This window comes from Heptranchias perlo, chromosome 4 (assembly GCF_035084215.1).
Source record: "Heptranchias perlo isolate sHepPer1 chromosome 4, sHepPer1.hap1, whole genome shotgun sequence".
In the NCBI taxonomy this organism is placed as follows: Eukaryota; Metazoa; Chordata; class Chondrichthyes; order Hexanchiformes; family Hexanchidae; genus Heptranchias; species Heptranchias perlo.
This window is the reverse complement of record NC_090328.1, coordinates 131,390,199-131,462,287: the sequence shown is the minus strand read 5'-3', so window position 1 is coordinate 131,462,287 and position 72,089 is coordinate 131,390,199.

Below are 72,089 nucleotides of genomic sequence, written 5' to 3'. Positions count from 1 at the left end.
TCAGGCAGCATCTGTGGAGAAAGAAACAGAGTTAACGTTTCAGGTCGATGATGTCAGACGAAAGGTTTCTTTCTCCACAGATGCTGCCTGACTTGCTAAGCTTCTCCCGCATTTCCTAACCTTGATCCAAGTTGCTTTTACTCTTTTGAAAACATTTTGATTTGTTTTGCTTTAACCCATTTATTTTCTAAGACAGAGTGCTTAAAGGAGGTGGAAGGTATAACCAAAAGTAATTACAAGCACTTCTGTCTCTACTGTAAAACCATCAAGCCTGGACATAATTTGTTTCTGAAGTTGGAATTGATAAGATAAATTGATGTGAGTTGGAGTTCAAGCACTCGAAAAGGGAAAATTTACCTGTAGTTTAAGGGATAATCAAATTTATATTAAAATAAAAGGAGTCCAGTCTAAATGGTCCCTGCCCAATGCTGTGTATCAAGGAAGAAAGTATTTTGTGAGGGGAAATAAAATTGTACATTGACAAGTCCTGTCAGTCCAACAATTGGAATTGGGATAATTTTGAAATGGTGGAATGGACTCAGGCACAATGTAACGGGATATTTTGGGAAATGAAAAGCGGTCCAAGAAGAATTTAAGTAAAGTAAACAAAAATGTATTGATATCGGACCAGACTGTAAATATTGTATTGGACAGTAAAGTTCCTCCAGGGCTCATGCATGAGATGAAATGGTAATAGAATGGGATGTGTGAAATTGGATGAGAGGAAGTGTTTGAGGATAAAAGATAGAAACAGGGAAATTACATCATTAAATGGGAATTTTTTTAAGGTCATTGCCCTCGGTGATTATGGGTAATTTCAGGAACCAAACCAAAGGGGTGAGGGAAAGATGTGTGAGTGCATCCATGAGTAACATAAATCACCTGGGCATGATTTACAAAAGATATCAATCTGGTATCAATGTACAATCTGGTGAAAGTCAGGAAAGAATAGTTGAGAATAGTGAATTGATAGCTTTCTCTTGGAGATGTTTGTGTCCTTGCCTATTCTGAACAATGAGAAAACTGCATTTCATAGCCTGGCCACTACCCGAGACATCGGGACCCTGCAGGGGGAGATAAACAAAAAACCTCCAGACACCCACCGAACTTTGATAAGATAACCTGAAAGCCCAAGAATGGCTATAATGGACATGAAAGATACAAATGTAAGTTGCCATCGGAAACGGAGACCAAGATGAAGAACATGATTACAAAGGCCTACGGCCTGGTTAGCGATTGAAACTGCTCTTTAAACAGAGCAGTTGTTCTTACAGGATTGAATCTTACTGGACATATGAAGTGTGTCATGGTAAACACATTCACCAATACCATGAGGAAAAATAAACTGGCCAACAGAAAGTCCTGTGATATGTTGCATGTGAGGCAACTAATATATGGAAATACATGAAGAAGATGCTCTTAAGAACGGGTCTCAGACAGGCTCAGTTACTTGACAACAGCATGACAAAAATGGTTAATGTGACTCAGGATGGTGAGAAAACCTTTTAAGCAAGGCACTGACGCCTGCTCCATTGAGAAACCGACTAATTAATGAAACAATCCGGATAGAGTTAAACACTGGTACCTGTCAGAGGGATTGAAATTAAAGTAAAGAGGGACATAGTAAATTGGATTTCCAAAGTTCAAAATTAGGTTCCTTTGAGTTAACAATGAAAATGGGACAGAGGTTAGGGAGAAATAATATTTAGTAAAAAATATCCACAAGATGAATATTAGTAAAAGGAGAGCTGGAGAATCTTTTAAGTCTATGATTTCTTGATATTATGGTACAGTGTAGTTTTCTATACCGTGTAATATGATTTTCTTTGTCTATATCACAATGTGCAAGATTAACCAAATGAAACTTAGAAGCCATATGTATATGTCTATGCGTGGCAAGGCTCTCCGAACATCCTGCGGATAAAAAGTATGAAGATACTTACTGCGTGGCCCACCATGTCCACTTGCTCCATTTCGAATTCTTCTCAAGTGGTGGGCTCCGAGATCAGTGTAGGCCCTCACGCACATGCCTAGACTGTGAGAATGGAAGTCCCGTCCATAAGCAGGCAAGTAATACTCACTCATTTAAAGTGACATTCCCTGTGTTAGTCTAAATAAAAAATTAACATACCTTATTATAAAAAGACAAGGAAATGATTTATAATGTACTGAAACATACAGAAATTAAAAAAGTGGTTTCATTCAGGTTTAAAAGGTGGTGTAAGACTATGGTTTAAACTGAGCATAGTCAATTATCCCATCTCACGTAGCATCTAGGCAATTATGGGGAGACAAAGGTGCTGTCTCTGCGTGAACAAAAGCAGCTTGTAAGTACACATCAGAGATAAAGGATGAGGTAGCCACGTTACATGGCATTACACTGCACGGTTCATCTGAAGTTGTTTAACACAGAGTCAGCATGGAGGTGAGATAATTTACGGCTATGAGATAAGACCAGAGATGCTAACACGCAGCTCTGACAGCCGAATAGTATAACGAGAGGGTACTCTGCACCCAAAAGTTAGAGACCTTGGGACAGTCGGAAGTCCACAGCCTACTTAGACCAGAAGTGCAAATGGCTCAGATAGGTATGGGATGCTGACAAGATGAGAGTGTTAGATAAGGCCATGTGAGGTCACCAGGGGCTGTTGGAGATTAATATTGAAAGACTGAAATGAAACAATGCAATGCTGACATTGAAAAGGGGACATCCACCCTTTCGAATCATGCATGGTGGGAAACAGTATGGAAAGTAGGACAACACCCTTGGGCTCGAATGCTCTGACAGATTTTAATCTTTATGTGGTATACTTAATGTATAAAAGCTGATGGTGCAAATGGATGTATTGTGCTATCAAGCTGTGAACTAAGGATGGGATGGGAATGTGAGACTAAAGGATTTTCCCTGTCGGCTCAGAAGAAGGGAAAGGAAGTAAGAAAAGCTTTATACAAGCTTTCTGTACAATATTGTAAACTTTGGTAGGGAAAAGCACTATGTCAGTTTTCCCTGTGAACAAAGGCTTTCTGTCTATCCCATCAAGCTTTTTATGACCTTGGCCTTGTGCAAGAGAGGGCTTCTTACAGTAATGAGCATCTGGTGTCATGCTCATCTCCTGTTCATAACATGGGTAAAGGGAGTTATCCATTCTTTGGTAGTAGCGCGGGATGCTTTAGACAGAGATAAGAGTTATTGACATCTGTTAGGCAACTAATCATGAGGGAGGTGATAAAGCCAAATGTCGTGTGTATAAGGGAGTAGGACTGATAGCAGACTGATGGGACAGAAAGGATGATTGATGGGAGGCCCATACAGAGCTAATTGTCTCTAAAACATATGAAGATGGGAACTTTTTAGTATTGATTAGAACGTTCTCAGAGCGGGGCTGGACCGCTCAACTAATCAAGACCTTCGAAAATACACTTCAAAGTCTTGGTCAGAAATCAACTTTGTGTCAGGTTGTATTCATCTCACTCGTGTGTTTAATTATACTCTTGTATTCTAACATCTTTGTCACTTATTCTAACTTCTTAATAAAGCCATTATACTTTGGAACAAACTACCTTGTAGCCTTTTTGATTAAAGACTCGAACAGTAAAATATATTACTTATAGTAGGACAAAGAGGCTGACTCCTGAGATGTTTTATTTTGGCTGCCTGAGGGCACCTATGGCACAATATTGAGGGAAGGTGTGGTCATCGCCTTGTGTAGTACAGATGGTTGACTGTTACTCTAGCCACTTATGGACCAAGTGGTGCACATGAGTCATAGGCTCCCTGACGAGCCTGAGCCTCTGCATACACTGCCCTTCCAAAACATCCAGGTGCTTGATTCTATTTCGGTACACTTGCTGCCCAGTGTAGCACCTAATGTGAGTCACCCACCTCCTATGCCCTTTGTGCAACCAAACCACAGTCTGTTCCTTCACCTACTCCACTGTGATATATCTGTCAAAGGAGACTACACCTGTGCTGTTCAACAGAAAACTCCTCCATTCTATTCGACTCAGTTCTTTCACTGATTTTTTAAAAATTCATTCATGGGATGGCAAGGCCGGCATTTATTGCCCATCCCTAATTTCCCTTGAGAAGGTGGTGGTGAGCCGCCTTCTTGAACCGCTGCAGTCCATGTGGTGAAGGTTCTCCCACAGTGCTGTTAGGTAGGGAGTTCCAGGATTTTGACCCATCGACGATGAAGGAACGGTGATATATTTTCAAGTCAGGGTGGTGTGTGACTTGGAGGGGAACGTGCAGGTGGTGTTGTTCCCATGTGCCTGCTGCTCTTGTCCTTCTAGGTGGTAGAGGTCACAGGTTTGGGAAGTGCTGTTGAAGAAGCCTTGGCGAGTTGCTGCAGTGCATCCTGTGGATGGTACACACTGCAGCCGTGGTACGCAGGTGGTGGAGGGAGTGAATGTTTAAGGTGGTAGATGAAGTGCCAATCAAGCAGGCTGCTTTGTCCTGGATGGTGGCGAGCTTCTTGAGTGTTGTTGGAGCTGCACTCATCCAGGCAAGTGGAGAGTTTTCAATCACACTCCTGACTTGTGCCTTGTAGATGGTGGAAAGGCTTTGGGGAGTCAGGAGGTGAGTCACTCGCCACAGAATACCCAGTCTCTGACCTGCTCTTGTAGCCACAGTATTTATGTTGCTGGTCCAGTTAAGTTTCTGGTTAATGGTGATCCCCAGGATGTTGATGGTGGGGGATTCGGCGATGGTAATGCCATTGAATGTCAAGGGGAGGTGGTTAGACTCTCTCTTGTTGCGGATGGTCATTGTCTGGCACTTGTCTGGCGGGAATGTTACTTGCCACTTATCAGCCCAAGCCTGGATGTTGTCCCGGTCTTGCTGCATGCGGGCACGGACTGCTTCATTATCTGGGGGGTTGCGAATGGAACTGAACACTGTGCAATCATCAGCGAACATCCCCATTTCTGACCTTATGATGGAGGGAAGGTCATTGATGAAGCAGCTGAAGATGGTTGGGCCTAGGACACTGCCCTGAGGAACTCCTGCAGCAATGTCCTGGGGCTGAGATGATTGGCCTCCAACAACCACTACCATCTTCCTTTGTGCTAGGTATGACTCCAGCCATCGGATAGTATTCGCCCTGATCCCCATTGACTTCAATTTTACTAGATGTGGTAATACCTTGAAATCTTCTCTTTTTTTAAAGTCACTGGGGTAAGTTTTGAGAGGCCCTGCACCAATGGCAGGGCTTCACACAGAGCCAGTGCAGGTTGGAAAATCGCGAGCGTGCTACCTGCAATTTTCCAATTTGCACAGGCTGTGCGTGAGTGCAGGCCCTCAACACATTGATCCTGCTATCCCCATGTCTGAGTGCAACATTTTACAAATATCCTGTGACTCTATTAACTCCAAATACTGTGTAAGTTGCTCATTAATGACTGTTAACAAGCCTAAACAATTGGCCATTTTTCTCCTTTTTAGCTAGCCTTTTTACTCATTCTTTTGAGGCGTAGGAATGTCAGAACAACACTAAACATGGCCAAATCATCCATTGGTGCTTTATCTCAGCATACCACCATTCTTTACTCATTTAATTTTCCACTAACATTACCAAACACAGGAATGTTGGGCCACTAATCACTACTTCTTGATTGACCTCATTTTATTTATTTTTTCCAATTTTAAACCTTGATAGTGTTCTGTGCTTCGGGCCTTGGCTCTTCAGCTGGGTTTCTCAATAAAAAAAAATTAAATCTGTTCCTAACACAGATTCTTTAGGGATGATTTTAACTCCTGGGCCTCATCAGTCTCCTGCCCAAACCCGGTGGGGCTCGAGTGGGATTTTGGGCGCAGGAGGCCTCCGCTAGGACCCGAAGGAAGAGTCCCTGGAAAGTGGTTGGAAGAGTGGCCAGTAAGGAATTGTGGAAGCCTGGGGCAGGGGAGGCACATGTTTCCTTGTAGGGCCTGGAGGAGCATATTTTCACCTCTCTGGGCCTCTTCTGGCCCCTGGTTCAGGTCCCTCTTGCTGCCAGGTTGACCTGGCGGAGAAGCTGCAATGACTTCCCCACACAGGCCTTGGGTTAATTGTAGTCGAGCCCCTTTGACGTCACTGGAGCCCGGTCTGCATATTTAATGAAGGACCCCGATGCCTTCTGGCGGATGTCCCTCTTGCCTGCTCAAAAGAACTGGCTCAAATTGCAACCTGTGGGAAGGGGACGGGATTATTGGGGTAAGTCACTGCAGCCATTTTAACTGCTCTTTGGTGTGTGAATGTGCTTGTTTTATTTTGGACTAGTGGATTTCATGCTGTTTAAAGCTTTTGGCATTAATGTTGTCTTTTAACAAGGTTTCAGTCCCCTACTCTAACATCATGTCGGGGCAGAAATTGCTTGCAAAATAACGGTGAGCTCAACAGCACTCTCCGTTGTTAGTGGCGAAATCGAGGAGCAAGTTCTAGTGTTCGCACACGCGCAATGAAACGCGAAAATCTGGAACTCGCTCCTAGTGAAATGACAGCTTCGAATTAAAGGGCCATCGCACACTGCAATCAGAGAAACCATTGAAAAAGCGCCAACTTGCTCATCTGCCCAGCTGGAATATCGCCACAAAACAGGTACGCTGAAAAATACCAGGTCTAAACTAAGTTTTAACAGCACAACTGCCAAACAATCAAAAATTAACTCATAAAAATGAGGCATTTCATTACTACTTATTTTAATAGTTTTTGGTCAGTAAAAAATTTTTTTTTAAATTTAAAGTTTTTTTTCACTTTTCTCTTCTGTCTCTTTTATTTAATTCAATTATTTCTTACCCTTTCTCTTTTTCGCTGGCTGTCTCTGCTTTTACCTTTCACTTCCTGCTTTTAACGTTGGAAGCCTGCAGAGAGTGTTACGCAGCTTGTCAAAAATGCTGCAATCTGATTGGTGGAGGGGAGAGTGTGCCCCTCTCGCTTCTCCCACAGGTCCTAGCTTCACTGGAGCTGACGCTGGCCCTTTCTCCGCTTCCTATTCGAGGACGTGCCCGAAGTAACGTTAGTGGGGTTCGTGTAAATCTGTGGACCATCGAGCACTGTTGGTTCGCCACTCTGAGCAATTTCTGCCCCATAATGTCCATACCCTGTGCTTTAATGCACCTGTTTCTTATTACTGTCCCGTTAAAAACATTAGACCTCATTCATTTTTTGCGATTTCATTTTGCAGTGTTGGAATAAAGGTTGGTTAGCTTGCCAACATTAACAGTAATGCAAAAAAAATGAAAAATCAAAAGCAGATTTAAAAACCTCTTTGAATAATCTATTTTTGCTTTGTAGCTTTTATTAACATGCACACTATCAATTTCCACACAATGGGTTTTCTATAAATCTTTGTTATGGAGTCACAGTTAAAGAAAAGAAGCTTGTTTAAGGTGGGATTAAAAGTCAATAAGATCACTGAGAAATTATCATTCATAATCAGAAGCCTTAAGGCATCATCAACACCAAGTTTAGGTTGCTTTGAAAACACAATGCTGTGAAACAAAAAACCTACATGTTGGTTTGTGATTTGCTTTCAATCTTTTGGCCTAACTAGACAGCCAAAGTCATCAGCTGAAGCGAGGCCATGGAGTGGTGCAGGGTCTCTGTAGTAAGTAAATGAACATACATCATGCACCATTGCTTTGTTGGAACTTGCTTTTTCATTTCTGTCCTACATTTATCCTTTCTGTCACTTGCTCCCACACATTGCAAATGCCTCTCCTATGTGAAGGGTGTCTTTCTGCCCCAAACTGTACAACCATCCTTTCACCCACTTCCTGAAGGAGCAGCTTTGTAGCTGTATCGCTAAATGGCAGTGTTGCACTGTACCATTCTTTTGTCAAAATTTGTGTGGACAAAAATCACATCCCCCTTTAAATGGCAGATGCAACCCTCCAAGAATTGCCACTTACAGGAAGTCCTGCCTCCCCCCTTCCTCCTCTCCTTCCTCCTCCCCCTCTCCCCCCCGAATGAGCAAGCTTCCTATGGCAAATCGAGTCTAACCTGAGATCTTGCCATGAATAAGTAATGAGGCCACCCTCAGAAAATCAACGTGCGGTTGGCTGTTTCCAAAATGTGCGAGTGTAAAGCCTGCAGTGCTATAGTCCCACCGCCTCAGCAATGGGAGCGAAAAATCTACCCTCATGTACTGTAGTAGGTATCAGCGCAGCAAGTGAGGTACCTGCAGCTGCATAAGGCAATGGGCCATCACGACCTATGTACTCATCTGCAAATAGAGTTTAACATACATATTGCTCAAAGTTGAATTGGAAAGGCCAGTTGTGGGTCTCAGGTGTTCCAAAACTGAGGTGACCACTGAAGGAGTGGATTAGTATATGGGCTAATGGGCTTGTCTTCAAAGGAAGAGTACTGGCAGAAGAGCAAATAGGTTCCGAAGGATAAAATAAACAACTATAGATAGTGTGCAAACGTATAACAAGATATAGATAGTAGGCCCATACATGCACCTATTTTTTGAAAAATATTTTGAGCTGTACAATATTTATAAGCCCTATTTATTGATATAAGATTAATGCCAGTATAGTCACTCCAATATGGAATTTATTGAGATGTTTGTAGGTGGGCACAGGATTATGTTATATTTAATTTTCAGCAATGAATGTTTGGTGGATCATTTTGGGTGAGATGAAATGGGCAGGCTATATGGATGACTGCAATTGTATTGACACAGGAGATTCCCTCATCTAAAATGGGTGTAAATGAGGAGTCCACAAATTCTTTGTATTAATATTGGTACCTACTCTCCTGCTACCGGCTGTCAGAATTTGTTTGCCTGCAAAGGAACCCACCAATGTTCCTTCCACTTAAGTTAATGCAACATCTTTCTCCGGGTTTAGATTCTCCTTACCTTCCTCCTATGTGTCAGCATCTTCTTTAAGCCCCTCTCCTCCACCGATAGATTTTACAAATGAGCAGTCCTGGTGCAGTTACATGCGACAGAATCATAAATTTGGCAATTTGGATATGGAGGTTCTCACCACTCACATGATTTTCCATCCAATCATTTTAATAGAACGAAAATGTTGGATGCACTGAACTCTCTGTCCCAAATTCCATTATGCACTCTCATTGTGTGAAGCTCTGCAACATTTACCCCCATAACTACAGTGAGAAGCACAGCTCTACTTTCTACAGTATGCATTTGATTTGCTAATATTGTTAAAGCATGGTCTGCATGTGAATCATAACATTGGTGCTATATACCATTGCAAAAATAAGAATATCCCAAAGATAGGAGATTTGGGAGAAATTACTGTTGGTACACTGAAAGTGTACGATGTGAATGATGTGAATCAGTTGTCATCAAGACGAAGCCTAATATACCCTTTACGCATTGTGTCAACTTACATTTAATGACAAATTGATGCAATGAATAAAGGATACAAGGCACAGGTAACTTTAAAACAGCTCCAATATTGTGCATGCCGTTCATTACACCATTTCATCAGCCACATTCACACGGCTCACACAACATCTGGCTGGGTACATTTATTTACCAAAGCAAATAATATCATTCATGCTGCTTGAATCAAATAAATAATGAGGCAGCTATCAAAAACATTCCTTCCACTATCTATCAACTAGATCCAGTACTTTTCTATTGCTCCTTCATCCTGATAGCTCTCAGAACTCTGTCCCAGTCCAGTTGTGATGTGGACATGCCGGTGATGGACTGGGGTTGACAATTGTAAACAATTTTACAACACCAAGTTATAGTCCAACAATTTTTATTTGAAATCTACAAGCTTTCGGAGGCTTCCTCCTTCGTCAGGTAAATGTTCAGGAGCTCCTCGAAGCCTACGTGCAGATTACATAAACTAGGCTACCAATGACTTGAAAGAATGTAGGGATCCACAAGAATACTGCTGCCTTCAGCTCCGCACCTCCCCCCTGCTCCCCACCCCGGCCAGAACGATAAGCTGCAGTGGGGCATCCACTTGGGGCATGCAGCTTGCCAGCAGCATGGCAGAGACCCGGCCCTTGAAATGGACTGGGCCTCCGCTGGCAGGAATGTATGTCTGGAATTCAAGAGATAGCGTAATACTGGAAACTACCATGCTTATTTTGTGCCTGCTATAATTTGGAGTATATGTGCACGCAGTGGGAAATGATTGCCTTGTTGCTCTTGACTCCCTCCTATTTTTACACTGAAATTTTGAGAAAATGTAATGCTATGACACAAACGCCAATTATCAGTAAGCAAATCGACATGATAACCAAGTTTTGTGAATCTCTTTTCTGAAAGTATGAATGTTAAGTCTCTAGTAATTAACATGCGCTCCTTTACTTCTCATACAGCCTTGCAAAATAAACTCTTTAAATTCACAGTACTCAGATTGTAAAGTCCTCTGCTTCACTGCCCAAGCAGCCTACATTCTGGAAGGGACAGCAGTTTAAATATGTCACGTAGAGAAAGGAAAAGGTACGCTTGCAAGCACTTCAGTTTATAAAGATGAACTGAAGAATTCTTTAGTTAGGTTTGTAGTCCATAGGGATATAGATAGCCCGAGGGCCGCATATAAAAAAATGCAGAATCTTCCTGAATAAAAGATTGACCTGACATAGCATTGTGTTCATATCTGTCAAATTTAACAGTGCCTGCATTCATTGCAAATTTATTAAAGTATCTCAATCTTTGTAGGCCGTTTAAAGCTTGCACTCCTTTCTGATTAAATAGTTTACCAAGGCCTTAATTTATGATAAAATCTGTGGAACATGAGGATAGATTGTTTGCTCCCATTGCTGAGGCAGTGGGACTAAAGTACTGCAGGCTTTACACTCCCACATTTTGGAAACTGCCAACCTCACATAATTTTCCGAGGTTGGCCTCATTACTTATTCATGGCAAGATCTCGGACTAGACTCGGTATGATGTAGGGAGCTTGCTCATTCGGGGGAGAGGGGGAGAAAGAAGGGAGGGAGGCAGGACTTCCTGTAAGTGGTAACTCTTGGAAGGCTGCATCTGCCATTTAAAGGGGATGTGATTTCTGTCCACATATATCTCGGCGAAAGGATGGTATAGTGGAACGCTGCCATTTAGTGATACATCTGTAACGCTGCTCCTTCAGGAAGTGGGTGAAAGGATGGTTGTATAGTTTAGGACAGAAAGACACCCTTCACATAGAAGAGGCATTTGCAATGTATGGGATCAAGTGACAGAAAGGATAAATGTGTCTTCTAACATACAGAAGAACTGGAAGCAATAAGGAAAAAGCCTGCCAGCTTCATGATATCTTCCAAGGTAAAACTATCTGGCATTTCCTTAGACAATTTAGATGGCAGATTATTCATGCCAGAAAGAGTTTCCTCTCAACTTGTTATGTCTTGACTGAGGCTGCATGCAAAGCACTCAGACGTACCTTACAGCTCTTTCAGGGATTCATGCACATGTCCATATAGCTGCAGGACAAATTTTCTAGCTGCTACTAAATGTGGAAAACTTGTCACAGTTACATCGATAAAGTTATGTCCACAAAGCAAGTTCCAACAAAACAGTGGTGCGTGGTGTGGCTTCTAACATGATTGTAAGAGCTTCTACAAGTATGTGAAAAGGAAGAGAGTAGCGAAAGTAAACATGAGTCCCTTAGAGGCTGAGACAGGAGAAATTATAATGGGGAATAAAGAAATGGCAGAGTTGGTAAACAAATATTTTGTATCTGTTTTCACAGTAGAAGACACAAAAAAACATACCAGAAATAGTGGGGAACCAAGGGTCTAATGAGAGGAAGGAACTTAAAGTAATTAATATTAGTAAAGAAAAACTACGAGAGAAATTAATGGGTCTAAAGACAACAAATTCCCTGGACCTGATGGCCTATATCCTAGGGTTCAAAAAGAGGTGGCTGCAGAGATAGTGGATGCATTGGTTGTGATCTTCCAAAATTCCCTAGATTCTAGAATGGTCCCAGTGGATTGGAAGGTAGAAAATGTAACCCCGCTCTTCAAGAAAGGAGGGAGAGAGACAACCGGAAATTACAGGCTAGTTAGCCTGACATCAGTTGTTGGGAAAATGCTGGAATCCATTATTAAGGACTTGGTAACTGGACACTTTGAAAATCATAATATGATTAGGCAGAGTCAACGTGGTTTTATGAAAGGGAAATCATGTTTGACAAATCTATTAGAGTTTTTTGAAGATGTAACTGACAGGTTAGATAAAGGGGAACCAGCGGATGTAGTATATTTAGATTTTCAAAAGGCATTCGATAAGATGCCACATAAAAGGTTGTTACACAAGATAAGGGCTCATGGGGTTGGGGTAATATATTAGTATGAATAGAAGATTGGTTAACAGACAGAAAACAGAGAGTAGGAATAAACGAGTCATTTTCAGGTTGGCAGGCTGTAACTAGTGGGGTGCCGCAGGGATCAGTGCTTGGGCCTCAGCTAATTACAATCTATATTAATGACTTAGATGAAGGGACTGATACAAAGCTAGGTGGGAAGATAGGTTGTGAGGAGGGCACAAAGAGGCTGCAAAGGGAAATAGACAGGTTAGGTGAGTGGGCAAGAAGGTGGCAGATGGAGCATAATGTGGGGAAATGTGAGGTTATTTACTTTGGTAGGAAGAATAGAAAAACTGAATATTTTTTAAATGGTGAGAAACTATTAAATGTTGGTGTTCAGAGGATTTTGGGTGTCCTGGTACACAAAACACAGCAAGTAATAAGGAAGGCAAATGGTATGTTGGCCTTTATTGCAAGGGGGCTGGAGTACAAGAGTAAGGAAGTCTTGCTGCAATTGTATGGGGCTTTGGTGAGACCTCACCAGGAGTACTGTGCACAGTTTTGGTCTCCTTATCTAAGGAAGGATATACTTGCCTTAGAGGTGGTGCAATGAAGGTTCACTAGGTTGATTCCTGGGATGAGAGGGTTGTCCTATGAGGAGAGATTGAGTAGAATGGGACTATACTCTCTCGAGTTTAGAAGAATGAGAGGTGATCTCATTGAAACATATAAGATTCTGAGAGGGGCTGACAGGGTAGAGACTAAGAGGCTGTTTCCCTGGCTGGAGAGTCTAGAACTATGGGGCATAGTCTCAGGATAAGGGGTCGGCCATTTAAGACTGAGATGAGGAGATATTTCTTTACTCAGCGTGTTGTGAATCTTTGGAATTCTCTACCCCAGAGGGCTGTGGGTGCTCAGCCGTTGAGTATATTCAAGACTGAGATAGATGGATTTTTGGACTCCAAAGGAATCAAGGGATATGGGGATTAGGCAGGAAAGTGGAGTTGAGGTTGAAGATCAGCCATGAACTTATTGAATGGCGGAGCAGGCTCGAGGGGCCGTATGGCCTACTCCTACTCCTATTTGTTATGTTCTTATGTATGTTCATTTATCACACACACATTAGGTTACAGGGTGGGCACTTGGCTGTCATTGTCTTCGCTCTTCAAACATCCAATATCCCATCAATATCTGCTAGCAATGCTAGCTCCGGCTCACACAGTCCCCATTCCCCTCTCCTTCCCACTCAAATCAAAAAAGATGTGCCAGCCAATGCAGCGTTAGAAATGGTGCAGGCAGTGGCCTCCTCTAAACCAAGGAGGAGGTCACTGCCTGCAAATGCAGCCACCAATCAACTCACTTACTCTCCCAACTGGGGAAGCACCAAGAAGGAGCACGAGTTTAAGTTTGCAAAGGCATACACTTTACACTGTCACCATCATAGAAAATATTAATGGCACAAATAGTTATTACTTGTAAGGATAAGAACATAAGAACATAAGAAATAGGAGCAGGAGTAGGCTAATCGGCCCCTCGAGCCTGCTCCGCCATTCAATATGATCATGGCTGATCTGATCCAAATCTCAAATCTAAATTCATGTCCAATTTCCTGCCCGCTCCCCGTAACCCCTAATTCCCTTTACTTCTAGGAAACTGTCTATTTCTGTTTTAAATTTATTTAATGATGTAGCTTCCACAGCTTCCTGGGGCAGCAAATTCCACAGACCTACTACCCTCTGAGTGAAGAAGTTTCTCCTCATCTCAGTTTTGAAAGAGCAGCCCCTTATTCTAAGATTATGCCCCCTAGTTCTAGTTTCACCCATCCTTGGGAACATCCTTACTGCATCCACCCGTTCAAGCCCCTTCACAATCTTATATGTTTCAGTAAGATCGCCTCTCATTCTTCTGAACTCCAATGAGTAGAGTCCCAATCTACTCAACCTCTCCTCATATGTCCGCCCCCTCATCCCCGAGTGAACCTTCTTTCTACTGCCTCGAGAGCAAGTATGTCTTTTCTTAAGTATGGACACCAAAACTGTATGCAGTATTCCAGGTGCGGTCTCACCAATACCTTATATAACTGCAGCAATACCTCCCTGTTTTTATATTCTATCCCCCTAGCAATAAAAGCCAACATTCCATTGGCCTTCTTGATCACCTGCTGCACCTGCATACTAACTTTTTGATTTTCTTGCACTAGGACCCCCAGATCCCTTTGTACTGCAGTACTTTCCAGTTTCTCGCCATTAAGATAATAACTTGCTCTCTGATTTTTCCTGCCAAAGTGCTTAACCTCACATTTTCCAATATTGTATTGCATCTGCCAAATCTCCGCCCACTCACCCAGCCTGTCTATATCCCCTTGTAGGTTTTTGTATGTCCTCCTCACTCTCTACTTTCCCTCCCATCTTTGTATCATCTGCAAACTTTGATATGTTACACTCGGTCCCCTCCTCCAAATCGTTAATATAGATTGTAAAGATTTGGGGACCCAGCACCGACCCCTGCGGAACACCACTGGTTACTGGTTGCTAGTCCGAGAATGAACCATTTATCCCAACTCTCTGCTTCCTGTTAGATAACCAATCCTCCACCCATGCCAGAATATTACCCCCAATCCAGTGATTCTTTATCTTGAGCAATAATCTTTTATGTGGCACCTTGTCGAATGCCTTCTGGAAGTCTAAATACACTACGTCCACTGGTTCCCCTTTATCCACCCTGTACGTTATGTCCTCAAAGAACTCAAGCAAATTTGTCAGACATGACTTCCCCTTCGTAGAGCCATGCTGACTTTGTCCTATTAAATTATGTTTATCCAAATGTTCCGCTCCTGTCTCCTTAATAATAGACTCCAAAATTTTACCCACCACAGATGTTAGGCTAACTGGTCTATAATTTCCAGCCTTCTGCCTACTACCCTTTTTAAGTAAGGGTGTTACATTAGCACTTTTCCAATCTGCCGGGACCTTTGCCGAGTCCAGAGAATTTTGGAAAATTATTACCAAAGCATCCACAATCCCTACTGCCACTTCCCTCAAGACCCTAGGATGTAAGCCATCAGGTCCAGGGGATTTATCCGCCTTGAGTCCCATTAATTTAATGAGTACCAATTCCTTAGTGATTTTAATCGTATTTAGCTCCTCCCCCACTAGAGCCCCCTGTTTGTCCAGTGTTGGGATATTCTTAGTGTCCTCTACCGTAAAAACTGAAACAAAATATTTGTTCAGCATTTTTGCCATCTCCATGTTTCCCACCATTAATTTCCCGGTCTCATCCTCTAAGGGACCTACGTTTGCCTTAGCCACCCTTTTTCTTTTCATATAACTGTAGAAACTCTTGCTATCTGTTTTTATATTTTTTGCTAATTTATTTTCATAATCTATCTTCCCTTTAGTTACTTTTTGCTGTCTTTTGAAGACTTCCCAAACTGTTTACATTTTATACAAAAGCAGGAATCAGCAGATTAAAAGATGGGCATCCATGGTAGTCGAAGTGCTGCAGAGGACAATGTTGGTGATGGTGTTTTGAGCAACTTCACTGTACACACTTGGGCAGGACTGTTTGTACATTGAGCTGATCAGGCACTTGGCTGAATGTACTATCTATTAGAGCCTGGCTTGAAGTGGGTAGTAGTGAGGGTGTCTTCTGGCTCATTTTCAGTGCCTGGTCAGCTATTAGTATGATTGAACCTCTTTATCTGCTCGCTTCATGTTAAGGCCTCTTTGTGCAGCAAGGTTGTGCAACATGCAGCAAACTCCTATTATCTATGAGACCTTGGCAGGCCTCTACCGCAATATACCCCCTGATCTGTCCAGCTACTTAAAGAGCTGTTTCAACATGCCAACTGTATGCTCCACGATTATCTTGGTGGCCACGTGCGCCTTGTTATATCACCATTCACGTCATGTTCCTGGCTGTCTCACGGGGTTCATGAGCTAGAGCTGAATAGAGTATTTATGTCACCTTGCAGGCATCCATTTACTCTGCCTTCTCCTTCAAATAGCAAATGAAGTGTCTCAAAATGAATGTACCACGACCCCCTGCTTATGGTCACAGAACACCAACACATTCTTCTAATGGAATCCCTTTGAGATCTTGTCGACCATGGGATTCAATGTAGGAGCCCATATGGCCACATGAGCGTTATCAATTACGCCCTGGACTTTAAGGAATCCTGTCACATGGAAAAAGTGCAATGCCCTCTCATGCTGCTGCTGGCTTTGCAATAGGAAACTTATGAACGAGTTATCCCTGGTAAACAAAGCATTTGTGAACTGTTTGATGCATCAGTGCACTGCTGATTAACGGATTGCGCACATCCTCAGTGTTGTGGGCATCTTCACGACCCCTGGCAGAGCCATCCCTGTGGTTGATCTTGTCTTCAGATCAAACTCGAGGATATGGCACAACTCTGTCACCACCTCCCTGGTGGAGCAGAGCCTGTGATGGTAGATTTCCTCAAATATTTCTGGATCTGTAGACATGACTGGGTAAGGGCGGGTTTCTGAAATTCGCCTTTAATGTAAATGGGCCTGCCTCTCCTTCTTAGATCCTCGTTTTCCTTCTCCAAAAGACTCAGAGAAACACCCAAAAGAATTTCCACATACTGAATGTTGATTGCAGCAACTAAATCATCTAAGAAATCCAGGATTGGAAAGCACAGACCAAAAATGTACAGAAACAAATGCAAAAAAAGGGAACAAATGCAGCAGAACTGCAGCAAAGTTAATGCAGAAACCGAAACTCCAACAAATATTAACTCCAAAGCACCTTTACAAATTGAATAACATGCCTTTTCATCATTGCCTGTTTTAGATGGACCAGCTCAGTGCACGGTGCAGTCCAGCTGGGAGAATGGAAAGTTCACCTTCAGGTGCTTAATCCACATTTTACATAATTTCCAGGTCCTAATGAGGCTTTCACATTTTGTGAGATAGCACTTTAGGACTGAGTTGAAAGATCACACACAGCACGAGTCGGACAGCATTATGCTGAAGGGGTTTCTTGCATAATTTCCTGACCCACACTCCCACAGTTCATACTGGCAGGACCCAGACAACCAATCGGAAAAACAGCCTATAGGTTTCTCTTTCTCCAGAGTTGCCTTAAACAAGTCTCTATGAGACCAATTTTCCTCTATTTTATACCTACATTACATGGAATTATGTAGAATTTACAGTACAGAAACAGGCCATTCGGCCCAAATGTCCCATGCCGGTGTTTATGCTCCATACGAGCCTTCTCGCAACCTACTTCATCTATCCCTAGCGATATATCCTTCTATTCCTTTCTTCCTCATGTACTTATCTAGCTTCCCCCTACAGGCTATTCGCCTCAACTACTCCTTGTGGTAGTAATTCCACATTCTAACCACTCTCTGGGTGAAGAAGTTTCTCCTGAATTCTTTTTTGGATTTATTAGCGACTATATTATATTTATGGCCCCTAGTTTTGGACTCCCCCACAAGTGGAAACATTTTCTCTGCATCTACCCTATCAAATCCTTTCATAATCTTAAAGACCTCTATCAGGTCACCCCTCAGCCTTCTCTTTTCTAGAGAAAAGAGCCCCAGCCTGTTCAGTTTTTCCTGTTAGTTATAACCTCTCAGTCCTGGTATCAGTCCTTGTAAATTTTTTTTGCACCTTCTCCCGTGCTTCTATATTCTTTTTGTAATATGGAGACCAGAAATGAGGACCGTATTCTATCAATCCGGATCGATCGGGTCAGGAAGGGGGTGATTGGGTTGGGAGGTAGCAGTGATCGTGGAGAGGGTTGGGGAAGAATGACAGCCGATGGCAGCCCACGTTCTTTGAATGTGGGGTCGGGAGGAGCACTCCTGCTCTTCTCAACTCCACATTCAGGCAAGCATACTTCAAAAACTTACATAGTTGGTTGCGGCCCATCAGGTGGTCCCTTTAAGGGGCTGCCTCAGGGCAAACTAATCTTGCAGTGAGGGCCTCAAACAGGCATTAGGCCCCTTATTTGCATATGCAAAGGGATGGATGCCAGTTTCAGGCATGGGCACTGCAGGCCAATTTTCTGGCCTTTACCAATATGGCAGGGCAGCGCACTTCCGGCTCATAGTAAGCGTGCATTTCCTGCCCGCCAAATGGCTCAGGAGGCCATTTAGCACCCAAGAAATTAACTGCCTGGCTGAATTTCTAGGCCCAAGTCTCCTATGAACCAAAGCCTGAGTTAGATTGCTTGCCACAGGACTAAAAATTATCTCTAACTGCAGCATCAGGAGACCATGTGGAATGTCCAACACGTTCTCCTTCCTGCTTCGAAAGGTAGTGGATTACACATTAGTTACAGTAAGAATATGGTTTAAAGCAAGCATGGTCAAGTACCCCATCTCGAATAGCGCCGTAGACATTTAGCAAGAGGGCAATGTTGAGGGGAGGCATGGTTTAGCCTCTCTGTGAGAACAAGGACAACTGACAGGCTAAACAGCGGGGAGTATGAGGCCGACATTCCATAGAATAGATGACATTCACAGATTGCTTACACAAGTAAGAATTATGGAGACCTGCTGCGATGTCAGAAGGTGGTCTACACCAAAACAAGAGATGTGGTAACCAAGGAACTAACATTTCACAGAACTGATAGCATTGAGAAAATGTTGAGACAGTAAGAATTACGGAGTGAAACAAGACACTCAAGATCATAAACACAGATAAGGAAGGGGGCCGCAAATTCCTCAGAGGAATAAACAGCTCGTAACAACAGAGATGCAGCTTGAGGTGATTAGTTAAGCAACGTAAATCAGCTCTTTTGGGTTGCTAACGTGGCGTCAGCCTGACACAGTAATTTATCACCAGGAGGTAAGAACACAGATGCATACACGGAGAACCTAGCAGCTGAATAGTATAAATATAGGGCTTGCTCCCTTTCGAAGGCTGGGGCTCTCGAGACGACAGTCGGAAGTCCATAGCCACAGGCAGTCCACGGAGGTCAGATCTGATCATCTTGAATCAGGAAACCAGGTTGTATTGATTGCTTCTCATTTAATGTAATCTGAAGACAGTTGTATTACTGTTGTGAGTCAATATATATTAAAGCTTATTGTTTAATAACCACTCATGCCCGAATCACACGCGGATTTTATTGTTGAAGGATTAACAACTCTTGTTGCGACAGTAACGGGAAAAATCAGGTAACTGTTGCACCATTACGTTCAACCTAAAACTAAAAGTTGGATTTATTTACAAGTAAGATAATACTGAGGCAGTAACACACAGCAAATACTCATGGTGCAAATACTTAGAAAACAATAAAGACAGTCTGCAAGGTGTTGAATGAATTTATTATGTAGTTTGATGATCTGCAAGGTTTTGGGGATGAAAGAGGCTTTTTTATACTTCCCCATCTGCGCAAGTGAGCTCAACCAAACAAACAAAAGACATTTTCCGGAATTTCCTCAGGTGTCCTCCAGATCGGCCACCATACCCTCATCAGAAGATTGTCGGAAACCCCACATAAAAGTTACGGCAGCTGATTGGGAGAAACCCCGACTCGAGGAAGTCCAGGCGCGAGTGAAAAGCCGGCAGTATATTCCAGTGTAAAGGCCTTTGAATAAGGAGCTATACATTCATCAAGTTCAAAGACACAATGGAACATGCTGTGCATAGAATCACTTAACATGCAGATAACCAAGCTCTGCATATTTATTAATGATTTGTCCATATATAGAAAAGCTTCTGCAGCTTGGCTAATTTACATAATCAAACAACCTAGTTTAGTCACTTTACTGTCAGGTCCCCGTCTTGACGTGAGGTGTGGGGAGTCAGCCTTCAGCTTAACTCTGGTTCAGTTTTGAGTATTGGCCACTTCCCAACACAGAGACACAAAGGAATTACTTTTTTAGCTACAGCTAGCTAAACCATGTTTTAAAGAATAATACCCTTTCTATCTAAAAGGATCAAAAAAATTCATAGTAGAGATTTTTATTTCCCTTATTCGATATGGGGACAACGGCCCAGATGCTCTTCCCTTTCAGGAAGTATCTTCTTACAGGGAACAAAGGTATTTCTGACTGTTGCAACAAAAATTGCTAAAATGGGTGTTGCACTTAGTGTTCCTCTCTACTTCAGGGTTTTTTTTTGTAATAAAGGGAAGCCATGGAGATTTATTTACACCTCAGGCAGTCTGCCAGTAACCTTCTGCCATGTTTACAGACCCAGGCACACTTGTCTGGGAATGTCTGTACAGAATTGCTTTCACAGTCTCTGATTTACTGGGGAGGCATTGTCAGAGCTGTGGTATTTACTATAAACTGACCATCTGACAACCTCAATCACAGGGACAGCACTGCAATTGACACTGAAGGCGACCATCACCCTAAATTTCTGTACCTCCAGGTCTTTCAAAGGTACTGCAAGGGGACATATGAAGCATCAGCCAATCCGCAGCACACAAATGCATTAGGCAGGTCAGTGATCTTTTGTTCACCAGGGCAAGCTCCTTGATTAGTTTCCTAATGGAAAAGGCCACAGCAAATGAAGAGGTACTGCAATTCTTCTGTATCAAAGGATTCCTGAAAATCCAAGAGGTAATTGATGAGAACATGAGGCCATCTGGGCCCCGACATAGATTGCCATGGGGCTTATGAACTGCAAGGGCTTCTAATCCATCAATGTTCAGGTGATTAGTGACTGACGGTGCAGGATCATTTAGGTTAATGCCGCTTCCCGGGCAGCAGTCACAATTATTTTAAGGCAATTTCTGCATTCAGTTTATTTGAAGAAGACAGATTTGAAGGATGGCTCCTAGGAGACTAATGCTAGCTTCTACAGCCAAGGCTAATGATATGCTTGCAAGAGCCATGGACAGAAGGTAAATGCAGATATAATGAGGTGGCAATAGAAGAAACTATTGGCATCTTGTAGCAATGTCTCAGATGCTGGCACAAATCAGGGAGTGCCTTGCAACACAACTCCAGCAGTCTCCAAGATCATTATTGTCCTCTGCATGTTGTATAACTTTGCCATTCAGAGGCCTAACCATGGAGGTGGTCGAGGGGGAGGAGGACATTGGATTTCCTCTCACTGGTCTCTGCCAGGGGGAAGGAGTTAAAATCCCCCTGCTAATATTTCTCCCCATATACAGCCACTTACCTCTAAGCATGCACATGCCTTTAAATTTGAGATTTTATACATCGCCATTGGACAATCTCTCTGCACAAAGTCAAACCTGACAGGCAACTATGAATAATAATGACCCTGCAACAATGCAGGCAGTCAGCTCGCTGCACTGCTATCAAGCTTTTCACCAGTCTAAACTTAGCATGAACCATCAAATCAGCCTAATAATTTTTTTTCTGGATTGATTTAGGCTAATAACCCAGAGAAAAAAATGCAGTAAGTCCAGCTTTAGTGACATTACAGAAAACAGTTTCAAGATCTCAAAGGTTTTGGGAATATGCTTAAAATAAGAATATAGTCAGTTTTGAGATTACAACTTGCTGCTTTCCCCCCGCTCAAATTTGGTCAGTAATACTCAACGAGCAGGAATGAAATTTAGTTATGGTAAGAGATGTCACTTTAACAGTGTTCAACTGTACTGTTGCTGACTGTTCAATGCTTTTTTCCACGACAGAAGTACACAGACTCATGTCATACATTTCACAAGATCTGAGCAGCATTTTGCCGTCAATCATTATGTTGCCTCGGGAGTTCAGATAAGACCTTCTCTGGTAGAAATCTAAACAATGCTTGAGATTTGTATTAGTGCAGGTATCCTTAGGCCCTTGCATTAGATCAAACAAAGAATTTATGCAGCCCCTGAAGCAGTGATATTTTTACTTCTGTGACAGCAGCGATACGAAGGAGCGTGAGTTTGCATCACATATGGGGAAGGCAGAGTGAATAAAATACCCAACAGCTTCATCATCATCCATGGTTACTCAGTGCTGATTATGTCTTATCTCAGAGGACTCGTCTCTGACAGGATTTTCAAAGGAGGTTTTCAAATCAGTGAGAAAAGGATCTATCTATAAATCCCATGAAAGAATCTTTAAAAAGTGTGTTGGCCAGACCGGATATCAACTATATCTGAATCTTTGGCCTTGCAGACTTCTCTTCATCTCTGTCCACCTCACATTAAATCACAGACACCTGTTTTGACTTTGACATTTCTAGCGCACAAGGGCTCTCTTAAACTTCACTTAACCTTAATGGTTTCTTCTTTGGCCCATCCAGTGAACACTAAATGTAATGGCATCTGAGCTATTAATTCCCTCCTCTACCATCATTTGATAATTCATCTGCTCCCTTAGATATTCAGCAGTAGTTTACTGGTCTTATCCTGGGCATTCAGTCAGATTTTCTTCTTCTGTATCTCTAAGCACAGACACTTTTCTATGACCTATAAATTCCCTATAGTTGGAAGATTTAAAATTCAAACGTTATTGACTTGTCACCTGTCCAGTAGCTTAGCTGAAAAAGCCTCGTACATTGAGTGGTGACAAAGGCAATCTATAATTCTGTGCTGCAAAATGTAACATCCAGTCAGACTCAAAACCATTATATTTTGGATCTAGACTATACTTCCTGATACATGAACATTCAACATTTGGATTGCACTCCCACATGGTGTTTCTGTTATCCGAACTGTGACTTTGCGTTAGCGATCCTTCATTCTAGAAAGACTACACTATATTCAAATAGAGTGGGACATTTCAAGTTAAGTTATTAATACAATGACCATTTGCCATTGCATCAAATGAAGAACTGGAGAGGAATTATTGCTTAACATGACGATCGGATACCACTGTGAATCATTGCTTTTCTATCCTTCCCAAGCTCAATCATAGTTCTGTAAGTTTTAATTTCAGGTTACATTTCACCATCAGTATGAATATTTTCTCTTTATGTTGTAGGAAAATATGCCATTATAAAGGGGAACTTTCTCCTAACTCCAGAGGCTATGAGGTTAAGACAGTCATTCTAGCATTGACTGGTGGGACCTATTGGTTCACACCTATGGGTTTCCTCTAGAATGTTTTCAGCTCGCTATACTGGTTGCTGCCTTTCTACTTATGCTTAGGATTGTGTTGACGTCTACATATAGGCTTTACTGTTACTATATAGCAGTTTCAAGCTTAATACTTGTTATTACTATTTTTACAAAACTTACCAAAATGTTTTCCCTACTTGGGTGTAACTCTTATCTAACCTGCAATTTACATTGCTCCCTTATCTCTGTCAGGTGTAAAGTACTGCTCACAGCACCTTTCATGTTCACTACAGTTGCTTCATGGATTAGTAGGTTCAGCTCATATATCATAGAATATATGTACCATAGCATATGCAGGATAATGTCCCATGTAAAAAATGATTTATTGCAAGAGTGAGTCACTAGACCATCTTGGAAAAATGGGTAACCAATTCAAAAATTCATTGCAAATACAATTTTTTAAACATCACATCACCGTGTGAATACACATTTGTGGGTTGAAATCACTGCGATCCTCATAACAAATACGCTAACGTGTTCATATGAGGCTGTTGAACTGGCTGTTACATATAGGCTAATGCCCTCATGAAAATAGCGGACAAAGGATTTCAGAGGGACATTAGTAATGTGCCCCTCCCTATCTCCGTAACCTCCTCCAGCCCTACAACCCTCTGAGATCTCTGCTCTCCTCCAATTCTTGCCTCTTGCACATCCCCAATTTTAATCACTCCACTATTGCCAGCCGTGCCTTCAGCTGCCTAGGCCCTAAGCTCTGGAATTCCCTCCCTAAACCTCTCCGAATCCCTATCTCTCTCTCTCCTCCTTTAAGATGCTCTTTAAAAGTCACCTCTTTGACCAAGCTTTTGGTCACCTGTCCTAATATCTCCTTATGTGGCTCAGTGTCAAATTTTGTTTGATAATCGCACCTGTGAAGCGCCTTGGGATGTTTTACTACGTTAAAGAGGCTATATAAATGCAAGTTGCTGTGTTCATTACTAATGCCACACAGTGTAGTTTCAACCCATTGGTTTGATTACACATAATAGCCCTGAAATTCCATGGTCTCCCACTGTAACTCGGGTGGGAGACTAGCAGAACCCCTAGGAAAATGGCAGACACCAGTTTATGCCGGGTCATTGCAGTTTCTGGGAGTTTCCTCAATTCAGTCCAAGGCAAATGACAGGCAGGGTCTGGGGCCAGGAATTCCCACTTCTAACCCTCAGTTGGGACCTAGCGTTTGTGTGGAGTCTGGTAAACTGACTGAGTGGAGGTGTGTCAGCCTCCATTAGGGTGTGCGTGGACCCTAGCAATGGCCCCCTTGCTCAGGGGTGATTTTACTCTGCCTGCAGCTTCGTTCACGCTGAAAAGTGGGACGGGGTAGAAATTTTTTTTTTAAACCTGCCGCCTACTGGCTGCCCGAGGCCTGCCTGACTCGCTTTTGGAGCAGGCCTCAAAGTAGCCAGCGTCCCTCAGGACTTCTTTAAATGTTTAAATCGGGGTCCTACACTGGTTGTAGCGAAACATCTTATGGCCGGGGTAGGCCAAGCTTTAATAACAGTGCATTGATCTTACAACTGTGTTGGTGCCCATTCCACCAATGTAAACACAAAATGGTGGCACTGGCTCTATCCCTGTGCTACTCACTAATTAAAATACAATTACCAATGGCAATAGGTATAGATGGAAAAGTAATTCATTTTTTTTTGCACCCAGTACAAGTTTAAAAGATTTACATTGCCTTTGCATTAGTGATAGCAACAGCAATATCAAATGAATGATTTCAACTCAATTTTTGCATACAATTTGGAGATGCAGGAGCACAGAAATCTAAATGAGTATTTCTGACATTATACCTCATTTACATTCAGTTATTTAATCAATTATTGATCAAATGTTGAATCCCAAATCTACTACAACGACATGGCAGGGTGAAATATTTGATTCATCTTAAATTGTTAATTAAATACTTACATAATTGATAATTGATTTATATTTCTTCCCTTTATTCCCAACGCAACACAGAAATGTTTGTTTGATTTGAAAAGTTGTAATCAACTCCAGCTTTAATCAATGTCAAAACATTTGCTACTGATACAGACTCAGCTACTGGTACATATCAAACAGACACAGAAGAAAATTGTTTTTGGATTCAGTTCTTTCATTTGTATGTAATGTAACCATTAGTGTTAAAGACTTGCAGATTTTTTAAATTAACTGCACTGTGCAGTATTTAATCTTTCCTTTCTATTTACCATATACGTTTAAATTATTTTAAATCTTTAAGGGTCATTATGGCAATATTTTCAAAAGGTCACTGTTTTTGGTTGCTTTTTTCATATAACTTTAAATAGAAAAGATGTATAGTGTTAAATATTTCTACTTATGCTGCATAATAGGAAACGAATGTGCACTATCACTCTTACATTAAGGCATTCAGCAGAAAGCTGCATCTCTGTTGGAAGATTTCTGGACCCTGACTCCGGACTTTTTTATGTTGCACATTATGCTGTATTATTGAGCATTCAGAAGAACCTGCGTCTCATCATAATGTTTAACATGCTTGCCAACCGAGGACTGTGCTACAATGACTGCAGAGTATATTTTGATAGCTGCAAAGGAAATTCAGTTCTCAAAGGACTAATGCTAATCAACATCACCATAATCATCAATCATCATTGCTTGGATAGGATTTATTATGGGGAAGTTGCAGCATTTGCAGCATACTAGGGATGAATGGAAATCCAGGTCCCAAAATCTGAATGCATTTTAATTTGAATGGTTTTATAGAACTGAACTAAAACCCAACTTCGTATATTTGATCTTAGGTAAAATTATTGTTAGAGGGTGAATTATCCAGTTGCCATTGCCGCAAGGCAGAATGGGTGTTGGGAGGTCGAAAGATTGGGTAGAGATTGGAACAGACATTTGGGCAACTGTGAGAACTGTGAAGCCCTGCTTCAATGTATCTCAATCTGAAAATTGTTGAAGCCGGAAAAGAGCATCTGTTGTAAACTGAAGCTCAGGGCCCCTATAGCAATAGTCTGAGCAATCACAAAAGGTACTGCCAGTGAGGTTAGGACCTCAGTCACTTGAGGCTCTGGTGCAGATTTCTTTGGAGTTGTCCGGACTTAGTTCCAATAAGCTGTCATTTACGGCTATGGGGGTGATGGACTCTATTGCACTTGTCCTCAGACCTTGCAGGATGCTTGGCACAATCGCTAATGACTGCAGAAAATGTAGCTACTCAAATCGCATCCTTCTTTTAAGTGCAAGTCTCATGAAGTCTGGATCCCAGCGGGGGTCATTTTAACCCCAAAAAACGGGTGGGTTGGGGGGCGGGTAGGAGGTTAAAATAACAGCTTTTTGAAGGGTGACCGCACCCCGGCTCCAACGTGCCCATTTCTGGGTTTAACCCAGGTGTGTTTGGATGCACACACATCCAAAACTGGACTTTCGGGGTTTTTGGATGTGTGTGCATCCAAACACACCTGGGTTAAACCCAGAAATGGGCACGTTGGAGCCGGGGTGCGGTCACCCTTCAAAAAGCTGTTATTTTAACCTCCTACCCGCCCCCCAACCCACCCGTTTTTTGGGGTTAAAATGACCCCCGCTGGGATCCAGACTTCATGAGACTTGCACTTAAAAGAAGGATGCGATTTGAGTAGGTACATTTTCTGCAGTCATTAGCGATTGTGCCAAGCATCCTGCAAGGTCTGAGGACAAGTGCAATAGAGTCCATCACCCCCATAGCCGTAAATGACAGCTTATTGGAACTAAGTCCGGACAACTCCAAAGAAATCTGCACCAGAGCCTCAAGTGACTGAGGTCCTAACCTCACTGGCAGTACCTTTTGTGATTGCTCAGACTATTGCTATAGGGGCCCTGAGCTTCAGTTTACAACAGATGCCCACTTAATGCCAACGGGCAAATTGTTTAAGGGGCAAATTACCCCTTAGTACTTAATTTTTGTTGATTCCAAGTATGAAACAAATGTTACTTTACCTGCATAGGTTTCCCACGGCTTCTCAATCTCGCCAGTGAAAAGGAGGCGAGAAGGACCAGATCCATGAGCACAGAGACCTAAGCAAGCTCTCCACCCATGTGACACTGAATATCCAGCCTTTGTGTCTGAACGAACTATAAAGGAAACTATAGGAGCAATCAACTGTGAAGGCTGCCACAAGTCATTTGTGATCCAGCAGATTCCAAGCAGTAACCTCTTCACGGAAGTTGTAGATGCCAGCTAGAATGCACTATTGGACCAATTACAGTGGAACCCTATAGAGATAATGTATAATGAATCCCTGAAATGTGATCATCTTAGATCTCAGAAAATCAGAAGATGTCCTGACGCCTGTCATCCATTCCATGCTGAAGAAAATGCAAGAGAGTGTGGAGGTGTACTGGGCTTAGGACCTTGCCTTGCAATTCTGCTGCTGCCTCTCATCGTCGCATTGTCTCAGAGGTGACAGAAACTCTTGTATCAGAATTTTGGCACTCTGAACCCATGGGAAAATTCATAAACTTGACTGTCAAGTGGTCACCCTGTATCCCAGCTTGTGAGTAAATGAAAGTGTGTCCTGCAAGTTGGTTATGAGCTTGTTTTTGTGGTGGGAGGGGTGGGGGTCATCTTTCCAAATGGTCACATGATAATAGTTCCAGTTTTAAGTGGCAGTGATGAAGTGCTGCAGAATAACCATTCGTGTGAAGCTTGGAAAGAGCTGTTTTTTTTAACATGCAGCCTCCGTCAGGGTGGAGCAGGGTGAGAGGAAACTCAGAATGACCTGCATACCTTTCCTGTCCACTTGATATAGGGAAAGGAAATGTACTTCATATGGAAAGATTCTAACTAGAGAAATTGAGGGAACTTAGTGTGCAGCGATACATGTAAATCAGGCCAGATAAAGGCAAACGACATCCTTGATTGTTTATCGAGAGACATAGAATGCAGAAACAAAAAGGAGGAGGAACAACAACAACAACAACAACAACTACTTGAATTTATATAGCACCTTTAACGTAGTAAAACGTCCCAAGGCACTTCACAGTAGTGTTATCAAACAAAATTTGACACCAAGCCACATAAGGAGATATTAGGACAGGAGACCAAAAGATTTGTCAAAGAGGTAGTTTTCAAGGAGAATAAAAAAAGAGGAGAGAGAGTTAGGGAGGTGGAGAGGTTTAGGGAGGGAATTCCAGAGCTTAGGGCCTAGGCAGCTGAAGGAATGGCCGCCAATGTTGGAGCGAATAAAATTAGAAATGCGCAAGAGGCAAAAATTGGAGGAGCGCAGAGATCTCGGAGGGTTGGAGGGCTGGAGGAGGTTACAGAGATAGGGAGGGGGCGAGGGCCATGGAGGGATTTGAAAACAAAGATGAGCATTTTAAAATCGAGGAGTTCCCAGACCGGGAGCCAATGTAGGCCAGCGAGCACAGGGGTGATGGGTAAACAGAACTTGGTGCGAGTTAGGATACGGGCAGCAGAGTTTTGGATGAGCTTAAGTTTATGCAGGGTGGAAGATGGGAGGCTGGACAGGAGGGCATTGGAATAGTCCAGTCTGGAGGTAACAAAGGCACGGATGAGGTTTTCAGCAGCAGATGAGCTGAGGCAGGGGCGGAGACGGACGATGTTACGGAGGTAGAAGTAGGCAGTCTTGGTGATGGAGCGGATATGTGGTCGGAAATTCATCTTAGGGTCAAATAGGATGCCACGGATGTGAACGGTCTGGTTCAGTCTCAGACAGTGGCCAGGTGGAGGAATGGAGTCGGTGGCTCGGGAATGGAGTTTGTTGAGGGGATCGAAGGCAAATTGGTCTTCCCAATTTTTAGTTAGAGGAAATTTTTGCTCATCCAGTACTGGATGTCGGACAAGCAGTGTGACAAACGAGAGACGGTGGAGGGGTCGAGGGAGGTGGTGGTGAGATAGAGCTGGGTGTCGTCAGCGTACATGTACAAGACCTAAGTTGGGCTGCAGTTTCTTGCAGAGGATAAGCTCACCCGTTCTTTCTTGGAATTTTCCAGTGAATCTTTTGAAGTTAGGTTCCACCCTGAATTCCAATTCCTCTGGCAAGCCTGCACCAGAATTCTAACTCATGAAGGAGTGGAAATTCTACTCTAATGTCTTTACAAGGAGAGTCATAAGAAGATAAGAACATAAGAAATAGGAGCAGGAGTAGGCCAATCGGCCCTTCGAGCCTGCTCCGCCATTTAATAAGATCATGGCTGATCTGCCTTGTGGAAGAATTCACAAACTCGTTGAAGCAGTGTCCAGAAATTCTTGTAAAATGGAATTAAATAGTTGCTTGAAAAAGAGGACTATTAATGGGCAGGGGACATGAGGAGAGTGGGACTAGACTAGGTGGCTCTTGTGGAGAAAAACATTGAGGCCGAATGACTTATGGCCCCGATATTAGAAAGGAGGTGAGATGGCAGCGGGGGGGGGGGGGGGGTGGGTGAATGGGCGCGTGGGTAACCCGGCCAATAAAACATGTCCGTTTCCCACGCGATCGCAATTGAATTGGTGCCACTTAACGTGGCTTCCGGGTTTGCCGTCGGAAAGCTGCGCAGAGGGCGGACTGCGCACCCGCGTCACAGACTGTCAGCTGGAGGAGCTCTATTTAAAGGGTCATTGCTCCAAAGGCTTTTGCTGGAGCAAAGACCCACAGATCACAATGGAGCAGCCCAGGGGCGAGGCTGCTCCAAGGTTCACTGATGCCTCACTCCAGGTACTACTGGATGGGGTGAGGAGGAGGAGAGAAATATTGTACCCGGGGGACGGGAGGAAGTGCCCTGCCTGGCTCGAGGTGGCAGAGGAGGTCACCAGCAGCAGCAACATCTCCCGCACCTGGGTCCAGTGCAGGAAGCGTTTCAATGACCTAACTAGGTCAGCAAAAGTGAGTACACTTACTGATTCTCCTGCATTCCATGTTCCACATCACCCCTCCTCCCCAACTCATTCTGCACTGCCAACACTACTCTATCACATCACTCCCCACACCCACCTAAGACTCATCCTCAAATTACCTGCACTTCCTCAGCACTTCCTCACCTCCCCATTAGACACCCCACCACCACCACTCAACCCAATCCTCATCCAATGTGATGTCTCTGTCTCATACTCACCCTTTGATGCACCTCTTTCACGGTCAGCCTCACCCAAAGCAATGCATTCATCGGTTGGCTACTTCACCATTACTCTCTCACATGTCTGTACTTTCTCCCCTTCTGGGAAAAGAGAGCGCAAAATGCACGCGAGAGGGCGAGGACTGGAGAGGGGATCACAATAAATAGTGGTCCTCACAGACGTGGAGCAGGAGGCACTCGAGACCAGCCACCCTCGAGTGCCTGTCAATCGGTGACAGCGAGACTGGGATCCCACAAACGTCTGGTGACGTAACTTTAACATTCATCACACACAATGTGAATTGATGTTAACAATGCTTGGCATCTTCGACACCTCAGTATGCTCATCACAACGAGACATGTGTGATGATGCTTAATATTGCTTTCTGTTCTCTTACAGGCCCTTCAGCGACCACAGTGACGGCAGAGGGTGATTCCTCAGAGGACCTGCCGGCCTCTGAGGGTGCACCGTCACATCATAGCGAGCCATCCACCAGTGCAGATACTCTCACCTCGGTGGGTCCTAGTCCTCAGTTAGTTGGGTTGGCACCTGGTGAGTCACCACACACAAGTGAGGACATGCAGACACTGGTGGCAGGGGCAGCTGTGGAGAGTCCGCGTCGGTGGGCGCACTCCTCTCCAGGCTCTGCTCAGCTGGACGCAGATGCTGAATCCCGGGGGCCATCCTTTAAAAGGAGAATGATCGAGGGACCACAGCACATTTGCGAGTTACTGGAACAGGTGTCACGCACACTCGCCACTGTAGCGCAGAGGAAGGAGGAGTCCAACTCCTGCATTAGTGGAATGGTGGCACAGGTACATGAGGGAATCTCTGAGATAGTGTCGCAGGGACGTGAGCAACTGTCTGAGATAGTATCACAGGTAACTGCGGGAATGTCTGAGATAATGTCGCAGGTAAGTGCAGGAATGTCTGTGATGGAGAGAAGGCTAGCCTCCGTTGAGCTTCAAGCACGGCTCACAAATGAGTCCATTCAGGCCCAAACAATAGTCGTTTGGACTCAGGATGAACAACAGTCTGTAGCCTTAAACAGGCTGACGGATACTTTAGAGGTGACCTTCCAACGCACCAAACATGTAAACCACAGTGTTCTCCAGCAGAGTGGTAGGAGTGATGTGGGCCTGGCCCAGGGGAGGGATGATGGCAAAAGGGGACATGGAAGTGAGGACGCCACTCAAAGCGCTCCCACGTCTTACCCATTGCCCCCCCCCTCAACCAGTACCCGCAGTGCTGCCTCCTCTCCAGGTGGCCGAGTCTGCCCCTGCACATGTGCAGGTGGTGCAGGCTTTTGAGGGGGCCCCATGGGCTCCAAAACCCAGAGGGCGTAGGCCGAAAGCTTCTAAGCAGCCAGTGCATGAACATGAGCAACCTGCCACCACCTCTGCTGCAGCCTCAGAGGATGCACCACGTAGAAGTAGTCGGAAGAGAAAGGCGAAGGTTTTGTGAGCACAAAGGGTATGCACAAGGGTGTTTGACAGACTGTCATGTTTTTCAATTATATTTGTTTTTTGTTAAAGTCACATTAAATGATATGATTATCACCACTACTGCCACGTCTTGGCCATTCTTGTCTGGCTTTTGTGATAGGGCCCTTTCATCAGCTTCATCATGAACGGCAACACTTTATACCATCCATTGGGTGACTTTACAGTGGGTGTATGTGTAGTGGCAGGACTGTTTTGTGCAGGGAGTGGGGGCGCTGGTCTTTCCAGGTGGTCTGAGGACTGGACTCTTAACACTTTCTGATGTTAGGAGAACCGTTCATATATCAGTGACTCCCTGGCCTCATGAGCAGCCAGTTGAGCCGCTGCTCTGCCCATGGGTTGCTCCTCCTCCTCCGCCTCCTCCTCCTCCTCCTGCACAATGTGGATGGCAGATGTGGATGGGGCCTCCTCAAGTGGCACCCCTCTCTGTTGTGACATGTTGAGTGGCCTTATAGCATGCACAATTGTAGACCTGGTGGAAATGTAGCTGTCGTTGTATCGCTCCTGTTGCTCAGTGGTGGGGTTCCTCAGAGGTGCCATGAGCCACGTGTGCATGGGGTATCCCTTGTCCCCGAGGAGTCAGCCCGTAAGGGTGTTTGGTGCGTGGAAGAGGGGCGGGATGTTGGATTCCCTCAGAATGAAGGAATCGTGGCAGCTGCCAGGGAATCTGGCGCACACGTGAAGGAATCTTTTGCGGTTGTCACAAACGAGCTGAACGTTGATGGAGTGATAACCCTTTCTGTTGATGAACAATCCTGGCTCATGTGGAGGTGCTCGTATTGCTATATGGGTGCAATTGATCGCACCCTGCAATCGTGGGAAGCCAGTCACAGAATGGAATCCCACTGCCCTCTCCATCTGGCTGAGGTCATCCATGGGGAAGTTGACGTATTGCGAAGCCCTGTGAAACAAGCCGTTGGTGACCTACCTTATGCACTTGTGTGCAAACGACTGAGAGACCCCAGCAATGACCCCGATGGCACCCTGGAATTATCCGGAGGTGAAGAAGTTGAGGGAAGTGGTGACTATGATGGATAATGAGATGCAGCTCGGGCCAGCCGGGAGCAGCTCGGCATGAAGGAGGCTGCAGATGTCTGCGACCACCTGGAGACTCACTCTGAGCCTCTGTATGCACTGCTGCTCAGAGAGGTCCAGGAAGCTGAGCCATGGTCTATAGACCCTCTGACGGGGGTAGTGCCTCCTGCGACGTCGGTCCCTCTGTTGTTGCCCTCTGTGCTCTTGTGCAGGTGCCTGTGGTGCAGCACTGTGTTGTGGAGCTCCAAGTGGCAGAAATGCATGCTGTGCCTGGCGAGGCTGGTGATGTCCCTCGTCCTCGGATGAAGTGGTGAATGCAGTCATGGCGCCCCACCACCCTGGATGGTGTGAGTTTGAGGGGGGTCCGAATAGTTGTTAAATATGTATGAACAGAAGAATTCTGAGTGAAAAGTAAGAATTTTCAGTAAAAACACAAAGATCTCACAGCCAAAAGTTTGTCTGAAAGAACTGAGTGCCCTGCTGCAATAACTCACCTCTTATCCCCATCTGTCAAACAAGCATTTCAATGTGCAACTGGCTGCTGGCTGAAACACGTCTGGTCAAACGTGGGATGTTTCCCACAGCACGGGAAACATGCTGAGGATGTTTAAAAATCAGACGCCTGCCTCAACGTGCACAAAATTAAGTACTCCAAGTACTTCAAGTATCTAAATAAGTCTCTTAACTATCATCCCGTCAGCTTTAATTGCCGGTGGGACTTACATATTCATGAGGCGCGTGCGTACCCAGATGCGTCAGTGGGGAACCCGGAAGTCTGCAGGTTGGAGCTGGGTTCGCTCGGGATTTTCCCGATTTTCGGAGCCCCCCTGCCCCCAACGCACCTGCACTTGGATTCGAAAATTGAGCCCCATAAGCCTATTAACCTTTTTCCTCATCTGCCCTCCACCCTGCCCCTATTTCCATTGGATCTGTTAGCCACATATTACCAAGCGACCAGGATTTTTTTAACTTGTTTTTTTTATCTGCCCGTCAAAGTTCGGATGTTTGTGCTGAGGTACATTTCCCTTCCTTTTCAGGTACCCAATGTCAGTATCAAGCACTCCCGGTTCATATGTAGCTCAGCCACATGTAAATTAAACACTGCCCCAACAACGTGCCTTAGCCCCAGCCTCAGAAGTGCACACCCTCCTCCCCCACCGCACAGTGTGACTTTTTTATCATTTCCCACACCACTGTGGCCAGTCAATGAGATTGCCAATTAGTGCCAAATTAGGGACAGTTTTGCGTTGTAGACCCATGCTGATTAGGAAGTGGATTGAGTCTGCTCAAACTCATTCCGCAAATTGCCGAGATCAGAATATTTACTCTTGTGTACATTTGCCTTTTGTTGTTATGAAGAACAATGGCCTGAAGCGTAGGAAACTCCCAAGGTTGGAAGAGTAGTAGAGACAATGAGATAAATCAAGAAGTAATAATAAGGTGAAGCCAAGCTTGGAGGAGGAAGGAAAAGCTGAAGGTTGAAATTCTGCTGAGTGCTATTTTTAGCACACTGGTTACTGCACTCGCATTCTTATGTGAGTTCTCTTAACAAAATTTTTAATCAATTTATTTTAAATGGGTTAATGGTTCATTTATTAGCTTATGTCGGAACTTTACGCGGGTAGTCTCTTAGGAAAGAATGAATTTGAATAAGAGACTAAGTGGCGGGTCTTGATCCTGCTAGGTGCTACGTTTAGCACGTGGAGTACTTGTGTAAAGTACCTACGTGCGCTAACCTTCCTCAGGTAAGGAGTTCCATAGGTTTGAGGTCTTAGGAAAGAATGAGTTAGAATAAATGGCCCTGATTTAAACCGGTTTTTGGCGGGTCAATTTTGGAGTCAGTTCAAATCTCACCTGCTACAGCAAAAAAGAGGCTCAGGGTATTTTAAGTCCTGGGCCTCATTTAAACGCCAACCGGTGATTTCCCACCTGGTGGGACGTCGGCAGCAATTTACACGGTCAGGAGGCCTCCCGCCAAGCAGGTAAGTGCTTGGGATCAGTAGCTCGGCCATCCCATGGGGGTCCCCGTAATTGGGAAGGTGAGATCGCGGCAGGGGAGGCCTACAATTTCCTTGTGGCGTCCCAAATTTAAATTTTTAAAAAATTTAAACTTACCTTTTCGGGCCTCTTTGGGCCCCTGATCCACTTCAGAGTTGGGTTAACCTGGCAGGAAACCTACTGCCATTTCCCTCTCAGGACACTTAGTAAAAATTGCAATCAGGTCCCGATGACATCATCAGGACCCCACATGCATATGTTTAAAAAGATTCCCGGGCCTTTGGGCGGGTGTCCTTGCTGCCTGCTCAGAGGAGCAGGTTAAAATAGTGGCCCGCAGCCACTGAGATCCTTCTTTAAATATGGAGACTGGGATCTAAATGCGCCGTCTGGCCCTGAATGTCATTCTGCCTCGGGCCTGAATAGGGAGCTGCTCTGTGCCCCACAAAGGAAGTTTTTAAGCCTCACCTGCCCCGCTTCCCTCCTGCGAGACCCGCCCGGAAACCCCCTTCCCACAATTACCCGAGTGCCAATGGGTGGCCGCGGGCCCACCCAATGTTCCGGAGGACAGCAGCCACCTCCTGCCCACTTTCCACCTGTTCAGGGGGATGAAGTGGATCAGCAGCACATTAATGAGGCCAGGGAGTTAAAATAGCCCAGGCCTACTTTCTGCAGCAGTGGGTGAGTTTTCAGTTGACCTCTCTGCTGCAGACTCCCAAAACCTGCCTAGAGTTAAAATCGGGGCCCTGAGTTGACGAAAGGATATCGATTCACTCTTTGTACCTGAGGCAGATCTCAACCAGGAAATGACTGGCAGGGGTAAGAAATGCAGCTGATCCGGTTAAAACTGGTCTCTACCTCAGGCCTCCGGGAATCCTGTCATTCGAAAAGGAAGGGGGGGAGCCAGCAGGGACACTGGAATTCCCCATTGCTTCCTCCCTCCTCTGCCCCAAAAGGCATCCAGTTCATTAGAGCAGCATAAATGGGCCCCACAAGAGAGGCCTGGAACACTTTCGAAGAGGAAAGGCTGCCAACTTGAGATTGGCTGTCTTACCAAGGGAGCTGATTTCTTGCTTTAATGCTCCTTTAAGCTGGTCATGTTGGCTTTGCCCCCACGTGGCTTGCAATCATCGCATTTAGTTCACCCCCTCTAACGAGTGCCCGAGATTTGCCAATACTAATGTGGGCACACCCCATATTTTATGCAAATGATCTGACCACAGAAAACTAGAGCAGGGTCAGGCTCCCAGCTCACCAGCAGGGAACAGTTCCCACTCCACCATGGATATGGTGGCGGAACAGGATCACGGATACTTGGCCCCATGATTTTTATGCAACAACTATGCAGTTGGACGAGTAAAACATTCGTCTTCTGTTCCAAGAATGCAAATGAACTGCCCTTGGTCAACATTTTTTTTTTGAACTGTTGGCTACTATTTGGAGCCAGATGTATTAGATGACCCAGACCACCTCACTGACCAGACTGCCTCATCATCCTGGCAGAAGAAAAAAGTGCAACAGTGAGAAGCAGCAGTAGAGGAATCAAATGTTTACACTGGAAAATATATTTTGGTAATGTGCCACAGCTGAGATGTTGCATTTGACTATGGGTTAGAGCCCCAGAACCGATCGACACTCCAGGTCACCAACTTTAATGTATAATGTTGCTTCTTGGCTGAGTTTCTAGGAGGGTGGTCTAATGGAAATGAAGTTATCTTAAATCAAAAAGGCATTCTTTGTATGCATGAGGCATGGCAGCATTTGCTTCAGAACTGATGAAAAAAATCTGCAACCCGTTAGCCCACCCTCCCTGCAGTGTAAGAACAATATTCCATGAATAAAAGAAGACAAATTGAGCAAATCACTTTTAGAAACAAAACTTTCCAAAGTTCATTGCAAGAGAGGACTGCAGTTAACAGAAACAGTAGTTTTAAAAAAACTTTATACAGCACATTTCTGTAAACCAGATGTCTGTGCCGATTTGAAACAGCAAGACACTCCTATTGCCCAATACCTTTATACTCCATTGCCTTGCACGAAAGTTAGTGTTTGCAGTGACCTTGATTAAATAGAAACAAAAGATTTTATTGGTACCATCTGGGCTCTTCTATTTAGGGTTTCATTACAGCTGATGATTGCCTCCAGGGAGAGCCTGCTGGAGATTTCTTTCATTTCAGACACATCTCTAGAAATATGGGGCTCGATTTTCAAAGGGCGGTGGGATGGCAGTGGGGGGGGGTGGGGTCACTGGGAGCGCGGGTAACCCGACTAATAAAATCATACCGTTTCCCATGCGATCGCGAGTTAATTGGTGGCCCCTTAATGTGGCTGCTGGGTTTGCCGTCCGAAAGCTGCGCAGTGGGAGGACTGCGCACCCGTATGACAGGCCGTCAGCTGGAGCGGCTCCATTTAAAGGGCCATTGCTCCAAAGGCTTTTGCTGCAGCAAACACCAAAAACACACAATGGAGGTGCACAGGGGCAAGGCTGCTCCAAGGTTCAATGAAGCCTCTCTGCAGCAGCTACTGGCCGGGGTGAGGAGGAGGAGGGAAGTCTTTTACCCCGTGGATGGAAGGAATTGCCCTGCCTCTGCCACCGAGGTGGCAAAGGAGGTCACCAGCAGCAGCAACATCTCCCGCACCTGGATCCAGTGCAGGAAGCGCTTCAATGACCTAACCAGGTCAGCAAAAGTGAGTACACTTATTGATTCTCCTGCATTCCGTGTTCCACATCACCCCTCCTCCCCAACTCATTCTGCACTGCCAACACTACTCCATCTCATCACTCCTCACACCCACTTAAGGCTAATCCTCAACTGACCTGCACTTCCTCACCTCCCCATTCGTCACCCCACCACCACCACTCACCCCAATCTTCATCCAATGTGATGTCTCTGTCTCATACTCACCCTCTGATGCATCTCTTTCATGGTCAGCCGCACCCAAAGCAATGTATTCATCGGCTGACCACTTCACCATCACTCACCCACACGTCTGTACTTTCTCCTCGTCTAGGAGAAGAGAGTGCAAAATGCACGTGAGATGGCGAGGACTGGAGGGTGGGCCACAACAAATAGTGGTCCTCACAGACGCAGAGCAGGAGGCCCTGGAGATCAGCAGCACCCTCGAGTGCCTGTCCGTCGGGGACCCCGAGACTGGGACCCCACAAACGTCTGGTGACACAACTTTAATATTCATCACACACAATATGAATTGATGTTAACAATGCTTGCCATCTTCAACACCTCAGTATCCTCATCACAACATGACACATCTGTGATGATGCTTAATATTGCCTTCTGTTCTCTTACAGGCCCTTCAATGACTGCAGTGACGGCAGAGGGTGATTCCTCAGAGGAGCTCCCGGCCTGGAGAGTCCACATGGAGGGCGCACTCCTCTCCATGCTCAGCTGGACGCAGATGTTGGACCGCACCTGGAGTACTGTGAGCAGTTCTGGGCACCGCACCTTCAGAAGGACATATTGGCCTTGGAGGGAGTGCAGCGTAGATTTACTAGAATGATACCCGGACTTCAGGGGTTAAGTTACGAGGAGAGATTACACAAATTGGGGTTGTATTCTCTAGAGTTTCGAAGGTTAACGGGTGATCGAAGTTTATAAGATATTAAGGGGAACGGATAGGGTGAATAGAGAGAAACTATTTCCGCTGGTTGGGGATTCTAGGAGTAGGGGGCACAGTCTAAAAATTAGAGCCTGACCTTTCAAGAGTGAGATTAGAAAACATTTCTACACATAAAGGGTGGTAGAAGTTTGGAACTCTCTTCCACAAATGGCAATTGATACTAGCTCAATTGCTAAATTTAAATCTGAGATAGATAGCTTTTTGGCAACCAAAGGTATTAAGGAATATGGGCCAAAGGCAAGTATATGGAGCTAGATCACAGATCAGCCTGATCTTATCAAATGGCGGAGCAGGCACGAGGGGCTGAATGCCCTACTCCTGTTCCTATGTTCCTATGTTCCTAACAGGTGCCACGCACACTCTCCACAATAGTGCAGAAGCTGGAGGAGTCCAACTCCTGCATTAGTGGAATGGCGGCATGGGTAAGTGCGGGAATGTCTGCGATGAAGCGAATGGCAGCCTCCATTGAGCTTCAAGCACGGCTCTGAAATGAGTCCATTCAGGCTCTGACAACAGTCGTTCGGACTCAGGGTGAACAACATTCTGCTGCCTTAAACAGGCAGACAGATAAACTAGCACTGGCCTTACAAGGCATCACACATGTCCTCCAGACTGTTGTCCAGCTGAGTGGTAGGAGTGATGTGGGCCTGGCCTGGGGAGGGATGATGGCGAAAGGGGACATGAAATTAGGGGCGCCAATCAAAGCGCTCCCACGTCTCACCCATTGCCCTCCTCTCAACCAGTACCCGCAATGCTGCCTCCTCTCCCGATGGCCGAGTCTGTCCCTGCACAGGTGAAGGTGGAGCAGTCTTTGGAGGGGCCCTCACGGGCACCTAAACCCAGAGGGCGTAGGCCCAAAGCATCTAAGCAGTCAGGGCATGTACATGAGCAACCTGCCACCACCTCTGCTGCAGCCACAGGGGATGCACCCCGTAGAAACGGTAGGAAGAGAAAGTCTAAGGATTTGTGAACATGAAGGGTATGCATAAGGTTGTCATGTTTTCCATTTATATTTGGATTTTGTTATATTCACATGATGTGTTATCATTCTCACCACTACTGCCAAGTCTTACCCATTCTTGACTGGCTTTTGTGATAGGGCCTTTTCATCCGCTTCATCATGAACAGCGACACTTGATGCCACCCATTGGGTTACTTTACAGTGGGTGTATGTGTTTTGTGCAGGGAGGGGTGGGGGGGCTGGTGTTGGCGCTGCTCTTTCCAGGTGGTCTGAGGACTGGACTTTTCTGATTTTCACATTTTCTGATGTTAGGAGAACCATTCACATATCAGAGACTCCTTGGCCTCACGAGCAGCCTGGTGAGTCGCTGCTCTGCCCATGGGTTCGTCCTCCTCCTGCCCCTCCTCAATGTGGATGGCAGATGTGGTTGGGACCATAAGACCATAAGAAATAGGAGCAGGAGTAGGCCATTCGGCCCCTCGAGCCTGCTCCGCCATTTCGTGAGATCATGGCTGATCTGATTTTTACCTCAACTCCACTTTCCCGCCCTTTCCCCATATCCTTTGACTCCCTCGCTGATCAAAAATTTGTCTAACTCAGCCTTGAATGTATTCAATGACTCAGCCTCCACAGCTTTTTGGGGTAAAGAATTCCAAAGATTCACGACCCTCTGGGAGAAGAAATTCCTCCTCATTTCCGTCTTAAACGGGCGACCCCTTATTCTGAGACTATGCCCCCTAGTTTTAGATTCCCCCATGAGGGGTAACATCCTCTCAGCATCTACCCTATTGAGTCCCCTCAGAATCTTGTATGTTTCAATACGATCTCCTCTCATTCTTCTAAACTCCAATGAGTATAGACCCAACCTGTTCAATCTTTCCTCATAAGACAACCCTTCAATACCCGGAATCAACCTAGTGAACCTTCTCTGAACTGCCTCCAATGCAACTATGTCCTTCCTTAAATAAGGGCACCAGAACTGTACGCAGTACTCCAGGTCTCACCAGCACCCTGTACAGTTGTAGCATGACTTCCCTGCTTTTATACTCCATCCCCCTAGAAATAAAGACCAATATTCCGTTTGCCTTCCGGATTACCTGCTGCACCTGTATGTTGACTTTTTGTGTTTCATGTACGAGGACACCCAGATCCCTCTGTACCGCAGCATTTTGTAGTATTTCTCCATTCAAATAATATTTTGCTTTTTTATTTTTCCTCCCAAAGTGGATGACTTCACATTTTCCCACATTATATTCCATCTGCCAAATTTTTGCCCATTCGCTTAACCTGTCAATATCCCTTTGCAGACACTTTGTGTCCTCATCGCAACTTGCTTTTCCACTTATCTTTGTATCATCAGCAGATTTAGCCACAAGACACTCTACTAAAAGGACCTCCTCAAGTGGCACCCCTCTCTGTTGTGCCACGTTGTGCAGGCCACAACATGCTGCTATAATGCGTCCCACTCTGTCTGGTGTGTATTGAAGCGCTCCCCCAGAACGATCAAGGCACCTAAGTCGCATCTCGAGCAGCCCTATAGCATGCTCAATTGTAGACCTGCAAGTCGTCCACTTGTGTGCAGACGACTGAGGGACCCCAGCGATGTCCCTGGTGATCCGGGGGTGAAGAAGTTGAAGGCAGTGGTGACTTTGACAGCTCGGCACAAAGGAGGCTGCAGATGTCTGCTACCACCTGGCGACTGACTCTCAGCCTCCGTATGCACTGCTCCCTCAGAGAGGTCCAGGAAGCTCAGCCTCGGTCTGTAGACCCTCTGGCGAGGGTAGTGTCTCCTGTGACGTCACTCTCTCTGTTGCTGCCCTCTATGCTCTTGTGCAGGTCCCTGTGGCACAGCGCTGTGTTGTGGAGCTCCAAGTGGCGGAAGTGCACATCATGCCTGGCGAGGCTGGTGATGTTGCTCGTCCTCGGATGTACTGGTGAATGCAGCCATCGCCCCCCCATCCTGATGGTGACAGTTTGAGGGGGTCCGCAAAGTTATAAAATATGTGTCAACAGAATAATTCTGAGTGGAAACTAAGAATTTTCATTGTAAACACAATGATCTCGCAGCCAAAGGTTTGTTTGAAAGAACAGAGTGTCCTGCTGCAATAACTCACCTTTTATCCCCATCTGTCAAACAAGCATTTCAAAGTCCAACTGGCTGCTGGCTGAAACACGTCTCCTAAAACATGGAGTGTTTCCCACAGCACGGGAAACACACAGAGGCTGAATGAAAATCAGTCCCCTGCCTCAATCACCATGAAATTAACTACTTCAAAGACTTAAACTATCTAAATAACTGTCTTAACTATCATCCCACCGGCTTTAATTGCTGGTGGGACTTCCACATTCGTGTTGCGCGCACACACAGACACGTCTGTGGGGAACCCGGAAGTCGGCGGGTTGGAGCCTGCTTCCTCGCCCACTCAGGATTTTCCCGATTTTCTGAGCCCCCCCACCCCCAAAGCAACCACACTTCAGCTTGAAAATCAAGCCCATAGTCTGCTTTCTCTCAGAGCAAAATTATGGACCAATAATTGCGATTATTTGCTGGTCTGCTTTAAGGGCCCTACATCCAAATTTTTGGACAGAACATGGATCTTAAGGTGAGGTCCCCTCCCTCACCTCTTTTTCTGGTATATTGATGACTGTATCAGTGCTGTTTCCTGCTCTCGCCCCAAACTGGAAAATTTCATTAACTTTGCTTCCAATTTCCACCCTTCCTGCCTTCACATGGTCCATCGCCAACTCTTCCCTTCCCTTCCTCGACTTCTTTATCTCCATTTCTGGGGATAGGCTGTCAACCAATATCTATTATCAGCCCACCGACTCCCACAGCTACCTTGATTACACTTCCTCCCACCCAGGTTCCTGTAAGGACTATTCCCTTCTCCCAGCTTCTCCGTCTCCATCGCATCTGTTCTGACGATATCACCTTCCGCCCCAGTGCTTCCGATATGTCTTCCTTTTTCCTCAACCGAGAATTCCCCTCCACTGTAGTTGACAAGGCCATCGACCGTGTCCATCCTTTTTCCCGCACTTCTGCCCTCACCCCTTCCTTTCCCTCCCAGAATCCCGATAGGGTCTCCCTTGTCCTCATCTTACACCCCACCAGCCTCCACGTTCAACGTATCATCCTCCGCCATTCCTGCCACCTCCAGCGCGATCCCACCACCAAACATATCTTCCCCTCCCCTCCCCTTTCAGCATTCCGAAGGGACTGTTCCCTCTGTGACACCCCGGTCCACTCTTACATCATCCCCAACATCCGCTGTCCTTCCCACGGCACCTTCCCGTGCGAGCGCAGGAGATGCAACAGCTTCCCTTTCACCTCCTCCCTTCTCACCGTCCAGGGCCCCAAACACTCCTTCCAGATGAAACAGCAATTTACTTGTACATCTTTCAATTGAGTGGACTGTATTTGCTGCTCACAATGTGGTCTCCTCCACATCGGGGAGACCGAACGCAGATTGGGTGATCACTTTGCTGAACACCTCTGCTCAGTCTGCAAGTGTGACCCCGACGGTTGCTTGCTGTTTTAATTCCCCTTCCCAATTCTACTCTGACCTCTCTATCCTCGGCCTCTTACACTGATCCAATGAAGCTCAACGTAAGCTCGAGGAACAGCACCTCATCTTTAGTTTAGGTACTTTACAACATTCCGGACTCAACACTGATTTCAATGACTTCAGATCATAACCACTGCTCCCATTTTATCAGACAGCAAGTGCTGGTAATGGTTCTGCTGCTGCCATTTACAACTACTCCTGATCAATCTTTTGTTTCTTAACCTGTCCCATTATTACCTTCCTTGCCTTGCACCATCATCCCTTTTGTCATTTAATCACTTGTGCCCTCTACCCGATCACAGACCTTCCCTTTTGTTCTTTCCTCCCCTCCCCCCACTTCCCCTGCCTCTGTACTTGCTCAAAAACTTTAACTCTTTTAACATCTTCCAGTTCTGACGAAAGGTCTTTGACCTGAAACATTAACCCTGTTTCTTTCTCCACAGATGCTGCCTCACTTGCTGAGCTTCTCCAGCATTTTCTGTTTTTATTTCAGATTTCCAGCATCCGCAGTATTTTGCTTTTGACTTGAAAATGACACTGTTGATTTCCACATTCCCTCTTGGTCCTGAGCTTGGCATGGGCCCTCCACAATTTTGAATGCTATCAATGAAAGGGAAAGGTGCGATCCTGCCACAGTCTATTTGCAATGACTGGTATGCTCGGAGAGGTGTACTACAGGCCTTTGCTGGGATCACTTCAATCGATTGCAAAACTTGCAGCTGTCAGCCGGATGGGAAATTGATTTTTATGCAGGCAGGAAACATATCTGATTAAAAATACTTTAACAATTACATTTTACAGAGCTTGAAATTCATGTTAACACAATACCAATCACATTCTGCACGCTTGATGATGTTTCACAAAGTTGGTAAAATTGCCTTCATTATAAAAATCAACAGAATCCAGAGAACAAAGCAAAAAAAAAAAGAGCTCTTGGTACAATTTCTATCGACCAGAGAATGAGAGCCTGTTTTAGGAGCGCGTGCTGCTGGTGGGGAGCCTTGCCTGCCAGTTACACATATTTGGAAATGGCAGGCACAATGCCCATGAATTTGAAAACCACAATTAAAGGCCATAAAATCGAGTGTATCAAGCCTACGTCTTCACTAACGTGAGTAGCCGGCTGACGAGGCTTCTAGCAGTAGCTCGCATTCATAAAATCCGCCCTCTTATCTATTTTTGTATAACTTCTATATTGCTCGACAATGAAAAACATAATTACTTTTAATATATTTTTGCACTCTGTTTTATGGTGTAGAAATGAAAGATTCAACAAAAACAACTTGCATTTATATAGCACCTTTAACATAGGAAAACATCCCAAGGTGCTTACAGAGGCATAAGGAAAAAAAAACAGATCAGTTGCCCAAATGGTTCATAAAGTAGTTGATTCTTGACATGTTCCCTGTAGATGCCTGGAAGAAACATGCATCGCCATTTTTGGAAGGGACGGAATCCTCAGAGCTGCACTAAGCACCCCATCCACCACCTTAAATATCCACTCCCTCCACCACCATGGCTGCAGTGTGTACTACCTACAGGATGCACTGCATCAACTCGTCAAGATTTCTTCAACAGCACCTCCCAAACCCACGATCTCCACCGCCAACAAGGACAAGGACAGCAGATGCATGGGGACACCATCACCTCCAAGTTCTCCTCCAAATCACACACCATCCTGACTTGGACTTATATTGCTCTTCCTTCATCATCGCTGGGTCAAAATCCAGAAACTCCATACCTAACAGCATTGCAGGAGCATCTTCACCACACGGACCGTAACAGCTCAAGAAGAAGGCCCACTGCCCCTTCTCAAGGGAACCTAGGGGTGGGCAGTACATGCTGGCCTTGCTAGAGATGCCCATATCACAAGAATGAATAGATGGGCAAGCAGACGGTAACTATTTTCTCGTGGCATTACAACTATTTTATTCGTGTGGTTAAAATGATCAAACAGAGAAAATTATAGTCCAATAAAAATATGCAAACAATTTTTAACATTGCCACCTGTAGAGAACTGAATTAGATTCTATATCATTCAACAATCTACAGCTGCAACTGTAGAATCAAAGAATCATAAAAGGGTTACAGCACGGAAGATGGCCATTCGGCCCATCGAGTCCATGCCGGCTCTATGCAAGAGCAATCCAGCTAGTCCCACTCCCCCTGCCCTATCCCCGTAGCACTGCAAATTTTTTCCTTTCAAGTACTTATCCAGTTCTCTTTTGAAAGCCACGATTAAATCTGCCTCAACCATCCCCTCGGGCAGTGCATTCCAGACCCTAGCCACTCGCTGTGTAAAAAAGTTTTTCCTCATGTCACCTTTGGTTCTTTTGCCAATCACCTTAAATCTATGCCCTCTAGTTCTTGACCCTTTCACCAATGGGAACAATTTATCTCTATCTGTAGCAACATGAACAGTATTATTAGTGAAATAAACAGTCCAATCTAACTAGAATGGTACAGAGAAAGGGGAAGTACTTTAGTTTGTCATCTGGGAGTGGGAGACAGCATAGTATTAACTCCTGCTGCAACAACCAAAAAGCACTTCAATGTCAAGATAGGTGGGATCAATAGGCTCTCAACTGCACTCACCACACATCTCAACTGCAAACACATTTGCAGATATTACCCAGTTATGCGGTAAACTAGGTTGTTTAGAAGAAATACAATTTAGTCAAAGAGACTTAATAATTGGGCAGATGCATCACAAATGGAATTTAATACAGAGAAATGTAAGTTGATGCATTTTGGTACTAATAGCAGCAAATGTTACTACAAAGTGAAGGTTTTATTAAATTTCACAAAGAAAAATTATTTAGTTGATTCAATACTGAAAGTTTCTTCACAGTATAGACCTGCAACTGCAAAGGGAAATACTGTTAGGTCAATGGAATATAAAGGCAAATAAATAATATTGACTCGATAAAAGACTAATGAGATCACAAGAATTGTACCCAGTCATGGTTGCAGTACCAATGAAAAGATATGGATAAATATTTGAAGCAGAGGAAGATACAGTACTACGAGGCGAGAGCAGGCAGTGGGATTAGTTTTGGTTTGTTCTGGTGAAGGGTTGGCACAGACATGATGGGCCGAATCGTCTCCTTCTGCACTGTAAATTTCTGTGATTCTATAAGAAGGATAATTTTCCAATTTCATGTTGCTGGCGGGGTGTGGAGGGTTTTTTTTTATTCGTTCATGGGATGTGGGCGTCGCTGGCAAGACCAGCATTTATTGCCCATCCCTAATTGCCCTTGAGAAGGTGGTGGTGAGCCTCCTTCTTGAACCGCTACAGTCCATGTGATGAAGGTTCTCCCACAGTGCTGTTAGGAAGGGAGTTCCAGGATTTTGACCCAGCAACGATGAAGGAACGGCGATATATTTCCACATCAGGATGGTGTGAGACTTGGAGGGGAACGTGCAGGTGGTGTTGTTCCCATGTGCCTGCTGCCCTTCTCCTTCTAGGTGGTAGAGGTCATGGGTTTGGGAGGTGCTGTCGAAGAAGCCTTGGCGAGTTGCTGCAGTGCATCCTGTGGATGGTACACACTGCAGCCACGGTGCGCCGGTGGTGAAGGGAGTGAATGTTTAGGGTGGTGGATGGGGTGCCAATCAAGCAGGCTGCTTTGTCCTGGATGGTGTTGAGCTTCTGGAGCTGCACTCATCCAGGCAAGTGGAGAGTATTCCATCACACTCCTGACTTGTGCCTTGTAGATGGTGGAAAGGCTTTGGGGAGTCAGGAGATGAGTCACTTGCCGCAGAATACCCAGCCTCTGACCTGCTCTCGTAGCCACAGTATTTATATGGCTGGTCGAGTTAAGTTTCTGGTCAATGGTGACCCCCAGGATGTTGATGGTGGGGGATTCCGCGATTGTAATGCCGTTGAATGTCAAGGGGAGGTGGTTAGACACTCTCTTGTTGGAGATGGTCATTGCCTGGCACTTGTCTGGCGCGAATGTTACTTGCCACTTATCAGCCCAGGCCTGGATGATGTCCAGGTCTTGCTGCATGCGGGCACGGACTGCCTCATTATCTGAGGGGATGCGAGTGGAACTGAACACTGTGCACTCATCAGCGAGCATTACCATTTCTGACCTTACGATGGAGGGAGGGTCATTGATGAAGCAGCTGAAGATGGTTGGGCCTAGGACACTGCCCTGAGGAACTCCTGCAGCAATGTCCTGGGGCTGAGATGATTGGTCTCCAACAATCACTACCACCTTCCTTTGTGCTAGGTACGACTCCAGCCACTGGAGAGTTTTCCCCTGATTCCCATTGACTTCAATTTACCAGGGCTCCTTGGTGCCACATCCGGTCAAATGCTGCCTTGATGTCAAGGGCAGTCACTCTCACCACACCTCTGGAATTCAGTTCTTTTGTCCATGTTTGGACCAAGGCTGTAATGAGGTCTGGAGCCGAGTGGTCCTGGCGGAACCCAAACTGAGCATCGGTGAGCAGATTATTGGTGAGTAAGTGCCGCTTGATAGCACTGTCGACGACACCTTCCAACACTTTGCTGATGATTGAGAGTGGACTGATGGGGCAGTAATTGGCCAGATTGGATTTGTCCTGCTTTTTTGTGGACAGGACATACCTGGGCAATTTTCCACATTGTCGGGTAGATGCCAGTGTTGTAGCTGTACTGAAGCAGTTTGGCTAGAGGCACGTCTAGTTCTGGAGCACAAGCCTTCAGCGCTACAGCCGGGATGTTGACGGGGCCCATAGCCTTTGCTGTATCCAGTGCACTCAGCCGTTTCTTGATATCACGTGGAGTGAATTGAATTGGCTGAAGACTGGCTTCCGTGATGGTGGGGATATCGGGAGGAGGCCGAGATGGATCATCCACTCGGCACTTCTGGCTGAAGATGGTTGCAAACGCTTCAGCCTTGTCTTTTGCACTCACGTGCTGGACTCAGCCATCATTGAGGATGGGGATGTTTGCAGAGCCTCCTCCTCCTATTAGTTGTTTAATTGTCCACCACCATTCACGACTGGATGTGGCAGGACTGCAGAGCTTGGATCTGATCCTGAGACTTTGGAAATTTGGGCACGCATGGAGCATAATTTTCTGCCCATTAATTTAAATGGTTGGAAAATCATGTGTAGTGCATTCCTGAATTCCTGATATGTGCTTCCAGCAGGCGAAGCTCCCTGCCAGCGACATAAAGTCGGAAAATTATCCCTATGGAGGCCATGGGAAAGGAATCAGAGAAAGACAGCAACATGGCTGCAGGTTTTGGCTGCAAAGAGAGGCAAAGAAAGCTATTGCCACTGAAATACCAGATTCACTTGATTACCAGACATGATAGAATTCATGGAGACATGGATCAAATTGTGTACCTTGATCAGGTTGGTATCTGTGGGGGAGGGAGTGAACAAGGAGAGAAAGCATGAAAAGCGAAGAATGATGCTAGCTATAAGTTTGGGAGAGGCCTCCAAGCTCCCTCATTCCATCGCTCTCCCTATGGGGGCCCACACCTAAAACCTCCAACAGCCTTTCCTCATAAGGAACATAGGATTGGGGTAGGCCATTCAGCCCCTCAAGTCTGTTCTACCATTCAATGAGATCCTGGCTGATCTGTATCCTAACTCCATCCACCCTCCTTGGCTCCATATCTCTTAATAACCTTGGCTAGCAAAAATCTAGCAATCTCAGATTTTAAATTATTAATTGAGCTAGCAGCTACTGCTTCTTGTGGGGGAGACAGTTCCACACTTCTAGCAGCCTTTGTGTGAAGAAGTCTTTCCTAACTTCTCTCCTGAATGTCCTGGCTCTGATTTTAAGGTTAAGTCCCTTGTCCTAGACTAGTCAATGGTTGCAACTTGGGTGACCACCTCTTTAGCTGGTTATGTGTAACTTTCTCCTGCAAGCAGGGTAGGAACATATAGTGGAAAAAGCAAGATGAGGACAATGTCATGCACTGAGCACCAGGACCATCAGAAATGTACTTAAATGTGTTGGCCTCACATTATAGTCATGGACGCAATGAAGAAACACAGACACATGTGGAGACCCACACCACATTGTTGACTCCATACTTCTTGGTGGGCCCAATAAATATCTGGAAATCACCAGAAGATCTATCATCTTCCTGTACCTTATTAATGTTCATGGTTTCCCTTTCTTCAAAGGAAAAAAGATATAATACTGTAGCTTCCCAGAGCTTACAATTCTCCTACAATCTGACAGTGCTCATTGTTTTTAAAATATACACCCATAAGTCTCCTTAAAAAAAGATTACCTTGCAAAATTTGCAAAGGAATTACTTCTCTTTAAATATATATTTTAACATGTTTTAAAACATGTAATACTGCTCATTGAGTTTTATATTCATGTATGCAAATTAACATTGCTATCTGGGCTTACCCAGTATTTTTTGTGAAACTCAGCATGAAAATGACCTACATTAATCCTGGTATTCCAAAAGTAAGAATCCCTGTTTATGGGTGGACAGTAATCTTCACGCTGTATTGAATATTGAAAATTGAGAATTCAAGCCACTAAACACCTCAGGGATTTTATAATTACATCACTTGAGGCTGTGATTCAAACCTGAGCTTATGAACGGCAGAAAAATGTACTTCTCCGTCAATTATCAATAAAAGTGATAGCAAACATTTCATTAGGCATTTTAGATTATATTTTCCTCTGTGCTAATTATAGCAAAAAAAGCAGTCAGTAAAAAGTAACAAGGAACTATTAGGCTGTCTTTGTTGCTTCTCTGGATATTTCTACCCCTTCAAATATGTATTGATGAACATTAGCAGAATTTCAGAAAAAGTAAATTTGTGCTGGTTGAAACCCTGTTAAAGGCCAGTCATCAAAAATGAGTGTAGAATTACACAAGGGATGGATATAATCAAAATGTGAGTACTTAGCTCCATGTTAGACACTACATTAGTGGGTTTAATGAAGGGCAGTATTTCAAAGCATCACCACAGTATGAAAGAGAAGTAAATAGTATAGAGGAGGTTTCTGCATGAGGACATTGGTGTTATTACCGGGTTTCTTGCAGTGTGGCAGCAGAAGGAGTGTGAGAGAGCAATCTGGGAGCACAGGGGGCGCACACTTTATCCCAGGCAGCAAGGCTAACAGAGTCCTGAATATGATGGAGGAGCAATGCACAATGAAGCTCAAACCCAATGTGGAAGCTGTGATTGAGGTGTGCCACTTTTCTCATGAATACCTGCAGGGCCTGTCAACCATCCACGCTGAACCACCAGTGGCAGTGAAAGTCACCAATGCCCTCAAACTTCATGCCACAAGGTCTTTCAGTTGGTTGGTTAGCTGCTTTTCCATGCTTGCTCCATTTAGGAGAAACTGAAGCCCTGTTCGACCATGTATCCACCTTCACGTGTTTAGCAGGGACCTGTGGCAGTGGTGGCAACTAAAGCTCTTCCGAGTGACTGTATACCCCAACATACAGGACAGAATACAGGTATCTCTTTGTGCACCCACCAACACGATCCTACTCCTACTTGCCCTGATGGTGGGTCTTCTCCTTGAACCACTGCAGTCCTTGTAGTGATGAAGCTCCCATCATGGTGTTAATTCCAGGATATTGACCCAGCAACATTGAAGGAATGGCAAATATATGTCCAAATCAGGTGTGTGACTTGGAGAGGAACATGAAGGAGATGGTGTTCCCATGATCTTGCTGGTCTGATCCTTCTTGGTGGTAGAGGTCACAGAGGTGGGAGGAAATGTCAAAGTAACCTTGGTGACTTGCTTTCATGCTTCCTGTAGATCATACATACTGCAGCAACAGTGCACTGGTGATGGAAGGGGTAGATATTCAGCCCAATAACCGGACCCCAATCGAGCAAACTACTCTCTCATGGATAGTTTAGAGCTCCTTGAGTGTTGTTGCAATGACTGGTGTGTACTCCATCACAATCCTGACCTGGACCTTGTGGCCAAATGGTGGACAGACACCATGTGGTGGTGTGCACTCGTCATAACGTTGTATACTTACGACATGCACTTTAAATTCATCTAAGTGGCAAAAAAACACAATCTAATACAGCAAAATGTCTTCCAAACTTTTGCAGCATTTTAGCTGAGCAGGTGAAGATCCCTTTCGATACCATTGGAAATGGCCGCCTCCCGACTTGTATCACCCATGGTTTGTGGGCAGGTTAAGGGACTGGCAGTAGCAGCATGGCTAGAGACAACATTGGCGTAGGGTCTTAACTGCATCGTTTGACCCCAATTTGCAAGCATTAATGTGGCCGCCACCTATTTCCGCTGGGAGCTCTTGAGGCCTGCCTGAAAATCAGAACATGTGGACCTCCAGCAGCAAGGTGGGATTTTGGTCCTGCTACTGCCCCTTTTTAGGTGTAAATGGGGTGGTAGCAAGATAAAAATCGACCCCCTTTTTATGAGCTAGAACCTGACAATACAAGAGTTCACCGCTTGGACTAAAATCATGAAGCAGTATCATGTGCCCTTCACAGCCCCATGGCATTGTTGCGTTATACCCATGATCAAAACAAATATGTATTACCTATAGCTTGAAAATTTCACTTTAGTATGGCAACACCTTTCCTTTAAAGTAAGCGATAACCCACACAGTCATGATGTAGGTCTCAGGAATGACCCTTTAATAGCCTTTGAAAAGGACAAAAGGTCGAAAGAGACAGGTACATTTCTGCCGCATCGCAGCCCCCGACAATTCAGGACCATACAATGAACGGCTTGCTATACTATTATATTCAAGAAACGTGCTCTGTGATTTGAATTGGAGCCTCATTTTGCATTTCTCTTTTATATTATTAGGGATGCATCAGTTACTTGATAAATAACTTGTTAATTGACTATAAGTGTAGTCAGCCAATATTTTGGTGATTCAATCATATTATACCCTCCAGCTTTACAAATTAATTGATTGCATTTGGTTTTCCTGCTAATTTACTATTAAGTCAAAGGCAGCTGGTATCATTCTCCTTGCAAAAGTTATTCAGAATCTCTAGACACAACGTATATTTTTTTTAATTGAAAGCTGTCGCAAATGTTTCTTGTTCGTAGGAATATCTTACGTGAACTCCTTATACAGTTTTCATTATTCCTGATAAACAGAGGACTAGGAACAGGAAATTCTCCTTCACGTTTATTAGACCTTGGGGAGAATCACACCCGAGCTCGATCATGTCCTCATTTGGTAGCCGCACGCATTAACTCAGTGTGAATGTCTTTTTTGTATCTCTCATCCCTTTCCACAAGAGTAGAAAAATTCATTGCTTTGTACATGAACTGAATCTATGATGTGGAGATGCCGGTGATGGACTGGGGTTGACAATTGTAAACAATTTTACAACACCAAGTTGGAAACATCGTTCACCTGAGGAAGGAGGAAGCCTCCGAAAGCTTGTGAATTTAAAATAAAATTGCTGGACTATAACTTGGTGTTGTAAAATTGTTTAGAACTGAATCTAAGCAGCGATAGTGAGCTTGTGATGAACGTTAAAGTTAACTTGGTGTCAAGTCTGGCCCCTCTTACCCGACTGTGGGCGTCTGATCTCCATTAAAAACAATGTGGCAGACTAAGCTCCCAAAATTAATTTCATGGAATTTAAATCTCTCAAAATAGAATGTAGAAAAGCTGTTACAGTTAAATATTTGCATGCTAGTAGTTGGATGGATCTTAAAGTTGGCTCTTTCCCACGAAAACTGAAATCCTCCTGGAGTTCTCTGAGTCTCTCACCATTACTTTCGTCGGAAAATGTTGGAACTGTCAGAGAAATAGTGTGAAAGGCTGAAAATGACCACTTACCCCATTCCTCTAGGGGTTCCGACAGCCCCCCCCCCCCACTGGAGTTATGGCAGGAGATCAGGAGAGCCCTCATGGAATCTCAGGGCCTGTTTGTGTTGGTTTCAGGGAAGCCTTTGTTCTCAAGGGAGAGCGGTGACATGGTTTGGTGAGAAGGGAAAGTTTGGTGAGAAGGGAAAGTTTGGTGAGAATGGAACCAAAAACAAAAATCAGGGGCCCGATTTCAAAAGCAAAGTGTGGGTGCGTTGGGGGTGGGCAAAGAAAATCGGGATTTTCTGGAGCGGGAAGGAATCCCGGCGGGATTTAAACCAGCAATTCAAGTACTTAAAGTGCTTGAAATGTGCATAAATGTAATTAACAATGATAGCAAGCAATTTCAACGCTGCCTCAACGTATTTCTCGTACTGTGTGAAACACGGCATGGGAAACTCAGCGGGTTGCAGCCATTTGGCCATTTAAATCCCTCTTTGACAGATGGGGATAAAAGGTGAGTTATTGCAGCAGGGCACTCAGTTCTCTCAAACTTTTGACTGGGAGATCTTTGTGTTTAGACTTGAAATTCTTGGTTTACACTCAGAATTGTTCTGTTTACAAATATTTACCTACTTTTTGGACCCCCTCAAACTGATGACATCAGGATGGGGGGTGCAATGGCTGCATTCACCAGTACATCCGAGGACGAGGAACATCACCATCCTCGCCAGGCACGGCATGCACTTCCGTCACCTGGAGCTCCACAACACAGTGCTGCACCACAGGCACCTGCACAAGAGCAGAGAGGGGAACAACAGAGGGCCCAACATCGCAGCAGGCACTGTCTTCGCCAGAGGGTCTACAGACCGAGGCTGAGCTTCCTGGACCTCTCTGAGGAGCAGTGCATACGGAGGCTGAGAGTGAGTCGCCAGGTGGTCGCAGACATCTGCAGCCTCCTTAATGCCGAGCTGCTCCCGGCTGGGCCTGGTGGCATCGCATTGCCTGTCGCAGTTAAAGTCACCACTTCAACTTCTTCGCCTCCAGATCATTCCAGGGTGCCACCAAGGACATCGCAGGGGTCTCTCAGTCGTCTGCCCACAAGTGCATAAGACAGGTCACCTATGGTTTGTTTCGCAGGGCAACGCAACACGTCAACTTTCCCATGGACAACTTCAGCCAGACGGAGTGGGCAGTGGGTATCCACCATGGTAAGAAGAAGAAAGATTCAAACTGGACTCCTCTGGAGGGTCGCTGCCCTAAGCTTGACATGTATGCTCAAGCTGTCAGGAGATGCGTCAACGCCAGATTCATCAGCCGCACTCACAAGACAGTCCAGAATGTCACCCGAGTACAACGCAACGCCATTGACGCTCTCAAGACCAACCGCAACATCGTCATCAAACCAGCGGACAAAGGAGGAGCCATCGTCATACAGAACAGAACGGACTATTGCAAAGAAGCATACCGACAACTGGACAACCAGGAACACTACAGACGGTTACCCGCAGATCCGACCAAAGAACACACCCACCAGCTCAACAAACTGATCAAGACCTTCGACCCAGACCTTCAAAGCATCCTACGTGCTCTCATCCCACGTACTCCCCGCATGGGAGACTTCTACTGCCACCCAAAGATACACAAAGCCGATACACAAAGCCAACACACCCGGACGTCCTATCGTATCAGGCAATGGAACCCTGTGTGAGAACCTCTCTGGATACATCGAGGGCATCCTGAAACCCATCGTACAGGGAACCCCCAGCTTCTGTCGCGACACTACAGACATCCTACAAAAACTCAGCACCCACGGACCAGTTGAACCAGGAACACTCCTCACCACGATGGACGTCTCAGCACTCTACACCAGTATCCCCCACGATGACGGCATCGCTGCAACAGCCTCAATACTCAACACCAACAACAGCCAATCTCCAGACGCCATCCTACAACTCATCCGCTTCATCCTGGATCACAATGTCTTCACCTTCGATAAACAGTTCTTTACCCAAACACACGGAACAGCCATGGGGACCAAATTCGCACCCCAATACGCCAACATTTTCATGCACAAGTTCGAGCACGACTTCTTCACTGCACAGGACCTCCAACCAAAGCTATACACCAGATACATCGACGACATTTTCTTCCTATGGACCCACGGCGAAGAATCACTGAAGAGACTACACGATAACATCAACAAGTTCCATCCCACCATCAAACTCACCATGGACTACTCCTCAGAATTGGTTTCTTTCTTGGACAAAAGAATCTCCATCAAAGATGGGCACCTCAGCACCTCACTCTACCGCAAGCCCACGGACAACCTCACGATGCTCCACTTTTCCAGCTTCCACCCCAACCACGTCAAAGAGGCCATCCCCTATGGACAGGCCCTGCGAATACACAGGATCTGCTCAGACGAGGAGGAACGCGATGGACACCTACAGACGCTGAAAGACGCCCTCGTAAGAACGGGATATGACGCTCGACTTATAGATCGACAGTTCCGACGGGCCACAGCAAAAAATCGCATCGACCTCCTCAGAAGACTAACACGGGACGCAACCAACAGAGTACCCTTCGTCGTCCAGTACTTCCCCGGAGCGGAGAAACTACGCCATGTTCTCCGCAGCCTTCAACATGTCATCGATGACAACATACACCTCGCTAAGGCCATCCCCACGCCTCCACTACTCACCTTCAAACAGCCACCCAACCTCAAACAGAATATCATTCGCAGCAAATTACTCAGCTTTCAGGAGAACAGCATCCACGACACCACACAACCCTGCCACGGCAACCTCTGCAAGACATGCCAGATCATCGACACAGATACCACCATCACACGAGAGGACACCACCCACCAGGTACATGGTTCCTACTCCTGTGACTCGGCCAACATTGTCTACCTCATAGTTTGCAGGAAAGGATGCCCCGGAGCATGGTACATTGGCGAGACCATGCAGACACTGCGACAACAGATGAATGGACACCGCCCAACAATCGCCAGACAGGAGGGTTCCCTCCCAGTCGGGGAATACTTCAGCAGTCCAGGACATTCAGCCACCGATCTTCGGGTAAGCGTTCTCCAAGGCAGCCTTCGAGACTCAATACAACGCAAAATCGTCGAGCAGAAATTGATAGCCAAATTCTGCACCCATGAGGACGGCCTCAACCGGGATCTTGGGTTCATGTCGCGCTACACGTAACCCCACCAGGGGGAAAAAAAGTTATCTGTTTTTCATACAACTGGTCATTCTCTCTCTTTCTCTTCCTTTCGGATGTTTCTCTCTCTCTCTCTCCCTCTCTTTCTTTGGTTCTGGCCGTTTGTATATTCAGTTGTCTGGGGTATCTAAGGTTTCTCTGTCTTAACACTATTCAATTAATTTGATGGCCTTGATAACGGGCAGTTGGAAAGATTATCTGTAATCACCAGGCATTGTTCTATGACTATATATGCGGTGATTTTCAATGAATCTCGACACTCACCTGACGAAGGAGAAAGCCTCCGAAAGCTTGTGATTTTCAAATAAAACTGTTGGACTATAACCTGGTGTTGTAAGATTCCTTACATTTGTACACCCCAGTCCATCACCGGCATCTCCACATCATGGCTTACCATGGGTGCAGGGTGCAATCGATTGCACCCATACAGCAATCCGAGCTCCTCCACATGAGCCAGGACTGTTCATCAACAGAAAGGGGCATCACTCCATCAACACGCAGCTCGTTTGCAACCACAGGAAAAGATTTCTTCATGTGTGCGCCAGATTCCCTGGCAGCCGCCATGATTCCTTCATTCTGAAGGAATCCAACATCTCGGGCCTCTTCCACGCACTAAACAGCCTTAAGGGCTGGCTCCTCTGCAATAAGGGAAACCCCCTGCACACATGGCTTATAACACCTCTGAGGGACCCCATCAATGTCGACGCAACGACATCCACATCGCCACTAGGTCTGTCATTGAACATGCGATAGGACTGCTGAAGATGCGATTTCGGTGCCTGGATCGGTCTGGGGGAGCGCTTTAATATGCACCAGTGAGAGTGGGTTACATTATAATCGTCTGTTGTGTCCTGCACAACATGGTGCAATAGAGAAGGTTACCGGTTGATGAGGCCCCATGCCCTCATCCAGCAACCACATCTGCCATCAACATTGAGGAGGAGCAGGACGAGGAATAGAACGAGGAAGAGGAGGAGGAAGAGGAGGAGGAGTAGGGGGAGGAACCCTTGGGCAGAGCAGCAGCTCACCTCGCTGCTCATGAGGCCAGGGAGTCACTAATATTTGAACGCTTCTCATAAGGACATATGGAAAATGAGGATAGCCTCGACCTCAGAACACCTGGAAACAGCAGCACCAACAGCATCCCCTTCACCCCTGGACAAAACAGTCCTACAACTACACATACACCCACTGTGAACACACCCACTGGGTGGCATCATGTCTCGCCGTTCATGATGAAGCACATGAAAGGGCACTATCACAAAAGGCACTCAAGAATTGACAAGATGTGGCAGTAGTGGTGAGAATGATAACATTTAATGTGAATGTAACAAAAACCAAACATAAATGAAAAACATGACAGTCTGTCAGATACCCTTGTGCATCCCCTTCATGATCACAAATCCTTAGACTTTCTCTTCCTACTATTTCTATGTGGTGCATCCCCTGTGGCTGCAGAGGTAGTGGCAGGTTCCTGCTCATGTTCCTGCCCTGACTGCCTAAATTTTTTCGGCCGATGCCCTCTGGATTTTGGAGCCCATGAGGGCCCCTCCAAAGACTGCTTCACCTGCACCTGTGCAGGGGCAGACTCGGCCGCCTGGAGAGGAGGCAGCATTGCGGGTACTGGTTGAGAGGGTGGCAACGGGTGAGACGTGGGAGCGCTTTGAGTGATGTCCCCACTTCCATGTCCCCTTTCGCCATCATCCCTCTCCTGGGCCACACCCACATCACTCCTACCACCCTGCTGGAGAACATTTTGGAGGACATGTGTGATGCCTTGGAAGCCTTGTTGTAAAGTTTCTGTCAGCCTGTTTAAGGTGGCAAAATGTTGTTCACTGTGAGTTCGAACAGCCAATGTCAGGGCCTAAATGGACTCATTTGTGAGCCGTGCTTGAAGCTCAATGGAGGCTAGCCTTCTCTCCATTGCAGACATTCCCGCACTTACCTGCGACACTATCTCAGACATTCCCGTATGCACCCGTGCCACCATTCCACTCATGCAGGAGTTGGACTCCTCCATCCTCTGCGCAATTGTGGAGAGTGTGTGTGGCACCTGTTCCAGTCTCACAAATGTGCTGCTGCCCCTCGATCATTCTCCTTTTAAAGGATGGCCCCCAGGGTTCAGCATAGAATCATAGAATCATAGAAAGTTACGACACAGAAGGAGGCCATTCGACCCACCGTGTCCGTGCTGGCTGAAAAAGAGCTATCCAGCTTAATCCCACTTTCCAGCACTTGGTCCGTAGCCCTGTCGGTTACGGCACTTCAAGTGCACATCCAAGTACTTTTGAAATGAGTTGAGGGTTTCTGCCTCTACCACCCTTTCAGGCAGTGAGTTCCAGACCCCCACCACCCTCTGGGTGAAAAAATTTCTCCTCAGCTCCCCTCTAATCCTTCTATCAATTACTTTAAATCTATGCCCCCTGGTCACTGACCCCTCTACAAAGGGAAATAGGTCCTCCCTATCCATTCTATCTAGTCCCGTCATAATCTTATACACCTCAATTAAATCACCCCTCAGCCTCCTTTGTTCCAAAGAAAACAACCCCAGCCTATCCAATCTTTTCTCATAGCTAAAATTCTCCAGTCCTGGCAACATCCTCGTAAATCTCCTTTGTACCCTCTCTAGTGCAATCAGACCTTTCGTATAATGTGGTGACCAGAACTGTGAGCAGTTCTCAAGCTGTGGCCTATCCAATGTTTTATACAGTTCTAGCATGACCTCCCTGCTCTTATATTCTATGCCTCGGCCAATAAAGGAAAGTATCCCGTATGCCTTTTTAACCACTTTATTTACCTGTCCTGCTACCTTCAGGGATCTGTGGACATGTACTCCAAGGTCCCTTTGTTCCTCTACACCTCTCAGTATCCTCCCATTTATTGTGTATTCCCTTGCCTTGTTTGCCCTCCCCAAATCCATTACCTCACACTTCTATGGATTGAATAGCATTTGCCACTTTTCTGCCCACCTGACCAGTCCATTGATATCTTCCTGCAGTTTACAGCTTTCCTCCTCACTATCAACCACATGGCCAATTTTTGTATCAGCTGCAAACTTCTTGATCAAGCCCCCCACATTCAAGTCCAAATCATTAATATATACCACAAAAAGCAAGGGACCTAATATTGAGCCTTGTGGAACCCCACTGGAAACAGCCTTCCAGTCACAAAAACACCCGTCATCCATTTCCCTTTGCTTCCTGCCACTGAGCCAATTTTGGATCCAACTTGCCACTTTCCCTTGGATCCCATGGGCTTTTACTTTTTTTGACCAGTCTTCCATGTAGGACCTTGTCAAAAGTCTTTCTAAAATCCATGTAGACTAATCAAACGCATTACCTTCAACGACCCTCCTTGTTACCGGCTCAAAAAATTCAATCCAGTTAGTCAGACACGACCTTCCCTTAGCAAATCCATGCTGACTGTCCTTGATTACTCCGTGCCTTTCTAAATGACGACTTATGCTGTCCCTCAGAATCGATTCCAATAATTTGCCCACTACCGAGGTTGGACTGACTGACCTATAATTGCTCGGTCTATCTCTTTCTCCCTTTTTAAACAACAGTACAATGTTAGCAGTCCTCCAATCCTCCAGCACCACGCCTGTAGCCAGGGAGGATTGGAAAATAATGGTCAGAGACTCCGCTATTTCCTCCCTTGCTCCTCTTAAAAGCCTGGGATACATTTCATCCGGGCCTGGCAATTTATCTACTTTGATGCTAAACCCCTTAATCCTTCCTCTCTCACTATGTTTATCCCATCCAATATTTCACACTCCTCCTCCTTAACTACAATCTCTGCATCGCCCCCCTCTTTTATGAAGACAGATGCAAAGTATTCATTAAGAACCAGACCCACATCTTTCACCTCCACACATAGGTTACCTTTTTGGTCTCTAATGGGCCCTACTCTTTCCTTAGTTCCTTTATTTATTTCTAAAACATTTTGGGGTTTTCCTTAATTTTACTTGCCAGTATTTTTTCATGCCTTCCCTTTGCTTTCCTAATTTCCTTTTTAATTTCACCCCTGCACTTTCTATACTCCTCTAGGCTTTCTGCAGTACTGAGCTCTTGATGTCTGACATAAGCTTCCCTTTTTGGCTTATCTTACCCTGTACGCTCCTTGTCATCCAGGGGGCTCTAGATTTGGCAGTCCCACTCTTTTTCTTTGTGGGAACATATTTACTCTGAACCCCTGGAATCTCCCCCTTGAATGTCTCCCACTGCTCTGACACTGATTTACCTTCAAGTAGCTGTTTCCAGTCCACTTTAGCGAAATCACTTCTCAGCTTAGTAAAATTGGCCTTTCCCCAATTTAAAACTTTTACTCCTGTTCTATCTCTGTCCTTTTCCATAACTATGCTAAATCTAACTGAATTATGATCACTACCACCAAAATGTTCTCCCACTAATACTCCTTCCACCTGCCCAGCTTCATTCCCTAAAACTAAATCCAGAACTGCCCCCACCCTGACATGTTGGGCTTGCTACATACTGGCTCAAAAAGTTCTCCCGAATGCAATTTAAGAATTCTGCATCCTCTATACCTTTTGCACTGATTGAATCCTAGCTAATATTAGGGTAGTTGAAATCTCCTATTATTGCCCTATTGGTTTTGCACTTCTCAGAAATTTGCCTACATATTTGCCCTTCTATCTTTCTCTGCGTCCAGCTGAGCAGAGCCTGGAGAGGAGTGCGCCCACCGACGCAGACTATCCTCAGCTGCCCCTGCCACCAGTGTCTGCTCGTGCTCACTTGTGTGTGGTGACTTACCAGGTGCCAACCCAACTAACTGACAACTAGGACTCACCGATGTGTGAGTATCTGCCCTGGTGGATGGCTCGCTAAGATGTTACGGTGCACCCTCAGAGGCCTGGAGCTTCATTGAGGAATCGCCCTCTGCCGTCACTGCAGTCATTGAAGGGCCTGTAAGAGAACAGAAAGAAATATTAAGCATCATCACAGATGTGTCATGTTGCGATGAGCATACTGAGGTGTTCAACAAGCCAATCATTATTAACATCAATTCATGTTGTGTGTGATGAATGTTAAAGTTGCATCACCAGACGTTTGTGGGGTGCCAGTCTTGGCGCCTCCGATGGACAGGCACTCGAGGGTGCGACTGATCTCCAGGACCTCCTCCTCCGCCTCTGTGAGGACCACTGTTTGTTGTAGCCCCACTCCAGCCCTCGCCCTCTCTTCTCCTACAAGGGGAGAAAGTACAGACGTGTGAGTGAGTGATGGTGAAGTGGTCAGTCGATGAACGTATTGCTTTGGGAGAGGCTGACCATGAAAGAGATGCATCAGAGGGTGAGTATCAGACAGAGCCATCACACTGGATCAGCATTGGGGTGAGTGGTAGTGGTGGGTTCACAAATGGGAAGGTGAGGAAGTGCTCAGGAAGTGAAGGTAAGTTGCGGATGAGCCTTAAGTGGGTGTGAGGAGTGATGTGATGGAGTAGTCTTGGCAGTGTACAATGTGAGGGGGTGGGTGGGGGGTGACGTGCATCACGGAATGCAGGAGAATCAGTAAGTGCACTCACTTTTGCTGACCTAGTTAGGTCATTGAAACGCTTCCTGCACTGGATCCAGGGGCGGGATATGTTGCTCCTGCAGGTGACCCCCTCAGCCACCTCGGGCCAGGCCTTCTTGGTGGCAGAGGCAGGGCGCTTCCTCCTGTCGGCCGGGTACAATATTTCCCTCCTCCTCTTCAACCCGGCCAGTAGCACCTGGAGTGAGGCGGTGCTGAATCTTGGAGCTGCCTTGCCTCGTGCTGCTCCATTCTGTCTCCTTGATCCTTGCTTCAGCAAAAGCCATTGGAGCAATGGCCCTTTAAATCTAGATGGATCAGCTGACAGCAGCTCATGCGGGTGCGCAGTCTGCACGCTGCGCGGCTTTCAGACGGCAAACCTAGAAACAAGGTTAATGGCCACCAATTAAGTTGCGATCGTGTGGGGAACGGTAAGGTTTTAGTATTCGGGTTACCCACGTGCCCATTGACCCCCCCCCACCACCCCTGCTGCCATCCAGCTGAAAATCGTGCCTCAGGTGTCAGATAATGAGTGGACATCTGACACTTACTCTTGACAGTTTTGGATGATCAAAGGGTATGTGTTAATGCATGTGCACTATTAGTTGAAGAGAATGAACGAAGCCAGTGCAAGCAGTAGTGTGCGTGTTTGCGTGTGCACACGCATATGTGTGTGTACATGCGCGTGTGCACGTGGATGCAGTGTATGCTTGTGTCTGTGAGCGTGTATGCTTGTGGGTGAGGGTGCATGTGTGTATGTGTATATGTGTGTGTATGCTTGTGCATGTAAGTGCACACTCATGTGTGTGGGTGTGTGGGGGTGTGTGTGTGTGTGTGTGCGCGAGGATACATGTGTGTATGTGTGTGTGTCCCTGATTAGGCTTACCATCTGGTGTTGGTAGCAATGGAAGATCAAAGGTGTGAGTTAGTCGACACGCATCATTAAGCACAGAGTACGGACTTCTGCAGCTCTCTGAGACTTGATAAAAGAAGCGATATAATATCACTGGGCCCTGCACAAAAATTGATGTACGGTTACAAAAAAATACTGACTCACTAGTTTAGCGCACCCAAAACGTAAACATAACTTACAATGAATTACACTGAATTCACAGCATTGGCCATTCAACCCAACTGATATATGCAAGTGTGTTTATGTTCCACACGAGTCTCCTCCCACCCTACTTCATCTAACCCTAGTAATGAATATTAAACTACCTGCAGTAATACATTAACTTTGGCAGAAGTAAAATTAAGAGCTGAAAGCTGGGCCTTGAATTATTAAAGTTAAGTCAAACTTTGCTCACAGGCCCCAGCACTCAGCCAGTGTTCCAAAGCCTGATTTTGATTGCACGGGGATTACAAGCTGTGTCCTACATTGACTCCCGGTCCAGCAATACCTCGATTTTAAAATTCTCCTCCTTGTTTTCAAACCCCTCTTTGGCCTCGCCCCTCCCTATCTCTGTGACCTCCTCCAGCCTTATAACCCTCCGAGATCTCTCCCATCCTCCAATTCTGGTCTTTTGCGTATCCCCAATTTTAATCGCTCCATCATCGTCCAGCCCTCATTCACAGAGGTAGAGACAGCTCAGCCCCACCCAAGTACCTAGCCTGGACACTGGTGAGCGTGGGAAGGAAAAACAGCCATTTCCATGACAGTGCCTGTGTGACACTCAAAAATTAAAAATTAAATGTTGTTCCTTTCATTTGAAAATTGCTAGCTACAGATGTGTCTACTCTCCTTATCAGTGCACTATATCTTTATACCAATCTGTCAGAGGACCCCTTGTCACTTACTACTCCATCTTCTTTCTCAGCCACTCTCTCAGGCTGACCTAGACCACTCGTAACCTTGGCAACCCGATCTAACCTGCCTTAAAGCCCACATCCTTCAATCTTCAATCTTCAAGATTGCTTATTTCCACATCTGCAACACTGTCCACATCTGCAACACTGTCCACATCTGCGACATCATTTGAAAATACAATGTCAGGTTCCAAATGTACGCTGACGACACCCAGCTCTACCTCACCACCACCTCACTCAAACCCTCCTTTGTCTTTGATTTGTCACACTGCTTGTCCGAAATCCGGTACTGGATGAGCAGAAATTGCCTCCAACTAATTATTGGGAAGACCAAAGCCATTGACTTCGGTCCTCGCCACAAGCTCTGTTCCCTAGCCACCCACTCCATCCTTCTCCCTGGCCACTGTCTGAGGCTGAACCAGACCGTTAGCATCCTTGGCGCCATACTTGACCCTGAGGTGAGCTTCTGACCCCATATCTGCTTCATCACAAACACCGCCGACTTTCACCTTCGTAACATCACCCATCTCTGCCTCTGCTTCAGCTCATCTGCTGCTGAAACCCTCATCCATGCCTTTGTTACCTCTAGGCTTGACTATTCCAATGCTCTCCTGGCCGGCCTGCCATCTTCCACCATCCATAAATTTGAGCTCATCCAAAACTCTGCTGCCTGTATCCTAACTCGAACCAAGTCCCGTTCACTCATCATCTCTGTGCTCGCTGACTGACATTGGCTCCCGGTCTAGCAACACCTCGATTTTAAAATTCTCATCCTTGTTTTCAAATCCCTCCATGGTAACCTCCTCCAGCCCTACAACCCTCCTAGATCTCTGCACTCCTCCAATTCTGGCCTTTTGCGCATCCCCAATTTTAATCACCCCATCATTGACGGCCGAGCCCTCAGCTGCCTGGGCCCTAAGCTCTGGAATTCCCTCCCTAAACCTCTCCATCTCTCTACCTCTTTTTCCTCCTTTAAGACGCTCCTTAAAACCTACCTCTTTGACCAAACTTTAGGTCACCTGTCCTAATATCTCTTTATGTGGCTCGGTGGTAAATTTTGTTTGATAATCGCACCTGTGAAGCGCCTTGGGACATTTTACTACGTTAAACGTGCTATATAAATGCGTGTTGTTGCTGCTGCTGCTGTTGCTGCTCTAGCTTAGCTTTTCTGCTGCTGAAACCCTTATACCTGGTCTTGGTTACTTCCAGTCTCGATTATTCCAATCCACCATGCTCCATAAACTCCAATTTGTCCGAAGCTCTGCTGCAAGAACTCTATCTCATGCTAAGCCTCACTCACCTGTCAGCCTGTCCTCACTGACCTATATTGGCTCCCTATCCAAAACACATTAAATTTAAAATCCTTGTCCTCATCTATGGCCTTGCCCCACCCTATCTCGACAATCTCCTCTGGCCCTGTATCTTCTCCCAAATGCTCTGTTCCTCTGACTCCAGACTTCTGAGAAATCCTTCCCTCCTTTCGCTGCACAATGTGGTGGCAAAACCTTCAGCCAGCCTTGTCCTACTCTCTGGAACTTCCTCCCCCAAAGCATCTCCACCTCTCCTCCTTAAAAATTCTTCTCAAAACCCATCTCTTCAACCAAGCTTTCAGGCAAACTTCTGAATCTCTTCCTTCCCAGTCGGCAGTCCGTTTTCTTGTGAAAAGCCTTGGGACATTTATTTGTGTTATAAGCACTATATGAATACAATTTGTTGTTGTCATATGTGGTGGAATGAAGCTTTTGGGTGTTAACTATTGAGAGAAGCCAGGGCTGCTCTTGAAGGCTCTTCACCTTTTGAACTGAAATTGTCATCTCAGCATCATATTGGAGCAGCCATAAGTTGCTTGTTAAAAATTATTATTTAGTAATACATTTTTGGAGATTTTCCTCCAATCCTGTACCCAGGCCTCTGCCAGTGCTGCACAGTTGGCGGTAGGAGGTGTTTGAGACTGGAATGGGGTGACTCTTTGAATTATTTCCTCTGCCTATAAGGAAGAGAAGTGCTTGATCGTTATTTGGTGTTCTCTCCCAACTACAAGACTGAGAGCAGAAAACTCATTGCGGGTGTAAATACATTTTATACTGTCCCATTAAATGCCAGTTTTTTGATACCTTCAGCAAGAATTTAATCCCATAGTGTTAGACCACACTCCCTGAAATGTTAAAAAATCTATTCCAAAAGAGTGCAAGTGGGTATCCCAGGTATTTAACTGATACTCAGGTCAACATCAGGCAGATGTTTTCTCCAGGCTCCTCCTCTCCTCCGTTGTTGATGTTGACTGCTTCCGGTTTTCCAGTGAAATTCATTGTTCACAAATGTGGCAGGTTATCACCATACTGCCTTAATCAGAACTTTCCAAAAATGTACTAGCGTGATGTCAACTTCTTCCACTCCCATCCCCCCCCCCAAACACACTCTTTTGACCCACGCACACCCTCACTCACTTTCACATGCTCACTTTCACTCACAGACACAATCATTCTCCCTCACACATGCCCACACCGTCATACACTCATACACATATGCTCGTTTTCTCGTCCCTTTGAGTTTCTTTATGGGCATCCCACATAGAATCACTTGCAAATCCCTCCCTAATTTCAGCTGGGAAACCACGGGGCCGAGGCCCCAGCAGAAGTGCCAGGATGCACCCACTGGGAAACTCCATTCCCGAACCTAGAAGAGGGCTCAGGAAGGTTCCCTGATTTAAACACGAAAGGTGGGTGCCCGCGTCACCACAGGCATAACCTCCTACAGAAGAAAGGGGGCAGGAAATGGGGCACTGTCGACCGCTTGTCATCGTACAGGCCCAGAAAAGAGCAAAAGTTAGTCTGGACTCCCAGGTGGGTCCCACATCCACCAGCCAGTAGGCTCTTGTAACCCAGTGTACTGACTACCCAACAGATCCCAGGCTGGACCTGTAGAAGTCCCTAGCCTGGGAGTCTCTTCTCCCTGATCATGCCCCATCTGACATGAGTAACCTTAGTTGGGATAGATGGAGGTTTCACCTCAAACATGACACAGAGGGAACTGGCAGTGAAGACCAGGACTAGGTGTGTGCGAATAGATTCGAGCCTATTGCTTGGGCCTTCCGCTGCACTCCTGTCCAACATATGGTGGAGTGCACTGTGGAAATTTGGATCCAAGCTTTCAATGAAAGTTCGAGCAAACATATACATTTTGTCAGTGAAGAAACAATTAGAAACATAGAAATATAGAAAATAGGAGGAGTAGGCCATACAACCCTTTGAGCCTGCTCCTCCATTCAATATAATCATGGCATGATCCTCTATCTCAATACCATATTCCCGGTCTCTCCCCCATACCCCTCAATGCCTTTTGTGTCTAGAAATCTATCTAGCTCCTTCTTAAATATAAGCCATGATGTGGAGATGCCGGTGTTGGACTGGGGTGGACAAATGTAAGGAGTCTTACAACATCAGGTTATAGTCCAACAGTTTTATTTGAAATCACAAGCTTTCGGAGCCTCTGAAAGCTTGTGATTTCAAATAAAACTGTTGGACTATAACCTGGTGTTGTAAGACTCCTTACATTCTTAAATATATTCAGTGACTTGGCCTCCACAGCCTTCTGTGGTAGAGAATTCCACAGGTTCACCACCCTCTGAGTGAAGAAATTTCTCCTCATCTCAGTCCTAAATGTCCTACCCCGTATCCTGAGACTGTGGCCCCTGGTTCTAGACCCCCCAGCAAGGGGAAACATCCTCCCTGCATCCAGTCTGTCTAGCCCTGTCAGAATTTTATTTGTTTCAATGAGATCCCCTCTCATTCTTCTAAACTCTAGTGAATACAGGCCTAGTCGACCCAATCTCTCCTCATACGACAGTCCTGCCATCCCAGGAATCAGTCTTTCTTTTATTCATTCATGGGATGTGGGCGTTGCTGGCGAGGCCGGCATTTATTGCCCGTCCCTAATTGCCCTTGAGAAGGTGGTGGTGAGCCGCCTTCTTGAACCGCTGCAGTCCGTGTGGTGAAGTTCTCCCACAGTGCTGTTAGGAAGGGAGTTCCAGGATTTTGACCCAGCGACGATAAAGGAACGGCGATATATTTCCAAGTCGGGACAGTGTGTGACTTGGAGGGGAACGTGCAGGTGGTGTTGTTCCCATGTGCCTGCTGCTCTTGTCCTTCTAGGTGGTAGAGGTCGCGAGTTTGGGAGGTGCTGTCAAAGAAGCCTTGGTGAGTTGCTGCAGTGCATCCTGTGGATGGTACACACTGCAGCAACTCGCCAAGGTGAACCTTTGCTGCGCTCCCTCTATGGCAAGTATATCCTTTCTTAGGTAAGGAGACCAAAACTGCACACAATACTCTAGGTGTGGTTTCACCAAGGCCCTGTATAACTGCAGTAAGACATCCTTGCTCCTGTACTCAAATTATCTTGCAATGAAGGCCAACATGCCTTCCTAACTGCTTGCTGCACCTGCATGTTTGCTTTCAGTGACTGGTGTGCAAGGACACCCAGGTCCCTTTGTACATTAACATTTCCCAAACTATCACCATTTAAATAATACTCTGCCTTTCTGTTTTTCCTTCACATTTATCCACGTTATGCTGCATCTGCCATGTATTTGCACACTCACTCAACTTGTCTAAATCGTCTTGAAGCCTCTTTGCATCCTCCTCACAACTCACGATCCCACCTAGTTTTGTGTCGTCTGCAAACTTGGAAATATTACATTTGGTTCCCTCGTCCAAATCATTGATATATATTGTGAATAGCTGGGGCCCAAGCACTTAAAACATTGCTGCAGATTGAGGGTGATAACCGTGGCAGCAATCTATTTCTCTTTCCCTTTCTGAAAACTCTGCATCACATACTCTGTATGTCTTATATGGATGATCTGACTGCAGGTGTATGCACCTCTTTTGCATATCCAAGACATCACAGTCAAATGGTGCTCAATAGCCATAGCACTGGAAGGCTATGTTTTGCTCCAATGCAAAATCATTTGTATGAAATGAAAAGGATTGCTGGAGCTGACAGTGATGATGATCTTTTCAAGAATAAGTTGAACTGCTCAGCTTCACTGTTCAATGCACAGGAAACAAAAATGCTCCTTTTGCACATTGGCCTCATTGAATAAAAAAGCCCTGGAATTGCTAGAAAAGACTAGCGGAAAAAATGCTTAACATGTTTGTGCGATATTCCTCCGCCTATTATTTTAGCAGAGACATGAACCCATTTTAAATAAATAAATGGGTTTCTGTCTGTGTTAAAGTAGCAAACAGAGGAATGATATGAAACATGTTAATCACTCATCCAGTAATATCAGCACTTATAAAGCAAAATATAGGGAGAAAGCAAATAGAATAACACCAAATGACAATTCATATGCTCCATGCATGTATCAATGGCAACTACATATTGTCACATATTGATCTTACATAGCAAAACATATGTGTCCAACTATACACAATTAAAGAGGCCTAGTCTTCATTGTGAGGAAGGGCTAGTGCAAAGAAATCGGCAACCAGAGGAAGAATCAGTGCAGACTGGGAAGAGAATCAGAGCAGAGCCAAGAAACCTCATTGAGTATTTGAGAGAAGATGATAAATAGAGATATTGGCCTAGGAATTCGATCGCCCCAAAAACGGGCATGCAGGAAGCAGGGCACGCACTGCATGTGCTTGTTCATATGGTCCCAGGCAGCACATTAAATTTGTGCTGGGACCTCATTAAAATCATTCCAGCGGGCAGCCAGCCTATTTGGGGGGGTCAGATATCAGTCGTCTCTGGCACCAGTTAAAGACAGCCAGCACCTTTTAAAGGGGATGTGCAGTCTGGCTGCAAACAACAGGGAAACACTTCTCAACACAGAAATGGCTCCAATGGCAGGTTGGTGCCACATGTTCTCAGATACTGCTTTGGAAGCCCTGGTCCAGGCAGTGTACAGGACGACGGAGATCCTGTTCCCCACCAGGGAGCAGAAAGCCCTCCAGGCACCACCTCTGCCGCCAGTGGGAAGAGATCGCAGAAGAAGTCAATACCAGGAGCTGAGCTCCAAGGACATGGCTACAATGCCAGAAAATGTTCAATGACCTCACCAGATTTGTCAAGGTAAGTGGTCTTTCTCTCTGCTCAGACCTCCACCACCTCCAGCCTCACTACTCACCATTAGAAGGAGATGCTGATAGGGTTAGATGAAGTAAGGTAGGAGGAGGCTCGAGTGGAGCATAAACGCCGGCATAGACCAGTTTGGCTGAATGGTCTGTTTCTCTGCTCTAGACTCGATGTAACCCTATGTCATGCTCCACTCCCCCGCTTCCCTTCACTCTCCCACAATCACTGCACCACACTTCACTCCACCCCCTTCTCCTCCTACTCTCACACTCACCACTACTCCAACCCTCACTTCCCCACACTTCACACAGCAGACGAGCTGATCGCTAGGCATGACAGACACATTCTCTAAACACCTCACAAGGATGTCACCAACAATCTCTTCTTTCTTCCTACATTACAACAGTGACTATATTTCAAAACTGTATCATTGGCTATAAAGCGCTTCGGAACGTCCTGAGGTCATGAAAGGCACAATATAAAATTCAAGTTTTTATTTTGACAGAGGAGCATGCCCACACTTCCAGGGCAGGAGGATGCCAGCGGAGGAGGCCGAGCTCGTCTGCACATCCTCTCAACCCTCGTAGAATACGTGCTGACCATTGCGGCCAGGGGGAGAGTCATGACCGTGGCGAGTGGCAACACTAGAGGAGACATTGCAAATGGTTTCTTCACACCGAATCCTCTTTTTCCCTTCTTCCATCTCATCCTACACACTCTGCATGACAAACTACAAATGCTTTCAGCAGCCACTTCTCTCTTTGCTCTCCCTTCACACTACAAGCTAACCCTTGTCCCTCTCTTTCATTTCAGGTGTAGAAAATGTGGACGTCCCTTGAGCCACTTCAGAAAGAGGAGCCCAGCATTCCCGAAGGTGCACCGTCACTCGCTCTCACAACATAGGAACACAGGAATAGGAGTGGACAATTTAGCCCCTCGAGCCTGGTCAGCCATTCAATAAGACCATGGCTGATCTATGATCTAACTCCATATACCCGCCTTAGCCCCATATCCCTTAATACTTTGGTTAACAAACAACTTATCAATCTCAGAATTAAAATTAACAATTGAGCTAGCATCGACTGCCAGTTGCGGAAGAGACATCCAGATTTCTACCATCCTTTGTGTGTAGAAGTGTTTCCTAACTTCACTCCTGCAAGTCCTGGGTCTAATTTTCAGGCTATGTTCCCTAGTCCTAGAATCCCCAACCAGTGGAAATAATGTCTCCCTATCCACCCTATCAGTTCCCCTTAATATCTTGAAAACTTGGATCAAATCACCCCTTAATCTTCCAAATAATATGGAATTCAAACCTAGTTTGTGTAATCTCTCCTTGCAATTTAACCCTTGGAATCCAGGTATCATTCTACTAAATCTAAGCTGCACTCCCTCCAAGGTCAATATATCCTTCCTAAGGTGCAGTGCCTGGAACTCAACACAGTACTCCAGGTGTGGTCTAACCAGGGCTTTGTATAGCAATGTTGGCTTTGGGTGCCAGTGTTGACAGGTGTTTCCAGATCATTCCTGCACTCTGTTCTCACGCAGAGCAGTAGGAATGCTGAGGCACCGTCCCAGGAGAGTGACATTGGCTTCATGGGAGAGGCACCTGCTGTACTCTCTCACGACGACAGCATACCTGCTGTCCCGCCACCCACTCCGCCAGTGCCCTTGTTAGTGCAACACAGGCAGTTGGGCCAGACTGCCCCGGCCGAGATGTTGCAGTTTGAAGCTGGGCCCCAGAGCTGCTCGAGGTCGCTCACCATGGCCATCTGAAGTATCCTCAATGGAAGCTCAGCAGCCTCCCACCTCTCAAGCTGTAGCCACTGAGGAAACATTTCATAGCAGCACTAGGATAGGAAAACAAGCACAGAAGATAGGCACTAAGGGCTTGCACAAGGATGATTCATGACTAGTAATAATATAAGAGGCAAAGAGGGGGAGGAATTTTTGAAGTGCGTTCAGGAGAACTTTCTTGACCAGTACGTTTCCAGCTCAACGAGGAAGGAGACATTGCTGGACTCGGTTCTGGGGAATGAGGCGGGCCAAGTGGAGCAAGTGTTAACGGGGGAACATTTAGGGAATAGCGATCATAGTATCATAAGGTTTATAATAGCTATGGAAAAGGACACGGACCACGCGAAAGTAAAAATACTCAATTGGAGGAGGACCAATTTCAGTGGGATGAGGAGAGATCTGGCCCGGGTAAATTAGAATCAAAGATTGGCAGGCAAAACTCTAATTGAACAATGGGCGGACTTTAAAGAGGAGATGGTTCAGGTAGAGTCCAGGTATATTCCCACATGGGAGAATTGTAGGGCAACTAAACCCAGAGCTCCCTGGATGATAAAAGAGATAGACAGTAAAATGAAGCATAAAAAAGGGACGTATGACAGATGTCAGGTTGATAATACAAGTGAGAACGAGGCTGAACATAGAAAGTTCAGAGGGGAAGTGAAAAAGGAAATAAAAGGGGCAAAGAGAGAGTATCAGAATAGACTGGAGGCCAACATAAAAGGCAATCGAAAAGTCGTCTATAGGCATGTAAACAATAAATGGGTAGTAAGAGGAGGGGTGGGGCCAATTAGGGAGCAAAAAGGAGATGGAGGCAGAGGGCTTGGCCGAGGTACTAAATGAGTACTTTGCATCTGTCTTTACCAAGGAAGAAGATGCTTCCAGAGTCTCAGTAAAGGAAGATATAGTTAAGAT